Consider the following 66,312-nt stretch of genomic DNA (forward strand, 5'->3'; position numbering starts at 1 on the left):
AGCAAACAAATCCCATTCACAGCACAATCTACACTACAGATAATGTGAACTTGTTGAAATTATGTTGAGACACCAAACAATATTACAAAAGGCACATGTAACAGACAGGTGTTTGCATGCGATATTTGAAACGTTTTATACACTCAGATGATTCAATCAACTATTTGTTTGTTTAGCACTGCAAAAACTAAGATGGACTCATCCATCTACCATGCTCTTATCACAATACACAAAACAACCCACAAAACAGATACACATTTTTAACTGGGATAATTTCATCTTGAAATTCTAAACCAGTGAAAGCTCCTAGCAGCACACTGAGTTGAGGACAACGTTGTGCCATTTCTCTGCACAAATATACAGGCATAAAAGAAAGAATAATACAATCACTTACGTGCAGGGAACCATGTGCACTGAAAAGTAAGCAAAAAACAGCATGCCAGGGTGTCATAGGTTGAGTAGAAGTAAATCAGGAAATGAACACAATTTCTGAGGTTTAACCGTTGGCAGGGGGAAGGACTTCATAAAAAACCATGCTCTCATGTGAATATTTTCGTTAACTCATTCCAGTATTGCTTTCACAGAAAAATTAAAAAAAGAATGCTACAGGGCTCTAGCACAAGAGCTCTGCTGTGAAACAAAACCTGGAAATAAAGCTAGAACCCTGTTTTCTCTACTGGATACATAGACATGAGTTCATCACGCATGCTTTCTGAAAAAAAACTTCCTCTATTTCTCTTAACTTGTTAATATAGGGAAAGTAAGCTGAATGATGTGTAAAGTACACATCTTGACCATGTTGTGACTTTATCTTTGATGAAATATACTGGCCCTGTACTTTAATGGTGACATGTTGTCTGAAAGCTGTCATCTCAGAATGAGTTGCCCAGTGATGAGATGGCCCTTTCAAGACCTCTAAACTACAGTTCCCCCAAAGCTAAATCATTATCTGAAAATCATTATTATCTAGATGTATAGTTTTTGGCTCAAACTTTAAATACTTGAAGTTTCAACTCATTTAATGTAACGAACAGTTCTTTCCGGTCCCTATTCAGACAACACAATCCGGAGTAGTGAGGAAACACTGGGGTGAAAGTCATGCAGGAGATGGGAATGGAGACGGGGGGCATGTCCTTGGTGCACTGGTGTACGGGGAAGGTGTGAACGAGGCATACAATCCTGGAAGAAGTCCAAACGGAGAATCCAAAAATGAGTCCATTACCAGGCGATCCATCCAAAACAGGAGATTAAAAACAGGAACCTGGTCGGAACCGGCGGGAGGGGAGTGGGAACAGAGAATAAAACCTTAACTCTTAACTCTTCCATTCCATATAGTCTGATAAGAGAGAGAGAATGGATAAGGAGTGAATGTTTGTATTGGAGGAATGTCACTAGTGGAGTGCCATCTGTATCTGTATTAGGACTACTGTTACTTGTATCAATATCCTAGATTACTAGTTAGTAAACTAGTTAAGTTAACAAAGGACAGCTAATTAAAAAAAATGATCAAACACTGAAGAAGCTGTAAAGAAATTTCTAAAAGAATAAGACATGCAAGACTGGACAAGATTTTAAGGTAAGTACAGAATGTTACTTGCTGGTAGTAAAAAATAAACTTCTTTTCGAAATTAGATGGGAAATATTGACTTTCAAGAAGCTTCTCATGAAAAGCATTGTTTACGTTTGCATTTGTTTTCATCTTCCAAACAATGTGCACTAATGGCCAAAAAAGGCAAAAAACATTAGGATAACTAGATAAAATTTACAGAACTGAAATGAAGGAATGTCAAAGTTATACCATGCACTGGTGAGAAAAATTTCTTAAGAATAACTTCATTTACAATAATGTGTACAGGTATGGTCACCACATTTTACAAAAAGATACCGCTACTCTGGAAATTGTCCAGAGAAGAGCAAACAGATACATTCATTAGCTTAAACAAATGCCCTGCAGTGACAGGTTCTTCATAGGCTTGAACTGGGAAGAATCTGATTGGAATAAATTCAAGTATTCAACATCCTTGAGGGCATTATCAAAGTCAGCCCACTGGACTGACTCAACAGTGAAACACGAACCAGAGGAAACAACTGGAACGTAAGAGGAAGTGCATTCAAAACAGAGTCCATGAGGCAGAGTGTTTACCCCTGCCATTCATCCACCTGAATCTTGCTGTTTCCAAGCCAGACAGGTTTGAACTGTGAGGTTTTAACTGATCTGCAGCCAGATATTTTCTTCTATTATCCCGGAGCTTTGTTGCACCTAGAGTCACTGGATTCCCAGCCTTCAGCTTCAACCTGAGCTTCACCGGGTTCTAAGGGAAAACCATAATCAGTTCATGACCATAACCTGTAAACAATAACCCCATAACCATAACTTGTTTTCTCTTCATAAAATTTTGTCTGGAATTAAAGTAAGCAATTTCTCCCTCAGTACCACAGTGAAACAAGACTTCTTGCTTCTTTTCCCCAGGTGACCAACCACCAGGTGTGCCCTCAGACAATTAGAAAATTGATGAATGGTATGAATATTATCTTTCTGGCACCCCTCTAGTAAAAAGGCATACTACATGTGTTTAATTCCATGGGCTTTAAGTCATAAAATCATACTATGCCAGGGGTTTCCAATTTTGGTCTCTTTAAAAGAGCTGCCCCTGTAGAGCTGAATGAAGCTGTTACATTGGTCTGTTTAAGCCAATAACCAGCTGGTTGAGCTGGAAAATCTGTAGTATATGATCCTACACAACACCAGTCCTTAAGGACTGGTGAGAATCCCTTAGTTTTTCTAGGTCTATTTAAATCTTCAACAGCTGAAGACAAAAGATGTTAACTAGCTTGAGTAAGTGAATTTGAACAGAGATGGCAAGGTAAATCCACAGCAGTCCTGCAAGTCATGAGATGTAGACCAGTGCTAAAAGTGCTTTGAAGAGATGGAAAATATTTAAATCTGATGCAGAAAAGAAGCCCGAAGAGCACATTAAAAAGCTATTTTTATGGCATTGTATTGGGTTGTTTTTTGAAGAGAAAGTTTCGTGGTCACCTCCCTGTTTTGTTTGGTAGTAGAGGGTCTCTGAGTTGTGAAGGACAGAACGGTGTTGGTTAGGGTAAGTGGTTGAAGGCATGGATTGCGGTTGGCTATCCTGGGGGATACGTCTATCTACTGCCTAGGGAGCACTGTACAAGCAGTGGGTCTACAGGGTCTACAGGTTACAGGAGGAGAGAAGCACAGGTAGCTAGCCAAAAGGTTAGGAACCATGTCCTTGCTCTGTGTTTTGAATAGAGGTGTAGCTCTTGCTTGGATGCTAAGCTGGTGGCAGCTAGGTTGAGGGGAAAGGGATCCCATCAGCAATTGAAGAAGACCAAGAAACTAATAGCAAGCCTGACTGGTGCTGTGACAAACTATTCAACTTTATTTGTCATTATACTTACGTGGGTGCATAGTATAGTGAAAAGTGTTTCTCATTAGTCTCTCAGGTTCAGTATATCAAAAGAACAGCAGACAATGGACAATAATACAATAACAATAACAGTGTGAACAACAGTATGGTGCCAGTGCAAAAGTGTCAAAAACTGTGCAAATACATAAACAGAGAAAAGTATACAAACAGGACAAAAACAGTGCAAAAGTAATAAGGCAAACAGTGCAAAAATATTACAGCGATTATTAAAAAGTACAACTGTTCTTGTGTATGTAGTGGTGTAGGAGTACAGTCATTGTGGGTGTTACAGGAAGAAGTGAGGAGAGATATGTTTGGGTTATGTTTAGTGTCCCTAAAGTTCCAGACAGGCAGGGCTACTAGTGGTTAACATTAAGCAAGAGGTTAAAGGTTAGGTTAAGATCAAGGGACAGAAGAAAAAGGGTAGAGTTTTTTCTTTTCTGGGAGTGGGTTAGATGTGATTACAAGAGAGATATGATCCAGAGAGGATTCTGGTTATTACAGCTTCCAGACTTCATGGCTATTAATTGAAGGGAGACGGCACCTGTCTGCTACATGTGATAGAGGTGCAGTTGTAAGCTCTCAGGTTGCATGGGGTTAGCCTCTTTATCCACTTCAGGGACACAGGGGAGCCAGAGTCTATCCCTGCAAGCAACAAGCACAAGGCAGGGTACACCCCGGATGAGATGCATGTCCATCACAGGGCTCACACAGACACAGACACGCACACACTCACACCAGGGCCAATGTTCCAGAAGCCAATTAACCTACCATGTACTGTAGCCTGTAATGACATGATATTTTGAGATAAATATGGACGTGGACTGAGGGAGGAGCTTTTTTGGTGTGGTTTAAAATAGAGAAGTGAAACTAAGAAAGTTAAAAACAAGGAAATGCACTTCAGGTGCATGAAGACTTTCAAATTTAGATATGCTTCTGGAGGAGCAATAGGGGAGCAAAATGCTCAGATTTTTTTCCCCATATATATTTATTTTGATCTTAGATCAAGAGCTTACATTTTGCAAATGTGAAGACAGACTATCTAGCCTATCCAAATAAATTGGTTGCTATAAACTATAAAAGATCAGAGAATCTCATCCAGCTGTTTCCTGAAAGTAGCAATGCCATTGGCTTTGACAACCCAACCAGGTAGCTTGTTCCAGATTCTCACGACCCATTCATTCGTGTCCTCTGGTTCATGTTTCATTGCTCAACTTTGGCAGTATCTTTGAGGATTTAAAAACATGAAGCACAAGCATGAAGCACAATATTTTACATAGTACGGCATTCCTCTGTGGCAGAGAATATACAGTATCCCTTCACTATACAAGTTTTTTATCTTAGTAATTCTTGCTTTTTTTTTTCATTTAGCAAGCAGATTTTCATTCTTATTACCCATAAAGCATTTTCTAGCATCTTCTCAGATGAGAAATTTGCCTTTTACTTTTTATAATAATAACTTTTTTTTATAATAAAGGCTGATGTGTGTTAAGTGCATATAGGACAGGATAGTAGCTCATGTTTATGCATTTGCTAATAACTGTAAAGATGTAAACTGTACTGTAAATGAGCTGGAGTGTTATTTTTTTCCTACTATTGTAAATACATTGGCTCATGACATTGCATTGCATTGTTAGTCAAATAATTAACCAGGAATGTTATTTTATATATACTTATGTGCCATTCAGTGCTGTATTAAAGAGAAGTTTAAGTGTCTTAGGGAACATTTTTGACTTCTGGGACCAATTGGGGATTGTAACAAGAAAACGAGAAATGTATTTTGACCATACAAATTTGCACATTACAAATTGTCATTCTTTTTTGAGGAATGAATTAAGCTTGCATAGCAAGGGGTTATTGTATCTGTAAGTATTCCAGCAATATCTTTTTTGTAACACGATGACCATATTAGTTATATATTGAACACATGGTGACCATAGACAATCTTCTAAATGAGGTGTTATAGTGTATTGTACAATGTAATGTAACATTCCTTGATTTACATTTACGTTTCAAATATTATCTTGTAACATGCTGTCTGTTTTATTGGTTCCCAACATTGTCTAAAAGATGTAAATTATGTATCAACATAAACACTTTAACCTTTATAATTAGATCTGAAACAGGAGATTATCAGAAAACTACGTATCCTGGTGAAGGTCATGGGAAAGCTGGAGCCCATCCCAGAGGCACAGGGCACAAGTGGACAATGAGAGTAAGTGATTGATCTCTACTAGGATGCCAAGTCATCAAGGGCCATGTATGAAGGGGCAATTTAGAAAAGCCAGTCAAAGCAGCCATGTGTCTGGGAGCGGGGTGGTGGGAGGAAACATGCACATATGTGAAGCCAAGAAGAACATGCAGACTCCATAAAGACAGAAGCCCAAAGCTGGTAATTGACCCCAGGACCAGCGGTGCTACTCACCACTGTGTTAGTCATGAGAAGGACTAATGCAGGCTAGATTAAGAGTGAGTAAAACCGGAGAGGACAAGGAATGTCACAGGAGTCACAGTGAGGGTATGTTACCATCCAATGAAAAATTCCTCTTGAAACGCTGAGGACATTGGCTACACTGTTTGTAGCTCATTGGCTTCAGCCGCAACAAACTTGACAGATGGAAATACCCACAGAAAGCAAGCTCAAACACAAACTCAAACATGACTTGGTTTATTGTGTAAGTGTTCATGGTCTAAAAAAAACATTAAAAACTTTCACCACAGGCACTTCCTTTTCATCTAACTGCATTGATGTAATTTTGTCTGTCCAGATTTGTCCGTTTTTGAGCAATTTACTTGTTAAGAACTGTTAATTTCAATGTTAATGACAACTGTACAGATTTGCAGAACTGAAAATACTATAATCAGCAAACACCGTGTAAATTGCTAAATATATTGTTTATTCTTGTCTTGTTTTGCAGTACCTGTAAATATCACAGTTGGAGTCACGTGTTTCCAAGGGCTTTGGGTTGGTTTTGTGGTAAATTGCCTCCCCCTTACTTATTGTTCAAACTAATGAGGTAATTGTTGCAGAGAGTTCTTTGTTAGTTGCATTTTAAGACACATCTACTGTATTATCAAAAGGCAAACGTTAGTTCCTGGTGCTTTTGATTATGTTGCAATATTCTTAGTTCGGGATTAGTATTTCCAGTTCATCACCTCTGCACAGTGCAGGAAAGATTCCTCAGTAAATCAAAGTTGTCCAACTCTTTAGTATATTTTTAAGAATCTTTTTATTGGTTACATATTAAAAGAGGAAGACATGGTGGTGCAGTGGTTAGCATTGTTACCTTGTATCTCTGAGGCCCCGGGTTCAATTCCCGGGGTGCTATCTGTGTAGAGTTTGTATGTTCTCCTTGTGTTCTCATGGGTTTCCACTGGGTGCTCTGGTTTCCTACAGTCCAAAGACATGGTGGTGGGTTAAATTGACTTCTGGGGAAATTGTCCCTGGTGTGTGTTTGTGTCCATGTGCCTGCCCTGTGATGGACTGGCATCCCCTCCAGGGTATATCCTGCCTTGCTCTCATTGCTTGCTGTTACAGGCTCTGGCTCTCCCATGACCCTGTATTGGATAAAGTGGCTAGAAAACAGATGGATTTTACGTTATGAGGGTAAGATCTTGCAGTCCAAGGAACAAAATGATTCAGATTCCATCTTCGCTTTTCCCAAGGAGAAGTGAATTCTACGGCCTCTTTAAAGATTATTATCTTTACAAAAATCCTGAATTGTCTTCTAATTTTGACACGAGGAGGCAAAAGGGAGGCCCACTATCCTGACTTTCTGTCACAGTCCAAATCAACATCTCTTTTTGGGATACTTTTTTCCTATCAAGGGCGACAGAGATTTAATGCAATATCTAGTATAGCTATGTTTAGATGGGTAAGAAGGGTAACACGTAAGAGGTGGCCATTTAGCCTGTTTAGCTCATTTTGTAGTTAAATGCTTACTGAACTAAAAATCTCATCAAGCAATTTATTGAAGGAAGCCAGGGTATTGGCTTAATCGACGTGATTCTGTAGCTTGTTTGGTACTACTGTAACCCTTTAAGTAAAGAAGGATGTCCTTTTCTCAGTTTTCAATGTGGGCCCTGTAGTTTTCATGTACTCACATGATATTTGAGTAATCTTTCTTTCATCATTTCTGAGTTGCTACAGAAAGAAATCCTAATCGCTAAACCCTCTGTCAGTTTAGTTAGAACTAAGGCTGATACTTTCTTCCTAGGAATATCCACTGGCCACAGAAGCCACTGAATATTACCATATTCAACTGTGTTTCTGTCCACTATTCTTTACCGTAAAAAAAAGGCAAACAGGATGTAAAATGAACTGAGACAGTTTTTTGTCTGTTGTCTATACTGTGGTCTTCAGGGTTATCAAATATCCCTTACATGGGTGAATTGCAAAACAGGAATTGTGGGTCTTGCAACCAGTGATGGATATCTTTCTGCATCACATGGAACTGTACCCTCACTTTAAATGACATTTAATTAGTGTTCCGCTGCTTGCTTGCTGGTCTGTCCGCAACCTCCCAGGAAGATTGTGTAAGGAAAGTTGCTATATAGAAAGTAGGATCCTCGTGATCGTGGTTGGATATTTTAAAAGAAGTTTAGAAGTGAAAGTTCAGAGAGGAGACTGCTCCCAACCCGTGCCACTGACTTAATGTGTTACCATTGTACACGTATAGCTCAGCAGGTCTTTTGTCCCAGCTTCTTTCCTATCTTCCTGCCTTTTCCCCGTTTTCCCCTGTTTCTGCCCTTGCAGTGACATTGTACGAAACCCCTGATCTGTCAGAAAAATTAAATAATACAATCTACCACAACATCTTTCCGTAGTGGAAACTGGGTCAATTAGTGTGCTGTACTTAGAGTAGAGTTTCCTGAAAGGCACTCTTAAATAAAATTATTAGGCCATTTGTAAAATGTGAAGAAAAAAAATTAACAACAAAGAAATAAATTACACCATGTCCTACTAAACTGTTCTGCTTTTTTCCACATTGGGACATTTCTTTACATCTGCTGTTTCCTGTTATTATTTTCACTTCATATCAAACTGTAAGTGTTCTTATTCATGCTGGGTGGTTTCTGTTTTGATTGTTATGTGCAAGCCAGTCTTAAACTGTATTTAATTCCAAGAATTCCCAAGCTGAGGGGAGCAGCTTGTGGTAAACTCTAGAACTCTTTCTGCAAAATTAAAGTTTTAGAATGTATTAGGGGTATTTGAGTAGCACTGTATCTCAAGAAACTCTGGGGATATGTTTTGTGAATTCTGGGACCCAGCATTTCAAGTTGCTTATTAATAGTTCACAAAAGGATTAGATCTCACAGGTCTAATCTTATTCTTGGAATCAATGACATAGTGTATAGACAGATGACAAATACTGATGATTTGAATGTTAGCTGCACTTTATTACAATCTCCCCAGTAAGTGGAACTGCAGCCCAGAAGGATCGTTTCTTTTTTATTTCTTGACTTGGTTATTTGGCTTCTTCTAAATAATATCCACAACCAGTTCATCACAACAACATAAAGAGAAGCTGACGGAGAGGAGCAGGTCTTAGGTAGTAAAAGGAACTGACATTCAGCAGCTATTACCTTACAGGTAATACACTAACTGCAACACTTAAATGAATGGAAATCTGTTTGATGGGTCCTCAAGTGTAAAGGAAAACTCAAACTGTTTCAGCAAGATAATGGGTTTCACATTCAAGGGTTTTTAATCTGCTGTTAAACACTATCAATATATGAAGTCTGCAGCAAAAAGAAAATATTTTGCTAACTGGGAACAAATTCTTAATTACAGACGACCTAGAGATGTGGTTTTTCAGCAAGGCGTTTCCTTGGGTTCTTTTGTGTGAAGACCTTACTCAAGAGTGTGACAGCAGCTCCTCACCTAAAATTAGAACCCACAGGCCGACAGAACAGTGCTCTGGAGTGCTAAATCCTGTTGCCACCCTGCTTTAAACTGATGGTGCACTCAGATATCTGTGATATGACAAATGGTTAGCCCTGTTTGTGCCAGTCCAGATTAGCAATGTGGGGTAAAATCCACTCTATTCCTGTGTGGTGATAAAATGAGACATCAGTTGAGACCTGACTCAGATCATTACAAAGCTATCTGCCACCTCCCCAGTTATGTGAAAATTCTTCCAAAATGACAGTTAAGTGATTCAGTTAAGCCTATGAATTGAAATGATTTGTGATTAGATTTGTTCAACTATGCTATACAGATATATTTTATTTAAAAGTACTACTGATGCTAAATTACTTTATGATACATAAAGGTAGTGTCCTAGGGCTAAAGCCACATGCCACATACCAGGGGTAACAACAAATATGTAAGCCTAATATCCTTTTTAACTCAAAGAGTATTTAAAACATACAGAAACTACTTTAAACTCAGAAGTGTCTCATTACTCCCATGTACTCTCTCAGAATACATCATATTAATTTGATCTAAATTTAGCTAAGAATCTGACATGAGTGATGATGTATCACACTGTAAGCAAGTAAGAGCTTACTGAATTATGGTTCACACCTATCCATCATAAATTAGATAAATTAATTTTTAAAATGTCTGCATTTTTAGAACCACTTTGTATGAGATTTACCAAATATTTACAGATTTAGATTTATTTTTAAGTTATTTTTTATTACACATCATCTAATATTAACATTGAGTAATAATAAGAAAGTTCACATCCCTCCATTTTCTAACTGCTTCTTCCAATTCGGGTTTGTGGGAGAGTCGGAGCCTATCCCAGGAAGCCAAGGGGGCAAAATTGGGATACGCGCTGAATCGGACACCAGTCCTTCTCAAGACAGTCATAAAGACACACACACTAGGACCAGTTTTCTCAGAAGCTAATTTAGCCTGCCCCTATGTTTTTGGATTGTGGGGGGAAATCCATACAAACACGAGGAGAACTTTTAGATAAGGTTTGTGACACCTGGAAGAACATTTCTAGCTTCAAAGGAGAGAGGATGTTTGCAGAAATCTGGGGGGGGTGGGGTGCCTTGAGCAGAAATAATTGTGAAGTTTACCTTAGCATACCTAGGCAAGATGTGGGTTACTGATTGTCAAAGAGCAGTACAGACACACAATGTAAAACCAAATTAAGAGCAAGGAAGAAAAAAAAAACAAGAAGGAGAAAGAAACAAGAAGCAGGGAAGAAGGAGAGGAGAGACAGGAGTCCGCTGGAGTTGGGGCTTGAAGCTTGAGCCATCGTGAGAGCCCCGACTTCATCATCACCCAAACCAAACCTGACTGGAGCTAAGTATTTGAACCTTGTTAGAGAACGTGCTATTCTGTGTTTTTAGGGAATTTGGGTTTCCTGGGTAAAAGATACGTCAGTTAGAAACATCTTTCCTGCTTAGGGTGCAATTTTATGGATAAGGATATAGGCTCCCATTTATATTATGGCATCCGGGGGGCAGAGAGATAGAGATTTAACTGCGGGTTGCATTGCATTTAGTTAGAAAGCAGCTCATCTCTTATTTGGCCTCTGTAGGGATATTAAGAGTTTAGTGCTTAGTAGCAGTCTGGGATTTTCTGGGTGACCAGAATGTTAGGCCTCTGAAATGCCTTGTTTGTAAATAATGTACATAGAGTAACTTGCGTGTTGTATGTTTCGTTGTGTGTAGTGTAGTTTGTGTCTTGTGTAATTGCAATAAATATTTGTTTAATCAAGTGTGCCTGAATTACTATTCCTCTCAACAAACCTGTAACAGAGAGCAAAGAATTCACGTGCATCTCTGGTTGCTAAACAGAGGACAAGCAGAGACTGTTTTGAAAAGAACACATTTTTATTATGCACTCATGACAAACAGAGAAACCTCTACAGTAGCAGAGCGCCTGATGCTTACAATCTCTCAATTCCACTATTCAGTTCGGTTCAGTTTGTTGTCATATGCACAAGTGCAATGAAATACTTATTTGCATGTATGCCCTAATACAGGGGCATTAAGGAAATGCCAAAAACATAAACACAGAACAGCGTCAGCAATATCATCAAGTTAAATAACATACATCTTGTGTGAAAAAACACATCAGTGAGAGGGATAGAGTATTCTGCCTTTGGTTAAAGGTATTTATACCTTTTAGATCTGATGGTGTTTTACCAAAATCAAAGGCTCAAGGCAAGTAGCGCCTTTTTATGCAATCAGGGATGTGATCACTATGTTCCTGGAACATAATGCCCTACAGCTATAGTTATTAGTATTACAATATCTAAGCAATCCATGTGTAGGTTACGAATTTGAAGCTCTGACTCTTCCATTGTTCTTTTAAACACCTTTTTTAAATCATTTATATTTTTGGCCTATCTTCAGCCAGACTTTCAGTTTCTTTTTTTGGCCATGTGTATGATGTTCACAGACTTTCTAGAGGTTTTCTTCATAGCTGTTGTCTACCTGCAACTGCTCTTCATCTTCCACATTGTGGCTGGCATCATGTTCCTTATTAGTCTACTTAGTAGTACTAGAATTTAGGTCAGAACCTATATCATCTAATCCCTCTGCATCAATTGCTAGTGGCTGGTTTATACATCATTTGATCACTTTCTCATAACTCTCAGAAGGTAACAGGAACTCATCATTTCATAACTATGTCTAGCACCCATTTATCTCTCTTCCCTCTCCTGTATCTTACAAGTATCTTCTGCTGGTGTCAAAACATCCTCCATGACTTTGGTGACTCAGTCTAAATTTGTTTTTTTTCTCTCGTCTTGCTCAAGATGTCGTGCCTTGAAAAGAACTATGCAGCACACATCTGTCTGGCTTTATCTGAACAGAAACCCAGCCACCTGGAGGGCTGAAGTGCATGAAGATCCTTTTCCCTTGTTCAAAGCACTTGTTAAAAGTTTTTTTTAATGCAAATCTCTGCAGCACACATCAATTTGTGCTGATACAGAGTTTATTTTGTGTATCTGAGTATAAGCTTAAAAAATTCCCCAGATTCTCCTTAGGTAAACTGATAGCCATGCCATTGTCTGTTGTCTGATACAAGCTTTACTAACCCAAATGAACAAGTTCTGCAGCACTCCAATAGTTTTCTCTACTGTCACATTCCTTCTTGGAACCACTCTCGACCAGCACAATCCCCACTAAGCAAATATCAAAGTCCTCCCTTTTCACAGAAATCAGTGTGAATGCACAGCTACAGATTTTTGCCCAGATATCTTCAGATATGCAGTAATGATTTCTCTGTCAAATTCAAATTTGTTATACAAATCTCACTACTGATCACAGCTTCACTTTTCTTAACCAGACCTGGCTGCAAACAATGACTGGGAGCTATAGCTTTTATTTTCCTAATATCTAAATACTCCTCGTGTTGTTCAGTAAGTAGTATAAACTGTAGCTCTCAATGGATATCTCTCTCAGATACTATAACAAATATTCATTTTCAGACAGATATTTCCATCTGTCTGTAAGGTTGCAGTTTATCATCAACCCAGTGATCAGAAGGCCCATTGCCTTGGTGCCAAATCTTTAGCCTTGTTCAACACTGCAGCAACTGTCTGGATCAGTATTACATTGTGTACTCATATGCTACTAACAGCATGTCTGTACTGTGCCGCCAAAGGAAATATCTCTGATTCAACACCCTACTGAATGTCTCTGATCTTTTACCAGTTTGAACTTTCTGCCATATAGATAACTGTTGATTTGCACCAAATCAAACAGTTCCTATGGCTTCATTTTCAATTTGAGTGTAGTTTCTTACTTTACTAAGCAAGCCAGACACACAAACATTTGGTTGCTTCCTTCCTCTGTCTTTCCAGTGTTACTCACCCTTGTATCATTTCTACTCCATTGCAGCTAAGCAGCTAATAAGCCGTTCAATAACACATTTTCTGGAAAGTTCAATTTCCAAATATAGTATAGAATGGCTTTGGAATTAAAATGCCAATGCTGACCACCCCTCAGATAATCTATACTAAATTAGTACTCTGTTCTCATACAGTAAAGCATCACTAGTCGGTATTAAAGGCAAAGCAGGACTGAAATACAGCAACACCTTAATCAATGAACTGGATATGATCAAAATAATCTTCTTCATAGGACTAAATGGTTAGTAAAAATGGATAGATGGTTTGGATGGATAATAATACATTTTGCATTTGAAAAGTGGTTTCCCCGAAAAATTCGCAAACTGCTTTACATGCTGTAGTAAGGAAGTGACACACTTGATCAAGTTAAAGGGCAAGTTTAGACAATGAAAACCCAAGGCAAAATATAGACAGAACAACACCCCTACTCTTACAAAAGGTGCCTTCGGATCTTTATTGACCAAGAGGTCAGGAGCTTGGCTGATTGTCCCATCCAGAAGACAGTAGCTGCCATAGCAGGGTGTTTCTGGTTACTCACAATGGTACATTGGTCTGCAAATTCTGGTGCCACCTATTTAACATATGTTGGTTGCTCTGTGTCACCCATTTGGGTGCTATTCATGTGGGTCCTCTTGAACACATAAAGCACTTGGGGATCCTTTGGCATGACAAGGAAAGGAGAGTCCAGTCCCACTTAGTCCCAAATTCTTCATGCTAAGACAGGGAGGGACCTGAATAGCACAAACTTGTTACTCTGCCTCTTTCTCATGGAAAGGATTGCAATCTGCTCACTGTTCAGGGGTTTATTTTGCCACAGCTTGTTGGTTTTGTCGAATAAATAACATATAATAAATCTTTGAATGCCCGTTTTTTTTTCACAAAGACGTTTTGTTGGCAGTTTTATGGCTCGTTAATGGGGCACTTGCTTGGTCTGACAAATTGGATGTGGTTTGTTCTTCGGGCCCATTGAACTTGCAGCAGAGTTTTTGTTGTAGCTTCCCTCGGAATTCCCTGGAAGCAAAGTAGTACACAAAGGGATCGAAGCAGCAGTTCAGGCTGTTGATGCCTAGTGTCAGTTTGTAATAGATGTACAAGCTTTGGCCCTTATATTTGTAAATCATGTGAAGGACTTGAAGGAACATGTTGGGCAAGTAACAGGCAATGAAGCAAAGAACCAAAACCACAATAAGGTACAATGTTTTCTCCTTGGATTGCTTGGTGTCAATATCCTGGGAACTTATGAGCGTTTTAATGATGGAGGAGTAGCAAATTATGAAAATAATCAATGGCAGGAAGAAAAAGAAAAGAAATACTGCGCCAAAATACAGATAGCCAAATATTTTTTGAGGGAACAAAGTTTTAGGGAGGATATCAAAACACGTTGTGATGTTTAACTGGTTGACAGGAAATGTCAGATCATGAGATAGTATAGGGATGTGTAATGTTAGGACAAACATCCATATTAAAATACACACAATGGAAGCTTTTCTTGCGGTCCTCCAGTGTTTGGTGCGCAGGGGCTTTACAATCCCACAGTAGCGTTCCAGACTGATTGCACAGGAAGTCAAAATCGAGCAATTCATATTCCCATAGAAAGCAGCAGTGGATACACTACACATGACATTCCCAAATGGCCAGTCATTGCCTTTAAGGTGGTAGATAATTTGGAAGGGAAGAAAGATACTGTACAAAAGATCTGTCAAAGAAAGGTTGATGGCGAATATTATCATTGGGTTGTTACATTTGGTGTGGAAGCAAAGCAGCCAGAGTGAGATGACGTTGCAGGGTGTGCTGATGATGAAGACCAGCAGATAAATGACAGGCAAGACCACTGTGAGGTATGGGCTAGTGATCATCTCCAGGGTGTCGTCAGAGATGGAGGATGTTCTGTTGATGGGCATGGCATTAGTCATGATGCAGGCCAAGCTCATGCATTTAATGATGCCTCAATCGTTTGATGAGATTTCTGAAAGAAAAAAAAAATACAACAAAATGAGGAAGGCAGTGTTGTTTCAGGAAAAAGATAAATAAAGTCTAACTGGATGAAACACACTCTTCTCAGAGTCCTATTATTATTTTTTCAAACCTAATCAGCTATTTACTGTATGCAATCATGACTTTTCAGTTTTCTTTCAGATAATAAGCTATGGACAACTTTACGTTTTGTTTTCTGCTTTGAATGTGTGGTTAATAAATATTAATGGAACAAGTAATAGGTTTATTCCATACTGAAAAGAGAAGAAAGAAAGCACAACGTTTCGGCTGTGGAGCTAGGGTCTTCAGGTGTGAGAAAGACTGGATAGTAAGCAAAGGTAATGTAGCGGGAGAACAAAAGCTGGGAGAGAGGAGGAGCGAGGGGCGGGAGCAGGAGACAGAAAGAGGACAATCAGGAGGTGTGAAGTCAGGATAGTGAAGAGTGGTGTGAAATAAAATCTTCAACGAATAGAGAGAATTTAGAAGAAAAGTAGTCTGTCGTTAAGAGAAGGGGGAAGGTGTGATCCTAGCTGCAGGATAATTTTGGTTTCTGTAGTCTTTCTGATGGATGACTTCAGAAAACCGTCTTCACCTCTGACGGCCATGACCACTCTAATCTCTCCTTCTGTGTTCTCAAAACAGGTTTTCTGAACTCATACATCAGAAAGACTTTTACGATTTTTAAATGTAATGGTGTCACATCATTTTTAGAGCACGCATGTGTTTGTATTTGTATTTGTGCCCTGTGATGGACTGGCGTCCCATCCAGGGTTTGCCCTGCCTTGCTCAAGCTCCCCTGCGATCCTGAATTGGAAGAAAAAATAATAATTCCCCCAGCCTTGGCAGAAGTATACGTGTCGTCTCTATCTTCAGACACTAGATGGAGACATCCCCCATGAGTTAATGAAAGTTATTTAATTTGCCAATGAGAAAAACACAGAAGGTACTTTCCGAATTAAAAACACTTGAATGCCTGGAAAATCCAGAAGAGTCGTGTGTGTAAAGATTTTAATGCCAAATAATGTTGAAAATTATTATCAGACTCTTGAACACAGGTTAATCACATAAAAGGAAGAAAATACATACAGTGGTGTGAAAAAGTGTTTGCCCCCTTCATGATTTCTTTTTTTTTCCCATGTTTGTCACACTGAAATGTTTCAGATCATCAAACAAATTGAAATATTAGACAAAGATAACACAAGTAAACACAAAATGTAGTTTTTAAATGAAGGTTTTTATTATTAAGGGAACAAAAAAAATCCAAACCTACATGGCCCTGTGTGAAAAAGTGATTGCCCCCTAAACCTAATAACTGGTTGGGCCACCCTTAGAAGCAACAACTGCAATCAAGCGTTTGCTATATCTGGCAATGAGTCTTTTACAGCGCTGTGGAGGAATTTTTGCAGAATTGTCATCTTTGCAGAATTGTTGTAATTTAGCCACATTGGAGGGTTTTCGAGCCTTAACCGCTTTTTTAAGGTCATGCCACAACATCTCAATCGGATTCAGGTCAGGACTTTGACTAGGCCACTCCAAAGTCTTCATTTTGTTTTTCTTAAGCCATTCAGAGGTGGACTTGCTGGTGTGTTTTGGATCATTGTCCTGCTGCAGAACCCAAGTGCGCTTCAGCTTGAGGTCACGAACAGATGGCCAGACATTCTCCTTCAGGAGTTTTTGGTAGACAGCAGAATTCATGGTTCCATTTACCACAGCAAGTCTTCCAGGTCCTGAAGCAGTAAAACAGCCCCAGACCATCACACTACCACCACCATATTTTACTATTGGTATGATGTTCCTTTTCTGAAATGCTGTGTTACTTTTACACCAGATGTAATGGGACACACACCTTCCAAAAGTTCAACTTTTGTCTCGTCAGTCCACAGAGTATTTTCCCAAAAGTCTCGGGGATCATCAGGATGTTTTCTGGCAAAACTGAGACGAGTCTTTATGTTCTTTTTGCTCAGCAGTGGTTTTCGTCTTGGAACTCTGCCATGCAGGCCATTTTTGCCCAGTCTCTTTCTTATGGTGGAGTCATGAACACTGACCTTAACTGAGGCAAGTGAAGCCTGCAGTTCTTTGGATGTTGTTGTGGGGTTTTTTGTGACCTCTTGGATGAGTCGTCACTGCGCTCTTGGGGTAATTTTGGTCGGCCGGCCACTCCTGGGAAGGTTCACCACTGTTCCATGTTTTCGCCATTTGTGGATAATGGCTCTCACTGTGGTTCGCTGGAGTCCTAAAGCTTTAGAAATGGCTTTATAACCTTTTCCAGCCTGATAAATCTCAATTACACTGTTTCTCATTTGTTCCTGAATTTCTTTGGATCGCAGCATGATGTCTAGCTTTTGAGGATCTTTTGGTCTACTTCACTTTGTCAGGCAGGTCCTATTTAAGTGATTTCTTGATTGAGAACAGGTGTGGCAGTAATCAGGCCTGGGTGTGGCTAGAGAAATTGAACTCAGCTTTCCAAAGATGTGATAAACCACAGTTGATTTATGTTTTAACAGGGGGGGGCAATCACTTTTTCACACAGGGCTCTAATATTGTCTAATATTTCAATTTGTTTGATGATCTGAAACATTTCAGTGTGACAAACATGCAAAAATATAAGAAATCAGGAAGGGGACAAACACTTTTTCACACCACTGTACATCAAATATATACTGTACAATATGCCAAAATGTTCTTAGACAAGGCAATCCTAATGGCAAAATCCAAAGCTGAGTGAGATTGTGGGTGCCATTGAAGAGAGGAAATCATGTGCCAAATTTTTCTTGAATTGAAGAATGGAGAATATATAATAACATCACACCCAACCACCTACAGCCACAGCTAACAAAACACAGTAATTGAAACCAAAATTACACATTGCACACAGTAAATGAATCAGAGGTCAGAGAAGCAGAGGTCACACTGATCAGAGCAGTTTCATTCTAAAGTTATCTTGGAACATATGAAAGGGTGAACAAATGACCATATGAAAGGGTGCAATGAGAATAGGCTATAATGTTTCTCATTTCACCTCTGACGGCCATGACCATTCTAATCTCTCCATCTGTGTTCTCAAAGACGGTTTTTCTCAAAGAACTCATACATCAGAAAGACTACCGAAACCAAAATTATCCTGCAGCTAGGAACACACCTTCCCCCTTCTCTTAACAACAGACTACTCTTCTTCTAAATTTTCTCCATTCGTTGGAAATTTCATTTCACACCTCTCTACACCTATTCTGACTTCACACCTCTTGATTGGCCTCTCTTTCTGTCCCCTGCTCCCGCCTCTCACTCCTCCTCTCTCCCAGCCTTTGTTCTCCCGCTATATTACCTTTGCCTACTGCCTTGTCTCTCTCACACCTGAAGAAGGCTCCACGGCAGAAACGTTGTGTTTTCTTTCTTTTTTTTTTCAGCATGGAATAAACCTATTACTTGTTCCTAGGCTATAATATGATAATCAACCTTGCTTTGTTTGCCTAATTAATCAACTCATTAATTGATCCTAAGATTCTGTTCAGTGGTTCTTGAATAAAATGTCAGAATGTCTTTCATGACCCATTTGAAAGAAGCTGAGGTCTCCTTTAGCTCAGCCAGCTGGTTCCCTGTTGAATGATGCTGTCAGACCGGGTTAAATCCCGGGTGGTGTTTTATATATAATATAGTTTGTTTGGGTGGCTCTGTGGCTTAGGATCTGCACTGATGGCTAGAAGGTTGCTGGTTCAATTCCCACAGCTGGCAGAGGAATCCTACTCTGTTGGGCCCTGTATCCCCAACTGCTCTATGGGTGCTGTATAAATGGCATTTATCTTGAAATGTTATACCACAATTAGGATCTGCTAAAACTGAAGTGAAAACAGATGTAAAAGGCAGGGCAAGGAATGTCTCAGTTGTGTTAACAGCACTCCACAAATTGGACATCCTTTAGCTTTGCCACATTTCTGTTACTTAAATATCACTTTCACAAAGAGCGTCTACGCAAAGAACAGCACAATAGTTTATATTGAAGTTCAAAATAGAAAGCCATTGCTTGTCTTGCCAAGCATGGGACTCTGTACAGATGTATTGAATTGCAATCGTATTAGCAGTGGAGGAATAATATTATTAGCATTTTCCTTCGAAATTTCACAACACATTTTGAACGAATACAATGAAAAAGCACAGAGACAATGTGACTTTTCTTCACAAGTCTATTAGATGACTTTAAAGTTTTGTTGGCATGTCAAGTTTTAATAGAAATGTGACTCAGTAATGTTAATAATAGTAAACAAAACAATTGTCTTGTTCCCAACATTCAAAAACAAAAAGGCTCCTGATGGAGTGCGTATCTATTATTTGATTTAACAAAGTCAATGGGTGCAAAACTCCAAAACACAAAAGAAAGCGCACTTCCATTTAGAATTAGGTTCCATTATCACACCATGCACGATAAATGAATTCTGAGAACAACCATACAGTAGTTATTCACTAGCCTTACCTCATATTCTGCTTTCTGATTAAACCACAACACATACAAACAACCTTTCAGTCAATTTTGTTTTACCCAGAAGGCTACTCTGTGGTTTGAGTTTCCATTCAGGCCTAGTTCACAAGCTTAAATTAGATTAATGATGTTTATGTTATGGTGTTATCTTGGTTGTGTATGCAAATAATCATAATAAACCAGCCTGGGCTGTTGGTGAAGATACCACTCCCTCTCTGCTTACTGTATGTTATATCCTAAATACCCAGATGTATCATCAGGTACCAGCAGCTATATCACCCTGGAACTCACAACTGGCAGCCCACTGAAGCTCAGCAGGTGTGAGCCTGGTCAGTACCTGGATGAGAGACCTCCTGGGAAGAACTAAGGTTGTTGCTGGAAGAGGTGTTAGTGGGTCCAGCAGGGGGCGCTCACCCTGCGGTCCATGTGGGTCCTAATGCCTCTGTAAACAGGCGCTGTCCTTTGTATGAAACGTAAAACCAAGGTCTCTGTGGTCATTAAAAATCCCAGGGTTCTTCTTGAAAAGAGTAGGGGTGTAACCCCGGTGTCCCATTGGCCCATACCAATCATGGCCTCCTAATAGTCCCCATCTATGAATTGACTACATTACTCTGCTCTCCTCCCTGCTGATAGTTCTGGCGCACTATGGATGCGACGGCATCATCCACTTGGATGCTGCACATTGGTGGTGGTGGAGGGGAGCTTTGAGTGGAGTGTCCAGGAAAGTGCTATGTAAGTGTAATTATTAGTTATTATCAGGTGCCTTGAAAATGCCTGTAGAAAAAATTGTGATTAAATGTCTTATGAGTTTTAATCTTTGTTGGCCTAAACACTGGGGCAGGAATCTCCTGTTGTGATATATAAGAAAATTAAAACACTAATAAGGTAAAGCTGCCTTCTAAACTAAATATACTGATGGAAAAAAGAAACGCAACACCTCCTCCTCCACACTCTAGCCCTCCCGTCTGCGTGGAACAGGCTGAAGAGTGACTCATCTGTGAAGAGGACCTGATGTCACTGCTGACGAGTCTATCTCAGCCTCTCTCTGGCCCAAGACAGTTGGGTGTGATGTCTAGTAGTTGTGAGCAGAGGGCCTCAGACAGGCCGCTTTGCTCTAAGGGCAGCAGCATGGAGCCTCACTGTCCTGTCACTGATGCGGGCATTGTGTCTGCCGGCAGTTTCAGCAGCACTATGGGTGGTCCTGCTCTGATGTGGGTCCTGCTCTGGTGTGGTCACTCGAGGGCAACCAGATCTTGGATGGTCATCTGTCCTGCCAGTCTGCTGAAACCTTCTCTGCAGTCGGGACACAGTGGAGCGGCTTACTCCATGGTGTCTGGCAACGCTGGCACATGACATGCCTGCCTGCAGCATGCCAATGGCCCTCTCCCTTGGGTCTGGTGATATTAGAAGCATTATGGAATGCACAGAAAACTGTGGCCTTTTTCTTGCAGTGACCTAAGCTTTGAATTAAGGCCTTTTTAAAGGTGAGCTGATCAGGCATTGTTCCACCTGGACCTCGTTGGGTAAAAGTGCACCTCATGAGCTTTTGTGTGATTGGCAAGTTGCAATGCCACACTGCACAAGCTGTATTGCTGGTCAGAGGGCTTAAAACAAATTGACAACTTTTTGTGAAAGTACATAAGCTATAACTATCGTATTCTCATTCCAGAAAATGTTGGGTTTCTTTTTTCCATCAGTATAGAATACAAGCTGTGGTTAAATCTCTCTCTGCAAACCAGGATGCATTAGAATAAACGGGAATCTATCTACCTGTTTTAAAATGCACCCACAAACCAGGAGAGGCTGTTTTTAACAGAGGGATTCTTCACTCAGGAAATCAGTTCCCTAACAAACACAGAATAGCAAGCTCTCTTAGCAAGGTTCAGATACTTTTCTCAGACCTGGTCTTTATGGATGATCAAGACATGGACCTCTCGCATGGCACATGCTTTATGTGTCTTGATCTGATCTGATATGGTGTCTTTCCAGACTGTTGATTGATACTGTATCATTTACCCAGCACTTAATTAACTAAGGTAAACCAAAGTAAACTGTATGATTGCCTAGATGACTGAATCTGGACCCCCTACATCTCAGCTTTGAAGCTGGATATGTCAACTAGGCATTACCCATCGTTTCTAGATTCTTTGAGACACATCCATAGTCACCAAATCTGTAACAGTATTTTCAAGTGTATTAAAAGAAAAATACATTCATTTTGTAAGTATCTTTATGATTTTCATTATTTAAAAAGAGCATCAGTGCTCATTTATACAGATGGATTTTTTAGTGGTGCACTCTGCTGAAAATAGCTTGTTAAGGGGTATAACAGCACTGGTTCAACCCAGGGCTGACCACACAATTTTCAGATTATGAATCCAGAATGATCACCACTCCTACGACACCCATATCATATCATATCATGTACACTCCTTTTATTTTTTATACTGTACACACATCTTTTCTTTCTAACAGAAGCAACCCAATGCATTTCTGATTTTTCACTTTCCTTTTAAAATCAAAACTTTTTTTTACACATTGCATTTAGGATGGGAAGGTGTGAAATTGGGACTGATGTATCACTGTCCAATTCAATTGCTTTCTCAACATCTAAAGATTATAGCTTGTTGAAGAACTAATTCAGCATACAGACTTCAAAGCAGCAAGGTTAATTCTGTGCTGAAAGCTGAGATAAAACAATGTTTTGGCTTTGTAGCCTTTTTTATTCCTTTTACTTTTAACCTCCATTTTGCATCTATAGATTTAGCCAGGAGCTGGAGTTTAAATGCTTTCTCATTTCTTGGATGTTGCCATTTAAAAAATTACAAAATCTTCTCACTGTGTGCTACACGCAGCACACTATCTACATTAGTGCTTATGATTTTAGTTAGTGAATATTAAAACTAATGTATGTGAAAACTGCATCATGCAGCACAAATACGTTTAGAACATAATGAAAATGAAGTTTGAAACAAAAAGGGAGGTCAAACCCTAATCTCAGCCACTTCTCCTTGTGTTACATGTTTTTTTTTCACATCCTTCCCTCCTACCCTTGTACCAGCTACTTGGCTCAGCTCTGGACTGATTGTCATTGTATTCAGCCAGGTGAATTACCCACCAGAAAAGCTGTGGGTTTGAAATGTTCGACCACAATCCCTGCCGTTTCATGCAATGAAGGCCACCACTGACACAAATGTTGTTCACAGCAAGACCATATTGTGTCCACAATATGACATTGACTGATCTTGTCTATTAAAATGTGTCCCCCCCATAGTACATGGAAAATGTTATGTGGACCAAACCTGATGTGCTTTTTTTGTCTTTGATCTTCATTCAAGTTTGTCAACAGCATGAAAAGCCATCGACAACACCATTGCACTGCCTGCTCGGCTGGCAGAACATGTGCTGGCATGTTGGCCACAGTGACTGGAAATCTCAGAAGATCCAGGCTGAAAACTCCAAGCACAGCGGCTGAATCAATGAATGAAATAAAACCAGGCACCACGGAAAAAAAACCAACAGAAATAGCCAAAATCTTAAAAAATATGTGAAATAGAAAATTACATTCTATGAAATAGAAAATTAAATCCTAAAAAGAGTGCATGTCACAGTGCTGGGAGTCAGAATAAAGTCCAGGAATAATGGAATTGAACCCACAACATTCAAGCCTGACAAGATTGCTCCTTATGGAACACCTGAGTAGCACAAGTGTAACGTGCTTGTGAAGCACAAAAATGATTTGATCATTTTTGTTTGTCTGGCACCATCCAAAGGCATTCTAGAATAGAGAATTGCATGTTTCTAGGTAACTAGCACTACACATTTCCAACAAAATAATTAAATTAGTTGATCTTAATCCAACATTTTTAAAGGAAAAGATGGCCGACTGTTAATTCACATACTTTATGCAGGGATTCGAAAGTATTTTTCACCCTCTTATTAACAATAAATTAAAAAATGTTCATGTAAAAGGCTACAAAAATATACAAATATTTCTACAAAAGACTGTAAAACTGAATGCAGAACACTAGATCGCACTCTTTTGTTCTTAATAGAGAAGAATATAAGTGAACCTGAAAGTTCTTCGCTGTGGTGGCAAAATCTGCGGAACACAAAACCACTGTGTAGAGTTGTACTGCTATTAACCTCACTGTGGTAAATTTCATCTGAGTGTCTCTTCCTTCTAAAATTCCCAAATTTTTAAAGGGGAAGTTTTCTTTTATTAAATAAAACTTCAACATTTTCTCAAAAATTTCCAACAATGCAATAATGCAACAATGCATCATTAAAAATAATTTACTTTTAAGGGCTCAGACTGTGGTAAGACAGGCTAGTTTTACCCTACGATGACAGTAGCATTTCTGCTCAGTATGAGAGGAACTGCAAGTTCAGACTTTTGTTGTACATGCTTGGCTGAGAAACCAGTCTTGCAGTCTTACCATCTGCGGGATTGTGACTCAGATTCTCCTCTCAAAGTTACAAACAAACTGCAGTGAACAAAGTGCAATGTCTTTCAATCGTTACATCAAAATCAGCTAAAGTAAAACTTGTTTTCCTGTCAAATGTTCCTCAAAAAATGATTTGAATGTAAACGCAACGTCAATAGTGTTTTATAATTAAAATGTAATTTTATATTGAATAGGCCAAGACCTGTGGTTTGCCTAATGTAAGGTACTTGGAAATGTTTTAGGTAACTAAAGGCAGTTAAGTAATAATATGGCATTAATTGGTAAACGTTACTTGTGTCTTAAGAGAAAAAGAAGTGAAACAGATACAGTATGTATATATTTTTCTTCAAGCTACGACACGGGGAAAGTACAGACACTATTCTATTTTCAAGCATTGGTTATGACTTTAGATTCAGAGAAAAACTGAATCATTTTCACACTCCCTAAAACATGTCCCTTAATTTAGCAACACATGTACAACAGAACAAAAACTTGCATGCATGTGGTTTTCCTTTCCGTTGTTGCAAAAGTAATACTGTTCTCAATTTGTATGAACTATTTTTAAAAATAAAACAATAATTCATTTTGTAAATTGTATAATTTTACATATTTTAAGTAGACAGACTTTTTTCAGGAATGCCCTTGGTCAGTTTTTGTTATACATGTTTTTGTATTCGTTACTTTAAGTAGGCCTCGAGAATCAAAAGTTCAGCAATTGCGTTGGCACCCGTTATCATGATAATGATATACTGTATGTAGGAGTCAATCCACTTCCAGTCTTCCTTATAACCGCAAATCACAAATTAAGTTTTAGTTTTAAAACACATTAGTATGAAAACCGAAACACTGAAGGACTCTCTGGCTCCTTGATCTCAGCTGGAATTGTCATAATATGCAAAGTGTTCCAAGCACCATAGTTTCTTTAAACACATTACTCAGAGAAATATATCCAATAAAATATCTGTTCATCATACAATATTTCATAAGTATGTTCACTATAGATATAAAGTGATCTTACCAAAAACAGAAGACTTATAAGCAACGTATTACATATAAACCAGGTACAAATGAGCCAAAACCATAAAAACATCTAGTTATCATTCTGGATTTTGGTTTGTCATTTTATACTTAAGATACCAAAGTAATGTTTAGATGTGTCTACTCTGTTCACTTACTGAAAAGGTAAATACAATTTATCCTTGTCCTTGTTTAGTAATATGCAGTATTACTATGTTAATTACTATATTAATAGTAATATTAACAGATAAAATTGCATGAAATACATCTGTATAGATCAATTTAAACATAGTGTTGAAAAAACTTAAAAGCCAAACTGTTAAAATAAGTTAAAATAAGAAAAAGTCACATTTTAGATCTCCGACTCACCACGTGCCAAGATTGGTGTCTGGTGTTCTATGCAGCTGTCAGAAGCAAGTGTATTTGCATTTTATCTAGAAAAAAAAAGACATTGTGAAACCCACGGTTACCACATGTGCTTCGTCGTCTTGAGTGAGAGACTGCACTTACAGTAAGAATGATATGTGCCGTTAATGTTTAATAACAGAGGTCTCTGATCATTACGTGCTTATCTTCCTGAGCTGTGAATTAAGCTTGTGATTTGGTAGGTCAGTTTTTGGGACAAATCTTGAGTTCAATTGTTTTCTGTACGGTTCAGAGGTTTTTGATATACATTTATACACATTATATAAAATGAGAATCCAAACTCATCAAACCCCTATAAACAACATCCACCCATCAAGAGACCTGAGTAAAATAATTCACATTTCCAGTATCTCTTACAGGCATCCCAGTTGCTCATTTGATCTCCTTTTGTGAATAAAATACATTAAAAATACATGAAAATAAAGAATAAACAGTTTTATCTAAAGCCATGGAACTAAACATTTTTATCATTTTTGTGTAACAGAGCATGTACAATAGCACTGCATTATTATTATTTTACATTCTGTATTTGACTTGTTTTCCTTCTCTGTTTAAGGAATGTTTTGGACTAAGCATCTAGATTCATTTTCCATTTCAAATGTAATTGAATCCAGACAAAAGGTTAAAGCTCAGATCCCACTCACCTGATATATATGTCTACTGACAGATTCATCAATCATCAATTATTTGCTGTAATAGAAGGAAAAGAACAACATAATACATTTAAACAAACAGCAGCACACCAACCCCAGATAAAAGTGAAAGAAAGCTATTGGAGATTTCGATTACTGTAGTAATCAAAACCTACAGGTGAGGCTCTGCTATGCTGAGGAACTTTGGAAACTGCTTTGGTCGTATTAGAGAGCAAGTACTGTAGCTTGCATTTCAAAGCAAGGGAAACCACAAAATATTTTCTTGTCAGCAAAGGATAACGGAGTCCATAACTGAAAAGTTTCCAGCCCAGGTGTCACGAACACAAAATACGAATGATTTTGTTTATACCTCTTTTTTGATCTGAATACAAGTGGAAAAAAAATTAAAGCAGAAAAATAGATACAGTGGATATAAAAGGTCTACACACCCTTATTGAAATTGCAGGTTTTCATGATGTAAAGCCAGAAATCAAGTTAAATCATGTCAGACATATTGCCATCTTTAATGTGACCTTGCAACCAACACAATTCAAGAGAAAATCAAATAGATAATTATTAGGAAAAATAATTGAAATTAACCCCCCAACTAATACTTTGTGTAAACAAACCTTTTACATTTATTACAACAATAAATCTTTGTGAATAAGTCCCTATCAACTTTGGACACCACAACTTTGCAATTTTATCCCACTCTTCCTTGCAAAAAAGTTCATTGCCAGGGGATCTCTTGTGCTCAGCCCTATTTAGGTAATTCCACATGTTTTCTGTGGGACTGAGGTCTGGGCTCTGACTGGGCCATTCCAAGACTTTGATCTTCCTTTTCTGAAGCTATTCCTTGGTTGACTTGGATTTGTGCTTTGGGTCGCTATCATGTTGTAAGGTGAAATTCCTCTTCATCTTCAGCTTTCTGACAGAGGCCAGCAGGTTTTGTGCCAAAATATCTTGATATCTGGAGCTAGTCATTATCCCATTTATCTTGACTAGAGCCCCTGTCCCAGCTGAAGAGAAGCAGCCCCAAATCACAGTAGGTTTGGTGTCCTTTGGATGATGAGCTGTGTTGTCTTTGAGCCAAACATATCTTTCAGAGTTAAGGTCAAAAAGTTCAACCTTTGTCTTACCAGACCATAACACATTTTCCCACATATTTTAGGGTAATTGAATGTATTGTTATGCAAAATTTAGACAGGCTTGTATGTTCTTTTTTGTGAGAAATGGCTTCCATCTTGCCACCCTACCTCAAAGCCCAGACGTGTTCAGAATACGGAAGATTGTTGTCACATGCAAGGAGTGACCAGTACCTGCCAGAAGTTCCTGCAGTTCCTTTCGTGTTGCTGTTGCTCCTTGTCCTGTTATCAACTTTGGAGGGTCATCCTTATTTTGTCAATGTCCCTCTGGTGCCATATTTTTTCCAGTTATTGATGATAGTCTTCACAGTCCTCCGTGGTACATCCAATGCCTTTGATATTCTTTTATACCCCTCTCCTGATCGGTACCTTTCAACAATTAGATCCCGTAGATGTTATGTCAGCTCCTTGCTGACCATGGCTATCCCAGTAGGATGCAACCATGAAAGTTTCAAGGCAATCCTACAGCTGATTTTTACTTGGGGTTAATCAGAATCACTTTCATTGATGGCAGGTGTATGCTACTTACCTTTGGACATGATTTTGAATGTGATTAGTTAACTCTTATGAGAAACATCTCCATAACATGATGCAGCCACCCCCATGTGCCACAGTAAGATTGGTGATCTCTGGGGGACGTGCTGTGTTGGGTTTGTCTGGCCACAAACCTTTTTGCCACTTGCTTGCAGTATCACAGTATCATAATGTTTCGTTGCTGTTTTTCAACAATGATTTCCTTTCTGCCGGCATGTCATATGGGCAAAATAAGTGAAGTGCTTTGAATAGCTATTACATGCATAGTAAATTATAATAATAATAGCTTACACTTATATAGTGCTTTTCTGGACACTCCACTCAAAGCACTTCACAGGTAATGGAGACTAACTAACACACCACCACCAATGTGCAGCCCCACCTGAATGATGTGACGGTAGCCATAGTGCGCTTACCACACATCAGCTATTAGTGGGGAAGAGAACAGAGTAATGAAGCCAATTCATAGATGTGGATTATTAAGAGGCCATGATTGGTAAGGGAAATTTGGTCAGAATGATTGGGTTACACCCCTACTCTTCTCGAGAAACGCCCTGGAATTTTTAATGACCACAGAGAATCAGGACCTCGGTTTTATGTCTCATCCGAAGGAAGGCAACTTTTTACAGTATAGTGTCCCCGTCACTATACTGGGGCATTAGGACCCACATGGACTGCAGGGTGAGCACCCCCTGCTGGCCCCACTAACACCTCTTCCAGCGGCAACCTTAGTTTTTCCCAGGAGGTCTCACATCCAGGTACTGACCAGGCTCACACCTGCTGAACTTTAGTGGGTTGCCAGTTGTGAGCTGCAGGGTGATATGGCTGCTGACCATAAGTTAGAGTTAGACCAGCCTTGGCCATAAAAGCCTGTAGTTCTTTCAGGGTTGCCATTGGCTTCTTGGCAGCATCTTTGATCAGTCTCTTTTTTTGCTCAGTCATCCAGTTTGGAGGGGCAGCCTGATCTAGGAAAAGTTCTGGTGGTGCCTTACGCCATCCACTTCTTAATAATCTCCTTGACTGAGCTCTAAGGGATATCCAGGGCCTCTGTGTATTTTTTATAACCATCCTCTAATCTGTGCCTTTCCACAACTGTGCCAGATTTCTTTTGAAAGCTTTTGAGTGTTGAAGACCGGGAATTTCCTTTGAAATGCACTACCCAGCAGAAGAACAGGAACCTACAGAAGTTGCTGAATTTATCCAGGAAATGTGTGCATTACTACAGTTTGACACAGACTGAGGCTGTTTAATTAGGTGTGTGATTTTGAAGGTGTTTGAAGGTTACAACCGGGCTAATTTAGGATTGCTATTACAAGGGGGTAGACACATATCCAACCAAGCTATTTCAGCTTTTATTTGTAATGAGTTTTCCAAAAAAGGCTATTTTTTTTCACTTTAAAGTTTTGGGGTAGGAAATACTGCAAATGTAAGCAGAACCAGGCGGTGAAAGTCTTTGGCAATGATTACATGTGGGATTTCAGACAAATGCCTTGAGCTATTCTTCAGTCTGTTCTAGATGGGCAATTATCATTAAAAAATGCATGAAAAGGTTTATTTTGTCAAGATTCTATGCTTTACTATATAGTTTACTTCAATATGCCACAAACTCCAGAAAGTTCCCAAACTCAGGTGACAATAAAAGTCCCTTTTCTTTAATCTTGTTAGTCAGTAATGTTAATGCGTGGTCTCTGTCAGACAGCAACTCTAGATTTGTATCTGTGAAATGTTTTGTCAAGATATATGATGTTAACAATGAGACATTACTGAAAGGTGTGACTTAACAGTAACCAAATCCCCCCAAGGTGTTAACTGTTTTCTTTGCACTTCTCTATTTAATATCACTTCAATTGAATGTTTTTGAGAACATTTTGCATTTGTGGATTACAGCTCAGTGACACGTCACACAAATGTGTTTACCAACAAGTTTAGGTTTTGAGGATTTTACAACTGCCTGCAACACCACTGATAATCTGTTTTAAGTAAAAGTTTTCTGTAAATCCACTTACGCATTTTTTAAACATATTTTTTATAAGTAATAAGTATAATAACATACATAAAAACAAATGTGGGTGTGCTCATGATTTACATATAATAAAATGGCAGTTTAGGAACTGAGTCAAGATATGTTGAGTTCTACAGAGTTTGCAACAGAACAGGTGCATAGTGAAACACTGACACCTTCTGGAAGAATAAGTTTTTTACATCCTCATTGTTTGCACTAAATATAATGAAATTTCAAGCCACGCTTTCCTCGTGAGGATAACAAGAACCCAGAACCTATCCCAGCAGCCCAGGGCACAGGGTTGGAATACACAGTGGATGGGATAGAGAGCTGGAACACTCTGAAAAAAAAATCCCCATTTTGGGGCTTTTCCATTCCCAGCTTGGGGCTTTTTGGATTCATCCTTGATAGGGACTTTCTTGCTTTTGTTGCTATCACTCAAATTCTCTTTTGAATCTTCTTTTTTTTGGTTCTGGAGAAAGAATGACAATTTTTTATCCCTTTTGTATCATACACCAAAGCTTATGTCTCAGCAGTGAAGAAGCACATCAGACAGAGGAAGTGTCTGGGACTTCTCTAATACATGATGACCCGTCCAACCTCCTGCAAACCAGACAGGCACCTGCATGGATCTGAAATGTCTCATTGCTGATACACCGGCAGCTACAGAAGGCATTCATACCCATGTTAAACATGTATTTGTTAGTTTCCAAGGATTTTTCAATTGGAATAGGCACCATGCTTCTCAGCAGAGATAAGCCTTGACTGGTAAGATAAGGAAATCCAGCTGAAATTCAAAGCTGATGTTAAAAACATGAAATAGTGAGCCCATACATCTACTTTTTTTGGGACTCCGGGGTTTTATGTGAGATGCCTTGTGAGCTGATGGAAACTACAGTCATGTCAAAAATGAAACGGCTCATTCGCTACCCTTGCGCAGAAAGAGCAGAAAGGTCTGACTATTTAACCAGCAGACAAGAAGTGGAGTTAAGAGCTAAACCAACTGCAAATGCTATTCTTAACATACTGTTTCAGGAGACATAATAAGATTACTAATAATAGATAAAATAGTTTTTTTTTCTTCTGATTACTGTGACATCAAGCTCTCAGGCATTTAGAAACGTTCGACCTAAGCAAAAATACACAACTGCACTGCAGCAACCTGTTCTACCGAAAGAAAAAACATTTATGGACATGAGGTAGTGCTGTGTTCTACCATATTGAGCACTCCTGAACCTAAATTGTGATAATTTCTTTCTTCCAGTTATTTTTGGGTGGAGCTGTATTTTGAATACAAATTTTGCCAAATTTCAAAGTGCAAAAGGCATTAATTGGTTGGATACAGGTATGACTTTGAAGCAATCCCTGCAAAATGTCTGCGATCAATTCAGCCCATCAAGGTCTAAGTGCATTCATCTGAGATGCTTTGCTGTAGTCACTTGGGGTTTTTGTCTATTCTTGGGGTTGGGTGACTTTCATTTTTTCCTGCATAGAAAATAATTTGCTTAGCTATATTTAAATCTGTGGTTTGACTTAGCCATGTTATGATTTTCTACTTCCTTTCTACTTCCTTCTACTCTGCTTTCCCGATTAATTCCTTGGTTTCATTGGCTAAATGTTTTGGGTCACCGCCATGCTGCAAGGTGTAGTACACCCCAATAGGTGTGGGAACATTTTCCTTTACATAATCAGCAAAATGTTGCTGTCAACTTTATAATTCATGATGCTGCTGCTTCCATCATTAGTTACATCAGTAATCAATAATCATTATTCAATAACGATTAGTGGGCCAGGTCCAGGGGCAGTTATGCCAATACTTACATGTGCAGCAGTAATGAGAGTCTGAAAGAGCAAGGTAGTTTAGTGAAGATGTCAGTCCTGCTTATGTAAGAAACTTGGGCTTGTGCTTGAAGAAGCTGCTTCACAGACACCAGGTTCTTTAAGACTAAGTCAGGCAACAGAGGTGGGTGGGCAAAAACGATACTTTGAAAAATTAATCGTTTCGGAATTTATCATGCATATAGCTACAGTAAGAACACCTATCAGGCTTTAAATGGTAACACTGAGATCAATAATTACAAATTAGAATACTCCATTAAAATTCTTATTTGCAACTTATATAGAGTGACTTCCTTTTAAGACACCTACTTATGGTAGTACATCATAAATAAAATTCTTAATGGGCTGCAATAGCACATTGTATTTAAGGCATTACTTATTCCAATGAAAAAGAATGCAGGTTTCACTGATAAGAAAAAAAAGATCCTTTTAAAATTGTGTAACGTACTATTTTTATTAACAGAAAATGATCTACACTAAGTAGAAAACAAGAGTCTTGACTTGCAGTTGCAGTACACTTGTGATATTTTGATTAAACAAAAAAATAAGAGACAAATATTTTGTTCTTACAGTATTAAGTTGAGTGCAATGCTGGTTGTTTGCATTTTTCAATTTGCCAGATACAACTTTATGTACGCACACACATGACCATTAAATACAAATATACTTTGAAAAAAATGTATATTAGAGTATTTTATACAAAATGTGAACAACATTTAAAAGATTGCACAAAGGAAAATAAATTCCTTCAGAAAACAAAGCAAATAGAAACATTTTTTAAAACATTTTAAAATAGACCCTAAGATAATGTTTTAACAATATATTGTAAATACTCTATTCAGTGATGCAATGACATCACATTTATTTTGAAATACAGACTTTCACCATAAATATTTGTGATATTTATAATTTTTACACATATTCTATATTGTCGAACAGAATCAACTACCATACACTGCAAAATACATTTGCAAAAACATCTTACTAGATTATAGGAGTATCAGCTTCACCCCATTATCAGGTAACAGATATTTTAAATGTGCATTTGTTTATACAAAATATTCTTATAACATTGTACATATATAAATAAACATTGATCAGGCAGTGACATCCATCTGGCATTACACTCAAACACAGCTGCACTATTGCATTCACAGCTGCTCAATACATCGCATTCATATACTGCAGACTTCAGAAATGCAATATTCCATATACAGATTTTTTTATGTTAGAATACAAAGGAAATAGACAAAAAAAACTGTGCCATGTTGAACTGAATTTACGCTGCCCATGAAACACTTCAGGTCAGTTTTTTTTAAATGACATACTGTAGTTCTCCCTTCTGAGCCGTGCAGAGCGGAACAGATGTGTCTATAAGCCTGGCTACTCATCCTCACCCTTTTCTGACCTGGTTCCTGTTGCTGCATCGTATTTCCTCTCGCCGGCGCTCTCCGGAGAGTTGCTGGAGCAGTCATACACTTTCCCCCCTGACCCCATTCGTGTTCGGCTGCGTGCCCCTGGCTGGTAGAGCTGCATAGCAGGGCGGTCCTGTTTGAAACAAGTTGTAGATGGAGAGGAAGAAAGAGAAGAGACGCACTCGATCATAAAAAAAAAACACCCACGCTAGACCACATGGTTAGTACCTAATCGGCTGAGCAAGAAAAAAAAATCTTCTTTAACTTTAACTCCTACACATAGCGAAAGGTGATTTCGCTGCTTACGTACATATTTGTACATTTTACTCTCTCGATGTGATCACTCCTGTCAGCATCTATCGCTGTCAGTCTGTGTACTGTTTTTTACATTTTAAATTGCTTACCAGCCATCTTCCCTGCTGTAATTGTATTTTTTTCTTTTTATTTTGAACAGTCCTATAAATACCACATGAAAAGAAACTCAAATTTTAAACTCCCTGTATAATTTCATGGAAGATTTTTGCAAGACAAAACCTCCCCCCCACCCAAGCTTGCCTAATGGGGACTATGGAAATGAAAGCATTCAGTTTGTGGGTAAAGACATACACAAGAGGACATTTCAATAAATACGGTAACAAGATTTTTCATGGTTGGACATGAGTTGCTCCAGTGTGTTTAAATACTGTAACATTACCATCTGCTTCATCCAGAGCCAATGGGACTGCGCCACCAGCTGGTGGTGATGTTACCTTTCTGTTTATACGTGGCTGGCTAAACTGTGCAAATGTGGTCAAATACCGAAGTGGGCTTTTTGATTCAGTTTCGGCCAGTGGAGAGTACAACGCAGGCAGAATTTTCCTGTCAAATTATTACAGACCCTGTGCCTGGCTGGGGGAACAGGAATGCTGATGATAATAGCAACAGATTCTCAAGATAAGCAGGAGTCTGAGTGTCTAAGCACCTCTTCCAAAAAAGTATATATCTTCCACAATTAAGGCCTGATAAGGGTAGACATTGAAACATGCCATCATTGTAAATAACCTCAGTATTTGCCTTGCTAATTATCAACTATCAGAAAATCACAGATCCTCCTGGATGAAACTCTCATTGTCTCTGTCTTTAACATGTTACCATGGAAACATAGTGTACTTCCTGCAGTGCACTACTATAGGAGTTGAAATGTACATGAATCATGTGACACTGCAGTGGAAATCAGTAGTTATGGTATGGATACCTCTGTAGTCCCCTCCTATGAAAACAATTTCATGGGCAAGGAGGCCCTTGAGAATTATATTCTGGGAACTGTGATTTCCTTTGATAGGCTGACATGGTGAAGGCTGAGCAGGTCCATTACCTGCTGAACTAGTTGCAGGAAACGGTCCCTCAAAATTGGGTGTCATATTGATTCACCATAATGCTAGGCCACACAGTGCGGATGGTGAAAACTACCTGCACGTGAATATGGCATTATAAGAGATAGGTGCAGATCTGTCTAACTTATAGCCCAGAATTGCAGCCAATGATTTCCATCTTATCCGTCTCAAGAAGCCAGGAGAGCAAAGTAAGCAGCAAAGTCTTGGTTTCAGCTGCTAGACATGGATTTCTACTTCTCTAACTTCAGTACATTGTTTCGCAGTGGGTCACATGCCTGCACAGGTCTGGAGATATGTTGTGTACTACTGCCTTATTATTGGTTACACCTTATGCTATGCATAATTACATTACCATGATATGGTATGAGCTCTTGTTACCTAATTTATTGAAACCCTCATACATCTGCCAAATGTAGCATCAGTTTTAGAGCCACAGATCATGTATTTTTATGCAAGATGTCACTCAATGTATTTTTTCCTATTTCACAATGTAGTTAGAAATGTCAAATGATGCAAATGCCATGTTTATTGACAGCAAAAGACATAAATACAATTTTATATTTAGACTGAAGGATTTTTTAAAGTGAAATATTGAAAAAGGATTAGCAAAACATGCTTGAAAAATATTACGATTTACTGAAACATTTATATATTTTTATGGGACACAAATGTGAAGGCTAAGCTAAGATAATCAATCCACCAGCGTCTTATGTACCAATTTCCAGAACAGTGAACGCAGCACTGAATGAACACTGGTTTTGATCCACTGTCCAGGCTATGAATTCTCTCTTCTTCCACTGATCCCAAGAAAATTATTTGTAGCTGTGTCGTCTTGTCTAAAATACATTTTCCTTGCATAAGGATAATTATAATTTCCCTCTAAAAACATGAATTGACCACCTTTTTAGGGAATATCCAGTTCTTTTCTAGAGTTTTTCAAAGATTAAATAAAAAAGGACTAATGCTCGCTTTGCATTATTGCTTTTCTTTTGCTGTCAAAATTGGGCATTTTCCTGGATGGAGCCTCCCCTTGACGCTGTACAACATTCCCTCCCCTGGGTAGAAAGGCTCAAAAGCTAGCTGTACCTTCGCTGGCAGAGCCCCTCCTATCACGTCACGCCCCTCTGAATGGGAGGTCCTTTTCTCTTGGTGCACTAACACAGACTGAGAAACATGTTCCTTCAATCACTTTTCAGCCCAAGGAAGCCATAGCTTGATTCCAGCTAATCGCCGTATTTACGATTGGTTGAATGTGGATGTACAACTTCAAAAACACGAGGCAGGATGGAAGAAGATGTAAGGCCATGAGCCTCAGGAGAACTGAACTCTTCCATAAGTCACTTTATAAGCTTGATTTTACTACAGAAATTCATGAAATGGTGAACTGTCCTGATAAAACAACAACTACTTTTATCTATTGATTGTCAGGCACAGTCATAAAGCTTATAACTCGGAAGCTGTGAAATCTACATCAAAGATCAAATAGAAATGGCTGAACAATAAAAAGAACATAATATTTAATGCCAAAAATCAGCATTCATTTTTTGGGCGATAACATTTTTTCATATGTGTTGTAGTTAATCTATTTTGGTTTAACTTAAATCGAACTGGTGTAAGAAATCAAGTGTTTTGCTGTGCAAATAATAAGGCATAATTAATTTGATCATATTGTACAATCAGCATCATGGACTTCATCAGTGCTGATCTTCCTGCATTATATACAGCTATTGCAATAACACTGCAGTTCTTGTCCTCAATATTTCTGTAAAGAAGAAGCAATGTCTATCAAAAAAACAAATAATGACATACCATTGTGATGAGCAAAGGTATATTTTGTTGGATACATAAAAAACTAGCAGTTCCTCTAATTTAGGGAAATGAGAAAGTTTTGAGAAAGCAAACTGATTCTTGCATAGTCCCCATGCATACTACAGTACCTAGTCACTGGTACAAGGACAAAGTCAAACATTTAAAACGGATAAAAAGTACACTGTGGTGAAAAAGTACATCCCATTACAATTTAATAATAATAATAAACTTTATTTTACATAGGACCTTTAAAGGTGGCTTCTCAAAGTGCTTTACAGAATGAACACAACAATAAATAAAAATAATACACAACATAAAACGCAATTACAATATACAGAGGAGACTGTGGATGGTGGTATTAAGTATAGTAGGAGCAGAGGGGTAAAGAATGGAACCAGTTAAATTTAAGGCTTTTCTAAAGAAGAAGGTTTTGAGACTGGATTTGAAGCAGTTTAGAGAAGGTGATTCTCTGAAATCTTTGGGGAGAGAGTTCCAGAGCTTGGGGGCATAACAGGAGAAGGCCCTGTCACCCATAGAATGTAGACGGGCTTGGGGGACAGTAAGGAGAGCAGAATTAGAAGAGTGAAGGTTGCGAGGTGGGGAGTAGGGCATTAATAGTTCAGACAGGTACTGAGGTACCAAGCCATGCAGAGCCTTATAGGTGAGCATGAGGATTTTAAAGTCCACACGGAATTTGACAGTAAGTCAGTGCAAGGATTCCAGGATAGGAGTAATGTGAACACTTGCACTAAACCTGGTCAGGATTCTGGCTGCCAAATTTTGGACATACTGCAGTTTGTTCAATGTAGATTTAGATACCCCAGCGAGTAGAGCATTACAGTAGTAAATCCAGGAAAACTCTAATGTGTTGATCAGCTTTTTAGCCACGGTTAGTGATAACATAGGGCGTAGTCTAGCGATATTTCTAAGTTGAAAAAAATATGTTTTGACAATATGCTGCACATGTGGGTCGAATATTAAGCCAGAATTGAATATCACCCCAAGGTTTTTCAATTTAGACTGAAGCTCAAGTACAGAACTATCTACAGATAGGGTTACAGGATTGGCTTTACAAAGTTGATGGGGGGTGCCTATAAACATGACTTTAGTCTTGTCACAGTTAAGATGAAGGAAATTTTGAGTCATCCAAGTTTTTATGTCAAAGATGCATTTAGATAGAATAGAGACAGCCACATCAATGTCAGGTTTGGTATGGATGTATATTTGAGTATCATCAGCATAGAAATGATAGCTGAGGCCATGTGATCTTAAAAGCTGACCAAGTGGAAACATGTAAATGTTGAGGAGCAAGGGGCCCAGTATTGAGCCTTGAGGAACACCAGACTTAACAAGGCCAATTTCAGACCTACCCATTAAGAGAGACAAAGTGTCAGCGATCAGTGAGGTAAAATTTTAACCATTTGAGAGCAGTGTCAGAAACTCCAAACACAATCTCAAGACGAGAAAGTAAGATGTCATGGTCAACAGTGTCAAAAGCAGCACAGAGATCAAGAAGGATGAGTATTGAAAGAGAACCAGAATCAGAAGCCATTAGAAGATTGTTAGTGACTTTGACCAGGGCAGTTTCTGTGCTGTGAAGTTGATGGAAGCCAGATTGGAGAGTTTCAAAAAGGTTTTTTGCCATGAATGGCTATGTAACAGTGTGTGACAGTATGTGACAGTGTGTTCTAGAATTTTTGTAAGAAAGGATAAGTTGGAGATGGGAACGAAAATTGTTTAGATTGTCGAGAGCCATGTTAGGCTTTCTGGGCATGGGGGTAATGGCAGCAGTTTTGAGGACTGTTGGTACAATACCAGTGCTCAAGGATTAATTTATAATATTGAGGACAATGGGACAGAGAGAAGAGAAACAGGACTGATATAAAGTGGTGGGAATGGGATCTAAAACAGATGTTGTGGGTTTCATGTATGTAACTAGTTTATTTAGGGATGCTGAGTCAATAAGAGAGAAGTTGGAGAGAAGGGAACCAGAAATTGGACAAGGAGGGAAGAGTATGGAAATGATATACATAGTGGAGAGAATGTGATGTCGGATGTTGTCAATCTTGGAGGTAAAGAAATCTAAGAATGTGTTGCAAAGCTGCGATGAGGCAGGTAATGTGGTGGGGCAGGTTATGGTATAACATATTTAGACCTATTTGACCTTCACCTAGTCCACATCAAGTCGTAATATTAAATAAAACTAACTTAATTTGACAAATACCACTAAAATTTCTCCTCTGTTATTATTTACAGTATCTAAAAATAAAATCTGCCAGAATTCACTCTCTTTGTGTGAAAAAGTAAGCTCAACCACCTCAATTAATAGGGTGTGTAGAGTCAGCTGCACATGTACAAATGATTAGTTGATCATCAGATGGAAGTTATTCTATCTGCATAAAAAATCAGAAACTTTGTCAGGTTCGTTTTACACACTCAGGTTTGTAGTACAGTAACACATCATGCCCAGATTAAAAATCAGTGAACTTTAGGAAAATAAAATATTGCTGATATTATTATCAGTTTGGGAAGTGTTATAAGGCCATTTCCAAAGAATATGTAGTCCATCATTCCATGGTAAGACAGATAATCTACAAACAGTGAAAAGGCAAGACTGTAGCTTATCTACCCAGGAGTGACTGTCCTACCAAATTATCTCTGTATGTATGTAGATCTGACAGTATGACACTCCTAGAGGTCTAAAGAACACCAAGGGTACATCCAAGGATCTACAGACCTCTCTCACTGTGGTAAATGTCAGAGTTCAAGAATCCACTATCAGGAAAAGTTCAAACAAGAATTGCTTTCATAGAAGGACAGCCAGGAGGAAACCTGTGTTCTCCAAGAACACCGCTGCATGGCTTACTTTTTTAAACCAGTACTTGAATGGCAACCAAGACTTCTGTAACCTAGGTGAGTCAAAAGTGGAGTTGTTTGGCCATAAAGCAAAACAACTGTCTTTGACCAGAGGAACCTCATACCTGTTGGGGTCATGGTTTGGGTCTGCTTTACTGCCTAAGGAACTTAGGCTATCATTCAATTTATCATGAATTCCACTTTATACCAGAGTATTCTAGAGGACAATGTACTGTAAGTTAAAACAGTTCTGATAGGTAAAACTGAAATGAAAGTGAATTATGCAACAGGACAATGGTCCAAAACACAAGAAAAAGCAAATCTACAATACAATGGCTCAAAAAGAAAGAAATCCAGACCTAAATCCCATAAAGATGCTGTGGTGGTACCTAAAGAGAGCTGTGCATACAGGAAAGCCCTCACAGAGATGAAGCAGTTTTGTAAGGAGGAGTGGAACAGAATACCACCCAGGTGATGTGAGAGACTGATCAACTCTCACAGGAAAAATATTATAATAAATAAATTATATAAATTATAATGTAAATTATTTATTTAGTTATTGCTTCTTAAGTGTTTGCCACAAGTTACTGGATCAAGGGGTGCACTTACTTTTTCACACCAAAAGAGTGAATGCGAGCTGTTTTTTAAATAAATAATGACAAAGCAGAATTTTTGTGTGTTATTTGTGAAATGACGTTAGTTTTATCTACTAACTTGGAGAGGACTGAGTGCAAGTCAAATATGACTAAATATTTAAAATCTTAAAAATCATAAAATCTTTGAGGGAGTGTACTTACTTTTTCACCACAGTGTATTTTAAAAGTATCACTTAACTCTATCAGGACATATCTTAAGACTTAGCTGAACTATTTCAACACCAGCATATGCTTACTATTGCTACTAACATGATTCAATGTTCATTTGAAGAGCAGCATTAACAATCCAAAATTTGGCATGTTTAAATAATGGCTCTTATCGCAATTAAATGTTAATTATTTAATGAATCAAGATCTGTATTCATACTCTTTAGTGAAAACAATGATTGATGCTTTTCAGCTCAGCCCGATTTCCTCACCTTGTTGCGAATGCGTTCTTTCCGGGACCCAATGTCATCAGTCCGGTCATCTTTCCCCAGTTTTTCTCCCAGGTCGCTGCAGTATGAGTAGCTGCTGTGGCCCTCTTTCTTTGCTCGATCCTGGCAGTATCCTTTGCCCCACTTGATCTCTTCCTTGCGCCTCATGAACTTGTCGAACTCGTAGTGGTGCCTCTGCCTTTTGCGCTCCTCATCCCGGCCTCTCTGTCTCTCGGGGTCCTTGTCTCTGAGCCTCCTCCCATACTCACGCTGCTCTTTGTCACTCTCCGTCTGAGCTCTGAGTGGACGTGACAGAAATGGTGATGAGGAAGATAATAGCTCTTTGCATTTTATTTTGCTCTTTTCTTGCAAAATGACCTCAAACTGCCTTACATACAGTATAGGAGGTGACCCACTTTCCTTAAAGGGGAACTGCGGTCCCAGTTTCTCAGGCCAATTATTAAATCTTGGTAACAAACTAAATTAATTGAAGGTATTGTAAAATTTTACCAATTCCGCATTAAGCAGAAAATTGTGAAAGTACTGTATGGTCACCGTGTTGTTGCAACCCACTAGTTTCGCCATGTGCAAGAGTGAGAGTTCGCATGAATTGTGATGTGATATGGCCCTTTCTGCTCACTAGTCACTGCAATGACTAACTTAGTGCGATGTACGAGTTAATACAGTAAGTACAGGTTGTGCAGCAGACATTTCACCACAGAAATGTTCAAACATGATTTACATGAAGAGTTAATAAGTAAGTAGTATTTGTCGGCAAAACCACCTCAACATTAAAAACAATATTTCTATTGGATTAAAAGACAATCCTGCGTGTTTACAATGAAATAGGGCCTTGTTTTGTTGCCTCATTCTGAATTACAGACAATGATGGAAATATGGTGCTGTACATACCTATAAATGTAGTTGATTTTGTGATGTAAATTACAGGTTTTGCACATTATTGTGTACATTTGAATTTCATTGCGTTTTGAAATGCACTTATCAATGCTAATTCGTTTCAACCAAAATATAAAAAATAGCTTTGCAGGTCCCTTCTAACTTAAATATGTTACCTCTGTGCCACCTACTCCCCATCCTTTGACCATGGGACTCAAATTAAAACAAATTAAAACTTTTTTTCCTGAAATGTTATAATTTTTTTTTCATTTTAAATTCACATAGTGAAAATATCTGAATGAAAAATATATTTAATGCATGACACTTCAGAAAATAAAGACAGAATTCTAAGAGTTTTGCTTCTGTTTAAAATGTGTTAATACTTGTCTAACTTCAAAATGATTAATTATGTTTAGAATTAAAATTGTAATATAAGAAAGGGTACAGACAACAGGAGTCTGTTCAGCCCATCCTAGCTCATTTGGTTGTAAATAAATACTAAAAGATTCAGGTCTTCATTAAACACTGATGTTTACTGGAATTTAAAAACCCACCTTCTTAGCATTGCACATAAAAGACACTATACCTTATTATGTAAGTTACATAATAACACTGAATGTGTGTCTTACTTGTCTCTTGACTCTTTGTCCAAATGTTTAACTTTCATGTGTCCAGATGAAGACACTTTATCCCATTTGCTATTCTCCGTATCACCACTGTCTCCTTTTTCTTTCAGTCTGTTGGAATCTAGGTCATCATCTTTCTCAGGCTTCTTAAGAAGCTGAAATGAAAACACATTAAAAGTCATAACCAATCACTACCCACTGTTTAAAATGTTCCCCATAAATGTTGTATTTGAGGCTTAATTTCATGTTAATAGTAATATTCTGTATGCAATAATATGAATTTGTTATTGAAAATAAATGAGGGTTTGTTCCAACTGGGGAATAAATGAACATTCACAGCTCTTAAAATAATGGACACAATTTGAAACATTAAGAAGAAATGTGTTCGTGAATGTGCACATGCAAAGGTGGTTTACAGAACACAGATTTACCAGTTTAGCACTGCCTGTTAACCACAAGCAACCAAGCAGGACAGGCCACCATGAGATCACTAACTCAACTGGGCATCACAGAAAAACCAGAAATGCAGTCCAGAGGCACCTAACATTGTGACTGTCCAGCACTAGGCTGCACGATTTTCAATAAATACAGATTACAGCTGCCTCCATATTAGACAAGAGTAAAGATTTTGATAAATCTCATTGCGTAACAATAGGGCATGTACATACAGAAAAAATGGAGAGGATTGCTGAGGTCCGGGTAAGGCAAAATCATTATTTTACAGGTAGAGAACTAATATAATGGCACATTATGCCAATCCAAGTGTCAAGAGTTTTGCTCCTGATGGTAATCAGTGATCTGTGCTCCCTTGATCTTTAAACCCCACACGCTTATCCCGATACATAAAGGGTCTCCCAGGACCTTCTGCTTCAGTGGTATGGATTCTTTTTTCAACTCTCCCAGCCCAGTTTAATATTAATAAATCAAACTACATCAGTGTGAGACGAAGAGGAGAACTCCACAACACCAGGAATGAGCAAACAGTCCACCGTCATTTGTGTAACTTCTGCTTTGCCTATTCACCACAGGCAAAACCAACATGGTGGAGTTGTACAGCAGCCAAGAAAAGGCGAGACCTTGATCTTAATTTCCTTCTCGGCCAGCTTCTTCTGCTTGTCCGCTTCCTTCCGCCGGCGCCTCTCTTCCTCCCGGCGCTTCCTCTTCTCCTCCTCCCTCAGGCGCTTCTTCTCCAGCTCCCTGCGCCGCCGCTCCTCTCTCTTCTCCTCCCGGATCCGCTGCAAACAAGGACTTTGGCTGTTGAAAATTACACCGACGCAAGGTTCGCTGCCCATAGCTACAATACCTCCGCTTGTGGATTTATTCCAGATTGGGGTTTACACACCATGTTATAATGTTAGTGGGGTGAGATCACTCTTAGGAAGGGCACGACTAAGACTACAGTGTCTAAACTACCTATCTGACTTCAATGTAACTACAGTCCCACAGGCACTCAAACTGGCATTTTGAGCAGGACTAGCAAGTTCACACAAGCATCCTCACCTGTGGACAGGCCAGTCACACAGTTCTGGATAATAATGATCTATTTGACCACTTCAGACTATACTAATTACATATTATATTTAATCTAAACATATTTATGAGTTTGTATTTAATTATGCAAAAATACCATTGAAATTTGATTATACAATACCTTTTTTTAATTTGAATGATTTCACTTTAAAAACAGCAACATTGCTTTCAGATATGTGATACTCAATTCAATTGTCAGGTTGTAATTGTCAGTTACAATCCAGTTTTCCAGTTTCTAATCCAGTTTTCAGACTGTTTTTACGGATAAGGAAAGCAGAATGTTCCTACCTGTTTCTCTAGTTTCTTGTTTTTTATGTATTCCAGAAGTGGTGTTGTTCTTTTGGCTGAAAATAAATGTTTTAAAAAATGAAATAAAATGTGCTTTTGTTGACAGGAAGGAATCAATCGGTCCAGTGCAAGGTAAACCCTTTATTTTATAATACTGTGACAACCAGTCAGAAATAATGACAGGAATGTATGCTAATTATAATAAGAAAAAAATACTACAATAGTACAATGTGTGACAAATATATAGAAATCAACTGAACACTAGTTCACTAGAACACATCAACTGAAATTATTGCTGGAAACATTGCACAACCTGTTATATTCCAAGCGTGACACATACTCTCCCTTAATCTGACATGAGACACTCCTAATTAAAAGTATCGTCAATCATCCTGAATTATATCTTTGTTGTCTTTTCAGAAGCATACAACATTTCATCATATTTACCAGTACCCATCCAAACATCCATACATTATCAGAAAACTGCTTTTTTTTTTGAGGATCATGGTTACCCTGAGCCTATCCACGAATATTCTAAATAATAATAATAATAATAATAATAATAATAATAATAATAATAATAATAATAATAATATTTGCTTACACTTATAGTGTTTTTCTGGACACTCCACTCAAAGAGCTTTACCGGTAATGGGGACTCCCCTCCACCACCACCAATTTGCAGCATCCACCTAAATATCTGCTCAGATATCAGATATCTGTGCACATTCAAAAAGGGATTTTCAGCTTTGAAGGGCAGGTCAGTCAAGGTCCTGTGTTGTCTGCCTTAATTACACATTCTCTTGTGTAATTAGGAGGCTCTTGTGTTGTTAATAATCCATGACACCAACAACTCTACCACGTTTTCTGATGTTTCTTCTTGGAGCATTCTGTAAGTCAAAGTAATCAATTTACCTATAAGCTCCCTTGTCTTTGCTTCTATTTCTCCAAGCAGTGTCTCAGGATTGGCAGTAGCCTTCTCTTCGTCACCACAACAGTTCTCCAGAAACTTTCTGTACTCAGGGTCTTGAAAAAAAGACAGCAGGGTTATTTTTGTAAGTAATAACAAATATCAGTAGTAAAGTTCAATGAATACTGCTTTTCAGTGAGCAACAATATTGTGAGCAACGTTTTTTTAGGAACCAGAAAACTGGTCTTTGCCAAGAATTCATCAAAAGATCTGCTTTAAGACACCAGTGCAGGGAGTTAAAAACTGTTTTTGAGTGAGAACTGGCTATATACTGTATGATAGCGGAAAAAATAGGTATTGGTACCTTCTTCAATACTGCCAGCTTTTGCATCTTTCTTTTTGAGCTTCTTCTTTGCAATTTTTTGAAATGGTGCAAATTCTACAACCGCAGGATATTCCTGACCTAAATAAAAAATTATATTAGTTTGAAAAAGAAAACGCACTGATTCTACGATTTCTGTGTGAGTGAAACAAATTAACGATTTTTCTCTTTTCCCAGGTAGCAAAAAACCGCTCTTGATTTTCATACCATTTCCCTACAGAATGTGTCAAGATGTTATCATTCCATCTCATTGTATTTTTGAGATGGAATGAAATTAAATTATAACATTCGCATAAAGAGCTGCCAATATTTCTGGAAGATTCTTTTGTCTAGTATAAAAAATGAATATTCTCTATTGACAGTTCAGCTATTGACATTTTTATGGCCAAATCAGTTTACATGAATCAAAGAAATGCTACCATGCAATGGACATGTAAAAGACAGACACAATGGATTAACAACCTTATAACAAGGTAAAGGATTACCTTTGTTGTCTATGAAAACATATCCATCAAAACGGTCTCTGAACAGAACAATGTCCTCAGGGTTTTTAAAATTAATGTATGCTCTAGAAAAAAGGTGTGGGTAAAGGCTACAAGAAAAAAGGTAAACACATTATTCATTCACATTCTCTGAAACATTATTTCGGCAAAACCATCTGAGCACTTCTTTCAGTTCTCACTGCTTTTCTGGATTTCTGAAACAGTGTGATTATGTTTGCACCTGAAAATAATATTAATAAATAATGTTTTAATTAATTAATAAATAATATCATGATTTTACAATTGACCTGTTTTATTAAATGTAATGTATATTTTAAGGTGAGTTACACTATTCTTCTAAACCAGACTCAGAGCATTTGTGTTTTACTAAGTTTAAATAATGAGAGGCATTAATATACTATACTGTGAATGAAATTAGCTTCAGATCTTACAAAATTAGAAAAAACAGATTTATGTCATAGGCATAAAACAATGGATGCAAAGGAACAAGTAATAGGTTTATTCCATACTGAAGAGAGAAGAAAGAAAACACAACATTTCAGCCATGAAGCCTTCTTCAGGTGTGAGCAACCCTCTTTTCAGCATGGAATAAACCTATTACTTCTTCCTTTGCAGCCTACGCATGCTGACGAGCTACCCACCTAAACTAAAACAATGAATTGCACAAAATCGAACCCATTATCAACTGAAAGGAGGTTAAACACCATGGCTGTCCATTTTTTCAATGTACAAGTTCAATATCTCATACTTCTCCATGGCTGTACACCATCTGCTTGTTTTTGAGCCAAAACTGTTTGAATCCTGACTAGTCACTGAATACATCTTTGAGCCAGTTTGAGTCTTGTTGGGAATGTTTTTGTGTTGCCTTGTACTGGTTATTTAGCACCAAGCCAGCATTTGTTTAGTGGGTGACAGCTCCTATCTTAGTGTATGGGAGATTATGTGACCAGAGCAAAGTCCAGGTCTCTCTGGGTGCAGGATAAAGTCTATCTCATTACTTGGCTGATGCTTTTATCCACAGTGACATACATACTGTATGCATACATTGGTATAGTTAGGTATTTAACAGGAACAACTCAAGCGTAGGATTGATAAGCAGCTTGCTCATATGTAGAACAGCAGTAGTAACTCACCGGGCATTTTAACCCACAACCTTCCAGTGATCAGTCCATAAACCTGACCATTGTTCCACACCTATGGCCGAATCAGACATAGCGATTCTGCCCATATGTGGCGCCTGCCCCTCACCACAGTTACTCAAGAGTGGAACCCATCTGAATGCATTACTACTGCAAATTGTCCTGCCCTCTGCATCCTTTTGGCAAGCCACGATTTATGCTAATTTTCTCTGGCTTTTCGTATCCACAGTCACAGGTACAAAAACACATAAACCAACCAAACCTGCCAAATACAATTCATGTTTTGTTAATTGGCTGCAAATTAAGTAAATTATTTTAACTGAGAATTTATGAATATATAGTATATATGGGGAAAAACTGAAAACAGAATCAACTCTTGCATTTTTAAGGCCTCTTAGTATTTTTTAACAGACTACTCATATGACTTTCATCAGTTATGAATAATAATTAGGCTAATTATTAAGTATGATTATAATTTAAGGTTTTAGATATACCATTTTATAGTATACAATTTTGTTAAAACATTAAACCAAAGAAGCGAATCATATACCAAGTGCATTATGACTGACTCATTGTAAAATACCATATGTCAGGATTTAATAGGAAAAAAAATGTTAGAATGATGTTTTAGGTCTAATTTTATATAGGTAAGCTATAATTACAACTTACTTCGTATACAATTGCATGGAACTTTATTGCAAGTTAGCACAAATAAATCCTAAAAAGAAGCCAGAAAGACTGTCAATAACTAAATCCAGTCTTTAGTTATTTTATCTTACCTTTGATCAGCTGAGAAGAATTCAAAATAGTCATATGCAGGTAAAGGATTCAGTTGTTCTTCAAGCTGTTCCTTTGACAGATTTGGGGGTAATCGCCGAATAACTACCTGCAAAATATTGTAAGAGTAGTTTTTAAATTCAATAAACTTACAGGTAAACCTTAAACAGATGTTTAATCAAACTTGCTATTAAATGACATCTTGATGAGACTTTTGAGCCTCTCATACAATGGATGACATGATTATGGACCTGATTTTCAAAACCAAATAGGTTATTAAAGTCAAAAACAACACATACAGTTATTGAACCAGAGCTGGAAGAAGTAGCTTGTACAGAATGAGTGATTGCGTAACAATGGAAGTACCCAGCACAAACATCATTGTTGTTTTCATTATTGTTATTATTAAACACCGACTAGATCTCTGTTGTAATGCAAATAAACCATATTTATATTATTGTATGATTGCCTATATTTTTGTTTGGGTGCTGTTCTTTTGTTTTGCTCAAAATATGTAAATACTACATTTATGTGTAATGATAATTAAACAGAACATGAAGTGACTACAAAGTTGTTATTTTATTGATTTGTAAATAAATACTTTATGTACAGTGTGCTCTTTAGGTACTATCTCTAGATTGACACAGCTTAAAAAATATTAATTAAAAAGCATGGAAAATACAACTAAAAGTAATAAATATTTATACTGGAAAATAGTTATTTAAGGTTATTTTATTTACTAGAAGTTGGTGCTTTAATAGAACCCATATTTGTACAACTTTCTATGTCTCTTTCTGTTTCAGTGGTACCTGGAACATACAGTCCAAATATACGACTAATAATTACTTTCTGTGTGTAAAAAAGAAGCACAGACTCAGTAACTCTAAATATGATATATCTCTTCAATGCATTAATGTTTTCTTTTTTATCAAACATTCTGGCCTGCATTCGTTTTTTTTTTATAAAACCCAATATAGATATGTAGATTTGTATATAAGAGTCTGACTACAAGAAATTCAGTCACAACTTAAAGTGAATTGTGTATGTCTTGATCACATACTGTGTGCATTTCTATACTTATTGTGACACTTCGAGGTGGCAGAGATGCCATAAAAGAGCTGAGAGAGACAAGGGAGAACTACGGGTCCCATGATTCCCCTCCCCCAGCTGACAATGAGGGGCAAAGTTCATCTGGGGCATTGACAAATAGGAATGCCTCAGCAGTCCTTTTCAATGCTGGGCTACAGAAATTCCAGGACAGTCAGACAGAAGAGAATTTCAAGGAAAGTCCATATTTGCTGTTGGGACCTAACAATGAAACAGGGATAAAGGATTCGTATTACTTTAATTTTATTTAAAACCCAAATATTTTTTCCAGTATTTTGTGTATGTTCAAAGCGGACTAGCTGCCTGATTGATAGTATGTGACTGAAGAGTTTAGTTAGAGCTTTAATTACAGAGTTAGGCATTTGTTTCTTGTTTGGTCTATGTGTCTATTCTGTGTATTTAAATATATCCTGCCAAGGTATCAAAATCTCCACTGCAGCGTCTTTTAACAGTAGAGGATGGAGTAAAAAGTGGTTGTTGAGATTCTACACAAAGCATGGATGGAACATCAGTCTGTGCCTGGACATCAAATGTGGTATTATGTGTTCAATAACTAATTTTGTTTTCAGAAATATACGTTGTAAGAAAATAGGACAATAATCATTATGATGAAACAGAAAATGAATGGTCATGACTGTTTTTAACCATAAAAATGATAAATTCCTTATATTTAGCAGCACAGTATATTCCTTAAGATCACAAAGCATTTAACATATACAGGAGGTATATAGTAGTTCAAGAAGGTAGCTGTGTCAGCATGAGTAGGCTACAAAGAAACAGGTAAAGTTTGCGTCTCTTTTTTTTTTCTTTTCAGCATGGAATAAACCTTTACTTGTTCCTTTATAGGAGGTATATATACCCCGTTCATCCACCCCTGAAGTGCAGCCACTTGGGTGACATGTGGCAGCCATTATGCGCCAACAGCCCATAATTCCCAGAATTAAGGACATAGTCAAATTGTGTAAAAACAAAGTGGAATTTATCCAGGACAATGGCTTTAGCCATTTTGGATAAAATGTTGGGAAGCTGAATGTAGGTGGATAGCATTGCTACCTCACAGAGCTGGGACCATTGGATTAAATTCCCAATCTAGGATGCTATCTGTGTGGAGTTTGTATGTTCTCACTGTGTTTGTGTGGGTTTCCTCTGGGTGCTCCAGTTTCCTCCCACAGGCCAAAGACATGTTAGTTAGTTGAGTGGCTTCTGGGAAAATTGGCCCTGGGAAAAGTGAGTGTGAGCATGTCTGTGTCTGTGGGTGCCCTGCAATCGACTGGCATCCTGTCCAGGGTGTATCCTGCCTCGCACCTGTAGCATGCCTGGATAGGCTCTGGCTCCCCCTCGTCCCTGTATTGGATGAAGCAGTTAGAAAATGGATAGATTATTTTTATATCCTTCATGCTGATCTCTGTTGTTGGCTACGTGTTTTCCTGGTTGGGTGAATTGAATCTCCGCAAGAGGCTTACAGGAACACAGGCAACAGTATGTTCAAGCAAAACATCCTAAAGTTAAGGGCGAAAGCAGGATTCTCTGAACCCAGGTTGTGGCTGCTGACTGCCAATGCTTCTTGTAGTATCAAAAATACAATGAAATAACACAAAAAATGTTTGAACATCTTGATCCAAGAAATGCACCCTAATCTAAGATAATTATATTATACGCATGTTAACAGTAATGGATAGCCAATAACTGCGCTGTACATTGGACATCTGAATTCGATATAAATGTAATATTAATAATGAAATAATAAATAAATTGATAATAATAAATTAAATTCTAATAATAATAATATTATATTCCATACACGTAGTGTTCTTAGTTCCTATTTGTAGTATTTCTAAGCTTGGGTCCATAGGAGACATCAGTAACACCGTTTCCAAATCTTATCAAGGTCAGACTCAAGTTCCTCCATAAACACGAATTTCTTTAATATTTTTCGGCTGCTTTCTAGATATCGTCGAAACGTCACGTAACAGAAGGCACTGTATATAAAATATTATTTTTTTAAAAGCTTTTATTTTCATTGATTGGTATTAGGCATCAACCTTTTTAGCTTGTGATCAATGAGTTAAAAAAATAGCTATTTGAATTATACCGCACACCCCGTTTCCTCTCATTTGTAAAGTTAATTTACACGAACTGCTTAAATATTGCAACAAATTTACTTCTAAAATAGTGAAAAGACCCACATTGAAGACCACTACGTTTACAGAAATCAGACACGGTTACGCCACGTAAACAGCTCGTTGGAAAAGCGTAAATATGTTTGAATGTAAATGACTCAGAAACGTCAGGTGTAACATGTTTATTATAGCATGTACAATGTACAATGCGCATTTCAGACTGCTTTCTGAGTAACCAACTTCAGTTAACTTCAACATTTCTGCAGCACTGCGTGGCTCTTTCACATGTATCGCTGTCTATGGTGCTGATCTCCGGCTTCACCTCCATGTCGGAAATCCAACTGTGCAGCGCTTGAAACACATTCGCAGCCTTACCTTTGTAAAGACTTCTTTTTTCTCTTCCTTGTGTTTTAAATTTGCCGGAACGGTATCCTGATCTCTCGGGAGGTCTCTAAACTGAATTTCGACAATCCTTCTTGCCCTGCCCCCGGTCGCCGGCTCTTTCTCCGACCTCATTTCTCCCTCTCCAGCCAGGGAGACGGGCCCGCTCGCGAGACTGCGGCCAAGCACCGCGAGTGCTGCGGTGGTTCCGGAGACAGCCTGTGCATCAGGAATAAGCTCTTTGCAGAATCGGTTACACGCAGGACCGAGCAGTGCTAGTGAAGTACGGGACTCGACATTGAATAGTAATGCTTCATGCATCTTAAAATGGGGGTTACAGCATGTTTAGGGCGATTCTTTTAGAAGACGGTTCAAACGCAGCTAAAGCGAAGACCAAAATATTTTAATTCCCATGTAGGGATTCAATGTTAAGATTTTCAAAATTGAAGTCAGTAGTGCTACGTTATATGTACGTTCCCATTGTTGGTTTAATTGCGCAAATCAAAGCACTTTATAAGATCAAATTCACAAAGTCACAAATATGTCTAACAATTTTTGGTGGTGATATTCTCTCTAGAAAAACGGACTGATAAGGTTTGGTTGGAAATGATACTTGGTGTATTATCCAACACGTATCATAAATGTATGTACTGTAATAATGGTTAAAGTGTAAAATACATTGTCATATTATTGTCAATGTCGGTGTTAATACTGTCAATAAGTGCAAGTTTTACGTTGTTGTTGTTGTTGTTGTTGTTGTTGTTGTTGTTTATAAGCTACAGTGCTACATAATTCTCATCTTCATAGTCATTTAATAAGTTCTTCTCAATTATCCATACTGAACAATAGTGTATAATATCTATTAACTTTAAGCAATAGCAACAATTTACGGGTTGGTAAAAAAGTTTCATGTCTACGACAGATTGTCCCCTGATTGTACTTAGTCACGTTGTTGACTCACTATTGCAACTCACAACTGGCAGCCCACTGAAGCTCAGCAGGTGTGAGCCTGGTTAGTACCTGGATAGGAGTCCTCCTGGGAAAAACTAAGGTTGCTGCTGGAATTGGTGTTAGTGGGGCCATCAGGGGGCGCTCACCCTGCAGTCTATGTGGGTCCTAAAACCCCAGTATAGTTACGGGAACACTATACTGTAAAAAGGCACTGTCCTTTGGATGAGATGAGATGTAAAACCAAGGTCCTGACTATCTGTGGTTGTTAAAAATCCCAGGGTGTTTCTTGAAAAGATTAGAGGTGTTACCCCATGCCCTGACCAAATTTCCCATTGGCCTTTACCAATCATGGCATCCTAATAACCCCATTTATGAAGTGGCTTCATGAATGGGGTTCTCCTCCCCATTGTTAGCTGATGTGTGAGGAGCACGCTATCTCATACTTGCATCACATTGATGGTGGTGGAAATGCTGTAAAAGCACTATGAGTGAAGAGTGCAGAAAAGCACTATATAAGTGTAAAGAATTATTATTATTGTTGCAAAAACTAAACATTAAAATTGGGCAGCAATACATACTGTATACGACGAATAAGATAACTTTATTTTCAGAAGAAGAGTGCTTTGTATTTATACATTTCACAGCTTTCTTTGTCTTTAGTTCACCAGCAGATAGCGCACTTTCTTCTCCAGCAGAATTTCCCATTTCAATGGGTTCCTTACTATATAAAATACATTTTACAATCCTGAAATGAAATGAAAACAGCTTCAATTTTTCAGCTTCAGAAATATTTTTTTTAAGTTGACCACACAAGAATGGAGACAGAAACTGACAGTTAACTGAGAAAATGAAGATGAGGTGGCTTTCCTTAATATACAGTACCAGTCAAAATGTTTGTTGTCAAACTGTACCAAGAAACTGGTCTACCAGGAAGAATTGCTGCAAAGAAACCATTGTTAAGAAACCAGAATAAGAGGAAGAGACTTGCTTGGGCCAAAAAACACAAAAACTGGACCTTTGAGGCCAGCTTCATGCAACCTCCTCTGAACAGTTGATGTTCAAACATCTGTACTTCTAGTTGCATTGAGCTCAGCTTGTATTTCAGGGGCAGTTAGTCTCCGGTTTCGCAGACTTGTGACTCTAATGAACGTATTCTGAAATTCTGAGGTCACCTTTGGCCTGCCTGGCCTTTTTCGGTCCTCATGAGTGCCAGTTTCTTCATATCGTTTGATAGTCTTGGCCACAGCAGTTACTGACACTTGAAAAGTTCTTGTGATTTGTCTTAAAGATTGACCTTCATTTCTGAAAGTAATTATAGACTGTCTTTTTTCCTTGCTTTCTGAGCATATTTTGCCATGTTCATTCAGGAATTACAAATGTTTGCCCATGCGCCCTATATTTATAGTAATTGTGGACCCTCACCTGTTTACCAATAATTGGTGACAAAAGGTAAATGAGGTAACGTGCTAGTTAACCATGAGAACATCTAACAAAGACAATTTTTAACTTCTTTTAGTGTTCTAACACCATGTTGTACACATTTCTCAATTTTAACTCACCTGGGTTTCAGACTGAAATCTGCTTTCTTTGGGTGTTCATTTTATTGACAATGAAAAGTTAACATTTGCAATGCAGTTCACTAAAGATTATAAGTACACATATAATATAATTAAAAATTAAGTGTTTACAGACATGTTTATTCAGTTTAAAGCACAGATAATCATGAAAAACCTGGTTTCAAGTAGGTGTACTCAAACTTTTTATTAGTACCGTATATTGTAAATTACTTTATATCAACCAAATGGCTTCTTCTAAATCTTAAGGCATGTCTATGTGTGTCTGTATGGACATGTACTACAAGAATGTAGGGATAAAATCTGAGTTTGCCCACGAAGACAATAACAAAGAAAGATTCAATGGGAACTCATCACAAATTCTGTAACACAAATATGCTTTCTTAACTGTGTATGAATATTATTCAAAAAGAAGTATTTTTCACAGAAATCAGCTCTTTATATGCACATACAGTAAAGTAAGCTATTTTCCAGTCTTCTTAAACTGTTGACAAACTGTGCACATGTAAATTAATTAAACTGTCCCTTTCTCCCAGTTTGTGCTATTATGTGTGAAGAAGTACTTAATTTGCAACTCAAAACAAAAAAAAACAGGCAAGAAAAAAATTACCTTGGTGTGTAAAATAAAAAGAGAATACACACAGTGATACCTGAAGTATTGTAACATAACCAGTTAAAATGTGTTACATGCAGTGGGTGGAAGAAAATGAATACAATAACACAGAACAGTGGAATATATTAAACACATCTAATCACATTCATTCATTTTTTTTCTCCAGACACCCAGCTAGCTGTGATGAAACACTTGTGTGAATTGAAATAAATCAAATGTATTCTACAAAATTCTGTGACTTAATAGAGTCATTTGACAAATTAACCTAAAGGCTGCTAAACAAGTACTTAAAATGTTTTCATTTTTTAAAAAAATTGTGTTTTGTGAATGGCAAGCATCAATGGTGTTTATTGGTAAAAGAAGCTGATAAATACAAGTTATTGCACATTACCATATGACTGCCAAAACACTTGTTCTTAGGGAAGCACAGCATGAAAGAGTCTATTTCACAGAGACATTCACAGACAAATAAAGTCAAAGTTACTCATATACAGTACTACTTAATAAGAACTCACAGTATCAAGTTATAGTTTAGACTAGAGTAATTAAATGTATCAAAACTACACAATCTTTAAAATATGAAATTAAATGTGTAAAATGATTTGTATATTCAGGGTACAGTAATTCCCCAGCACTGAGCAGGGAGTTTACAAACAAGGGTCTTTCAAAACATTATTCCGAATATCAAAGAACAGCAAAGTGGACTTAAACAGAGTTGATGACAACCAGCACCAACAGCAACATTAGAGTTGAGACACTCATTTTCAGGCCTGAGGCTGCTCCACTGGTGTCTAGAAAAAAAAAACACACACACAAATCTTGAAAGCTTGCAAGTAAATCACAATATTTTCAATATAATAAGAGATTTCTCTTTAGATCTTACTCATTTGAATAAAAGATGAATTGAGAGTACATAAGGGGCAATAAATGCAGTGCGTTCTTATATTAAATTAAATTCACGTTGTTCTTTCCAAATAATATTTTCATACATTTTCCTGTTTAACATCACTCTAAAAAGGAGGCGTATCTTCCAATTTTTATTTAAAAATGTTAGTCTTCAACACACTCATTTGATGAATCTGGAATCTCTGCCTATTCATGAAGTACATTTTATAATGTAATTCCTTGTTATCCTTACCATAGCTGCTAAAGTAGTAATAATATATTATTCTCTTTCATGTTTTAGAAGGTGATATGGTGGTACAATGGTTTGTATTGCTGCCTTACAGCACTGGGGCCCTGGGTTCAATTCCTGGGGTGCTATCTCTGTCTGTATAGTTTATATAGTGTGGGTTTCTTCTGGGTACTCTGGTTTCCTTTCACAGTGAAAAGACAGACAGGTAGTTTAAATGGCTTCTGGGAAAATTGGCCCTGGTGTGAGTGTGTGTTTGTCTGTGTGTGCTCTGCAATCAACTGGCATCCTGCCAGGGGTGTACCTTGCCTTGTGCCTAATGCCAGGATAGGTTACAGCTCCCATGTGAGCCTGAATTGGATGAAGTAGTTAGAAAATGGATGGATTTACTGTCTTTAGATTTACATTTCCATTAAGTAAATATTGTAGGCCTATCCAAACTAGTTTAGGGTGCACACAATATAAAGTTAAATTCTCAAGGGTTTCATTTGATTTGAAAAATATGTATAGGTGTTGTATAGGTCAGTAATATATTTTATTAAAATACGCTATCAGGAATAGCACCTACTGCATGTTTAAATTTAGAATTCTAGCTTTATTAGTCCGTATTTCAATGGAATAGTGCACACCTTAGGTTATACTGAGTTAGCAAATGGGTGGAAAAGTAATAGAAAAAAGACTGACCTAACTGCAGCTCCGAAGATCTGATGTTTGTCCAGAATATTGTCTTGTTCTTCACAACGGTAGCCCTGAGGGTCCATAAACAATTATTAGATCTTTTCTGCTCACACATCTGCTGGTTTCTGTTTTGTCTGAGCTCCCTGTTACACAACCGAACCCTTACTAGCCTTAATAACAGGATTCATTTGAAGATTTGAAGACAGATTGCGAAGCTTTATTTGAACTATTCCATGTCATAAAGAAACATAAAATCCCCATTTCTATTAGAAGATGAAACTTGAAAAAATTCTATTCAAGCAACGAGTTAGTTCAATTAAGGATTCGGTAAGGTAATTCATTTCAGTAAGAGTGAAAACCAGAATGCGGGTAGGGGCCAGATCACGGATTGGGGACCCCTCAGTTACACAGTGTCAAGTACAGCCCCCCTAGATTATGTAATTGATTCAGATACAACTGTCCATGGCTACATGACCTACCCTCAAGCAAAGACAAAACCAACACTTACATTATTACATTACATTGGTATTACAGCATACCACAATATTTATAGAGCAGTATCAATTACAAGTACAGTATATCTATCAGTCATTTCCTAATACAGTTGAACTCCAGCATGTGAGAAATTAGCATAAAACCATGTTATATTAATACTAAAATGATATTGGAGAGGACAGGGATAATGTGTACAAGTACATGTTCTAGATCTTGGTATCCTTTTAAGGAAAATAATAAAAATGTGTCTTTTGGCTAGGAGAAAAAAGAGTTGATGGAAAAAGCAGATTTACTCCCCCAAACAATTTGTGTGCTTTTATCATAAATTAAGTTTAATAATTAACTTTATGACGTATATCATCACAATGACCCAAGGATCTAAATATCAAAATATTGCTTTTGTTCATCATTTCATGCTTTTCTGCTTACAAGTACAGTTTATTCTCAAGCACAAGTGATGTTCAATGCATAATTGTAGACAACATTGTGATTAATCTGATGATAAACGTTTAACAGAATGCAGACTGATTGCACATACACATACACATTTGTGTACACATTCATGTACGTACATATTTGTGTACATATTGTGTATATTTACAACTTTCATCAGCTCCTACAGATTTCCAACCTGGCTGAACAACAAAACACAACTTTACCATTCCTACAAATTTCCATATATAGTAATTAACATGAACTAACACTACAGGATTAGTCATTATTTATCCATGTGGGTAACAGTTTTATCCAAAATAATTTACATTTGTTCTTTCAGTATTTATGAAGCAGGGAATCTTACTGGAACCAATGAATTGAGGGATCTCGTTCAAGGCTACAACAGCAGCACTCCCAGCAGGATTTGAACCCACAACATTCAAGTTATAAAACCAGAGCCCTAAGCAATATTTCCAACATAACTTGCATTTGTACAGTAAGTGCATGTATTGATCGCATACAAGCTTTAAAAATGCAATTTTTAAAGTCAGTTGAAGAGTAAACTCAAAAAAGATTACACAGTATAGGAAGGCTGCCTGAATTATTGTAAGAGACTTTAGCAAAACGATTACAAGTGCTATTTTAATTTGCTGTTATCCTTTCTCTTCTGCAAAAATACCACAGTATTGTATTCACTCAACAGCACTGACCACCATTAGTCATTTTGCCTTTACGTAGTGGTGAACAGTTGGTTTACTTACTGGAATACAATTTTTTCAGGACCATTAGAGGACGGAGCTATCCAGGTATAAACTAATCCAAGAGGTTTTTCAGTTCTGGAGGTATGCGTCACTGCATTACTGGTTCCAGATCCACACTTTAAGAAAAAAAAACAACAATAATTTAATTAATTTAATTTAACCACCACCTTGTCCAATGATTCTGGCATTCTGGCATTGTTTTCTTTTACAAATTTCTATAAAGTTTACAAAACATGTAAACATGGACGAATTGTTAACGTTTATCAGTCATTCCAACGTTTATCATTCCAGCCTTCCAGTACTATCCAAAGAACTCTGCCTTTTCTAAGCACAAAAGAGTGCAATTCACTTTTAGTAGGCATGGTTTAATTAAGCATCAATAGCATGCTTAATTATCAATAGCATCTTCTAACTTTTGACTTTAAACCATTTATATTTATACTATTGTACCTACATTAAATTTAGGTCACTACAAAGTGTTGAGCATTTAGAGAATATTCATTGTTCAAGAATATGCAGTAAATCAATATGGAATATTCGCAGGAAATAATATGATAGCATATCAGAGCAGAATAAATGTTTTAACTTAGCACAGAAGAGATTAATCTCCTTCAAACATTTAAAATATGAATCATAGTGAATTCCGGGGCTTACATTTATCGTTTGGATATTTGCAGGTAAGTCTTTCCAGCTCCCAGCGATGGTGGAAGAATTGTAATGCCTCGCTTGCAAAAAAATTCCCCTGTATGGTTCCGATGACATAATTTTCACTAGAAAAAAAAAAGTACTGTAATACAATCAACAGCTAACAAATTTAGTTGCATCTCGCTGAATAGTTCACTTGTGACTAAACGTGTATTTTAGGAAACAATTATTTTTTTTATTTTCATATATAGTTTTGTATCATCGTAGGTGTCAATGTACAGTATTAAAAACGTCTCTAATATATTATTTACAGATTAACACATAATGAATGCTGTAAAGCCTTGCAAATGAATGTAACAAAATATTATCAAAATTGTCTGAACGGCTTATGGAAACGGGTTGTAGCTGTACGAAATGACGATTAAAGTTTGAATCATGTAAACGACAAAAGAAATAATTTGAGAGACGAATAATAACTATATGTAACGAAATAAACGCATCTAACACACCTTTTATCATCTGTCCATGTTTGTAGGCAGCCTCAGTGATATTAACGGTATAGGGAGAATCCGTGTCTGAAGCGCTCGTGTTGTGGTTTGGTGTCATCGAAACACAAGCGTTCACAGGGGCTCCGGTCGGATAGGAGAGCGCTGGAGTGACCCAGTACAGCATCAGAAAGCAGGGCGAGGTTTTGGTAACAAGCTCCATCTTCTACTGTAGCTCACTTCTGAAATACCTTGAACTTGCGAGGGCATCCAGCTCTTTATCAAAGCAACATGATCCCTCCTGGACTGTTGTCCCGGTTTACACATCGCCCAACAGGTGGCCGGAATATAGTACATGCGCTCCGGGGTATGTGGAGACAAGCATGCAAAATTAAGGAGACAAACCACGTGTATGAATTCCTCTCTCGGAGAGGGTCCTTTGCATACCACACTTTTCAGTTGAATGAATTATAATGTCTTTCAGAAGATAAGCCTTTTCCCCGACATTTTTTCCATATGCTTACTCTTTGCTCCCTGACGTTAATTTATTACATTCTTCGACACGGTTTCTAACAGTAAAAACACATGATGGGTTGTGTTGGTTTTTTAATCTTCATAATTTGCAACCAGAATAATCACATTTATACCTGTATATTTTATAGTACATTTCTGAGGAACTCTGTTTACTTATGGTATCGAAAATGTTAGAAGTAGAATGTTTGAAACAGGAATTACCTTTACAAAGTGATTAATTATTAAAAGTCCCTATTCGTTTCTTACCGGTACTTTTAACAGATTAAATTACTACAGTACGTATTTGTCCGACTCGGACAACCTTGGTCTCATAAAACATTGTATTAAAAAGCGAAATAAAATGAATTTGAATAAGAATCAATCAGGAAAGTAATATGACTCACAATTACAGTAAACTATATTTTTATTGGTAAATGTTGTCTACGACGGAAGTCTGTATTGAAAAAAAAAGCGTTCACAGTAGTTTTTAGTGTATTCATTGTACAGATATACAGTACACCCTTGTGCTTTTACTCCATCGAAGAAACAGATATTTTCCTACTGATTAGACATAAATATAAGAAATCTTTACTGGTCAAAGTAAAAATGAAATTAGGCGTATAATTACAATAAGTGTGGGTTAATACACTTTGGGAAATTGAAAAGTGTATATGTCATAGGAATATATCCATTAAATGTGATAATCCAATCTGATTACAATCACATCTCCCAAAAGAAGACTGAAGTCAGTGTTGAAGCATTAATGAGATAATGTAGGTTACTGGGCTCATTCTATCACTCATGTTCCTTGAGTCTTTCGAATGGTTTTCTGGCAGTGGGCCTGTTACAAAGATCCATTCATTTTGTAACTGCATCATCCGGGATAGGCTCCCGGATTGTACAAGGTTGCTGGGGGGCCAGAGCCTTATCCCAGAAAGTGATGGTGTAAGGCAGAGTACACCCTAAATGGGACACCAGTCCCTAACAGCTGTTAAAACCAAGCCATACTAATACCCAAGAAGCCAATGATGGTTACCATTAAGGGCCATCAATGACACAAGCACTGAAACTGGAGAAAAGTATAGAAAATTGTGCAAATGTTTTCATCAAATAAGTTAAATACATAATAAAACAAGCTATGATAATTTATAACAAAGCCTGGATGAACTCAAAAGCAGCCAAAGTGAATAATCTGCTACTTATCACAATACAGTGGGTATATAAAGTGCAACATCCAAAAAAAGAAAGCAAAACTTCTGAAAAAAAGTGGAATAACTGGGTTGGATAAGAGAACACCCCCCTAAGTTAATACTTGGTGGTTTGCTTGAATTACAGCCTTGAGTCTGTTTGGATACATCTCTACCAACTTGGTACACCTAGAGGGAGGAATATTTGCCCATTCCTCCTTACAGACTGTTCAAGCTCAGCCAAACTGCGTGGTGACTGTTGATGGACTGTATATTTGCCCTATTTAAACATAGAAAGACTGCAAACCACACTTCCCCAATAGCAGATTCCATAAAAGCAATTGGAAAAAAACAGTGAGTTAAAAATATAAAGTTACCAAGAACAAGGAAAATTAACTCCATGCTGAAAATTAGAAGGAGCATTTCTAATGTCTTGCCTTCTTCAGGTGTTACCTTAAACTTTACTTGCTCCTTTGCAGCCAACACACTGACGCAGCTCCTCACTTAAACCGCTGTAAAGTTATGAAGTTACATTTGCAATTACCCAGGAGCAACTGCAGACTCCAATGCAGGGAACAGCTGTGGCAGCAATATTTCATCCATGGTGGACCTACAAATTCTCAGAGCGGGCTACCAGGACCAACATGAAATGAAAGAGGGAGTTCAGCACTCAACGCTACTGCTCTTATTTTATAAAAAATTGTCATTTTGAAATAAAACAATTAAACAATTAGTTTTCTTTCATAATATTTTAACCATGAGGTCAGATTAAGATAAAATAGGTTTCTGAAAAAGTTAATACCTTGGTATGGTATAACCAATTTTCAATTATACTGCGGAATGATGACCTCTCTGAGACATAACTGAAACATCCTTTTTATGGACAGTGAAAATATCTAGACCTGCCAGCAGGAATTTTCAGCACTTTTTCCAACGCTTTATGCTCCATTGGCATACAAAACTGTAAGGAAGCAATGTGACAGTAATGCAGTATGGTTGCTATTGAGCGGATATGAATACAACATTTTTGAGTCCATACAAGCATGAAAAAAAAATGTCCAATGAAATACATTGTTATGAAATACAAGGCTTTTATAAAAAGCATGATATATTGCAATGAACAATGTAGAAAAATGATTTGTGCCATCAGTAGCAATTACTTGATTCAGTGGTATTTCTGATTTTTTTAAGTGTCTGCTTAATGCCAAATAAACCAATTTATCCATTACAAAAAGACAAAACAAACTTTTATTGTCTGAAACCATTTCATGTGTTTAATGCAATTTATCAATAACAACTGGAGGCAGCACAAGCTTGTCTAAATAATTGTGATTATAATAATCAATATCATACTAACTTATTAATATGGGTGTTCTAATCAGGGAAATTGGAAATGCACAGTACAAATGCAATGTTTCCATTATATTGTTGCCACATTTATACCTACAATGTTTGGAATTGTGTTTCAAAAGTAACATTTTGAATTTAATACAATATTGTGCTTAATTAAAGCATAGTCACTTTTTTAAGGAACATACTGTACTGTATGTTTTGACTGACATGCTAAAATTTCAAGTATCTGTCTTCATTTACACATGGATAGTTGTATTATATTGCAATTGTATACACCTCAGAACAGTAAATACTACATAATACACAATTTAGAATTGAAGACATCTTTCTGTATTGCAAACATCCCAAGAAATGTAAAAAATTAGTGGTTACTGTAACACATACCATGCATAAACTGGCTGTACCGTATAAATGGTCTCTAGTAAAAGTAAAGACAAGTGCTGTTTTATACTGTCAAAACTGAAGATAATCCAGCCGTTTCTTGCTGTACTAAAACAGAGTAAACATTTCATCCCATGTGACAGAACACTATTTCATGACCATATTTTCGTTATGTAAAAGCCAAAAACAAGAGGCCACCGACACAGTGCTGGATTTTAAAATGTGTGATTTGTGGGTGAGGGAGGGAAGTTGAAGAACTGATTTAATCCAAAATTTAGTCAAATGTGGAAAATTGTCAACTGAAATAACAGCACGAGTTTATTTAATATGATGACAGCTTTGAGCACATTCATAAGTTTTTCAAACAACTCACGCCTGGTTATACATCAGTGTATAATTCACAAATACACTGTGAATGCAATGCTTTAAACACATTTTAGTTAAAAGGTTAACACTGAAGCACAAGACAGATAAAAACAAAACTGTTTATAGCTTAGATTCGTATTTATTCATTCACTTCACAGGTAATATCTTAATTCTACCCTTAATAGAAAATATAACCATATGCAATGGAACTCAGAAAATATATTCCTTTGTTTAGCAATACGTGGATTAGTTTAACAGTGACATTGCTATGTAGATTACAATCCTGGTACACTCTATTTACAATTTTCCAATCTTTAATCTATTTCTTTAATAATTCAGTTGCTATCCCAACACACAATAATTATTTACTGGAACCTTTAAGATAAACCAGAAAATATAAAAAAGCAGTTTCACATTGAGCTTTTATCCCAAGCATTAAAAAATCAAAGACAAGCATCACTATGCACAACTGTCAACACAACTGTAGCCGAATTTTATTTTTATTACAGATTTGAGGAGGTGGAGAGTAATGGAGACTGATGAGACCGTGATGACCGAAACTCTAAGAGTGAAGGAAAAGCATCTCACTGGCTGCAACGGAAACGAGGTGTTTTTCCAAGACGGCCTGCCAGTCAATCAGTTCTGTGTTCGTTGGTTCCGAGCGCCATGTGAAAAGCCGTCATCCCCTGCGCCTGGGCTGTCTCTGTCATCTCCCGTGCTGGCCGGGGGTCTCGCTGTCGGAGGAGTCGCTGTCGCTGCTGCTGGGCTTGACGCTGGGCTGCGGTTTGCACAGGGGGCTCGTGGCACTTGGGGTGCTGAAGGTGCTCCACGTGTCGGGGCTGCTGGGCTGACTTAACGCTCTGCTGTGATAGCCCGGAGAAGGAACTATGCCAGAAAAAGCAGATTGGAAGGCCATTTCATTTTTAATACGACTTGGACACCACAAGTTGTTTAGCGGTAATGTCTGTGTCTAGTGTCTTGCACGCGTATTCTCCCCCTGCCAATGAATACGTGCATTGAATTCCCGTTTTGTTGAACTAAAAAATAATAAAGATATTTTTTTAACCGAGTATTTTTACTTAAAACGTCAGCGCTGAAATTGAACACTTTTATTGGGTGAAAGAGTTGGCAAGCACTGCAAAAAAAAATTGAAATCAATATTAAAATATGCACATATCATTAGTATTCTCTCCCCTGAGTCAACTAAATCAATAATCTGGGGAAGCACCTCTGGTGTCAATTAGAGCTTCAAGTTCTTTTGTGGGTGTTTTGTAACTTTACACAATGGAATGCTGTAATTTTCCCTCCTTCCCCTTGGCTAATTGGCTTAACCTCTATCACGTTGGGAATTGTTGAGGGTCAGACATTTTCACGTTTTGCCCCATATTTTCTATCGGATTAAATCAGGATTTTGACTGGAGTGTAGCTCTGGCCTTGTGTTTTGGGACAATGTTCTCCCTGAAGGTGAATTTTCATCCCATTTTTAGGTCTTGAGCAGACTGAAGTGTGTTTTTCAGATTCAGTCATTGAATTTTTTATATCCTTCTCCTGATTTGTGTCTTTCTCTTCCCTATTTACTGAAGTGTTTTGAAAGCTTTTCAGTCTTCATAGTTGAATATTTGTTTGAAAAGTTCTACCTGACTGAGAACATTACAGTTCACCTAAATTAATTTCTGCATACAGTATCATAACATAGGGGTGCACACTTGTACAATCAACATAATTTAGTATTGGATTTTTCCCTGGAGTTCACCTATAAGTGTTCGGATAGAACTTTAAAGTTCTGATTGCAATATTCACTTTAAAAAAAATGGGGCATCTTCAGAAGAGGTGAACACTTTTGCAAGGCACCATACGTTTAAATAAATGTTTAAGTGTTTTCTTATAAGGAATTCATTCAGGCTTTTAGAATACTAACACTCAACTGGTGTGGTTTTAATGCACATCCTAAAATATGATTCTTCTCACAAACTGCAGACAGCAGACAAGCATATTAGAGAAAGTTTGAGACTTATTACAAGACATTATTTTACACATTTTTACATTTAAACATTCTAAACTACGGAATATGTCCATCTAGGAATAGTTTTCACATCTCAGTCTAAATGTTTATGATACATTCCACATTAGTCTTAATTTTGATTTATTAGAGGTTAAACATTTTAGAACTACCAACGCAGAAGGAAACTACAGTTTATTTCTCTTAAAACGCTTTTTAATTTTCCATAGTGCAAGTGAGAATAAGCAAAATGAAATTCAATGCAAGTGTAACTATTAGATCGCAGTATTTTGCACTGAATTCTGGAAACACTCTGACAGAAAAATACTTTATCAGGCAAAGAGGGCTTCCAGTACATAGCACCAAAAACACAGTAACCAGATAAAGAGATTCTTACCTCCACGACCTTGACCAGCACTTACTAGGCTTTCACGTTACGAGACCTGCTTAAAACACTTACCGCTCAAAAAATTCTGTTTAACGTTGCTGCTTTCCAATCGCGGCCGAGGTGATGGCCTTTCAGGGGTAGAGACAGAGCTCTTGAGGCTGGAAACGAACGTGGAGCAGGTGTCAAGATCTCTCCAGACCTTGTCGTGGGTGTAGGTGGCTTTAGATTTCGAAGGAGTGCAGCCCATTGCCGTTTCTCCATCAGGGATGAAAAGCTTCAGATCGTTTAATCACCATCCACCAGCGGCTGAAACATCTGTAAGAGGACTACAGAACGTACTCCCATGGTTACTTCTGCTGCCGATTGTCCATCCTCCACCATCCCCTCCCCCCCTCCATCTCGGCAGCCAGTCTTTGAAGTGTGGTGGAGCTTTGATGCAAGTGCTCTCCAAAGAGACATTTCAGCATCGATGTCAGACCCTGTGAAGGGCTGCCGCATGTGGCGCACACTTTAATTATACAATCTACCGCATTTTCAAGGATTTATCACAAACATTTTCAGCTACTGTACATGTGCTCCTGAGAGTGGACTCTTTTGTAAAGGGAAAGGTCCTAACTTGTATAATAACAATTCATCAACAGGACATACTGTATGACGGCAGTTTAAAGACATGGAAATGGGGTCTATAGTGCAGACATCGTAGGACTGTATGGTTTAAGCACTGCTTGAAGCCACTGCAAAAAAGAATTATAGCAAAGCAATCGCACGTCATCAAGTATGAAGCTAACAGAACAATGATAGTACCCACTTGAATAAGAAATGACCCATTATGACATACATATTCATTATTTAGGAAACTAAAGAATTATATCAATGTCTACATGGATGATCCAGTGAAGGAAAGGACTTGGTTAAGAGAGGGATTAAGACATTTTTTTCTGTATCCGATTACAACCTCGAGCAAGAAGCTTCTTCATAAAGAAGAGAAAACCTTACTGACCAACACAAAATGCATCTAGGTATTCCAATACCAATTACACTTGTAAATATCAAAGTTCCTAAAAAAACATCTGGCTATTGTACCCTATATAAGAAATAGTCTCATTTCCCCCCTCTGTCAAACTTCATTCTTTATAACAACTTAGATTTGACAGTCCCATTGGCATTAAACATCCCAGTCCATCACCCCTTAATATTCCTTTTAGTTATGGATCTTCCTTAAATGCTTTTATCGGTCAAAAATATGTATTTTTGACAAACTTCCACCTAACTAGAATCTGCTGAAAGGAAGTGAAATGCCGGTGCTGGCTGCTTCCTCTTGATACACACTTCTAGTAAAATGTTGTGGTGTGCTCAGTTGTCAAAATACACATCTTTTATCAAAACAAGGGTATAAAAACACATTATCTACAAGGTTAAAAACAA

The 66,312-nt window shown here is 37.7% G+C and overlaps 4 protein-coding genes across 6 annotated transcripts in view; all 4 read right to left on the reverse strand.

Moving 5' to 3' along the window:
• Positions 1-653, reverse strand: part of p2ry8 (P2Y receptor family member 8) — a 13,495-nt gene extending 12,842 nt beyond the window's left edge. Inside the window, exon 1 of the mRNA XM_015363350.2 lies at positions 395-653. The gene's annotated coding sequence lies outside the window, so the exon portion shown is untranslated. The remainder of the gene's footprint in view (positions 1-394) is intronic.
• Positions 654-11,212: 10,559 nt separating this feature from the next.
• Positions 11,213-26,338, reverse strand: p2ry8b (P2Y purinoceptor 8). 2 transcript variants are annotated; one of them, XM_015363339.2, is made up of 3 exons: positions 26,239-26,338; positions 25,538-25,602; positions 11,213-15,224 (listed from the first exon to the last, which is right to left on the reverse strand). In XM_015363339.2, exon 3 carries the CDS (start codon positions 15,187-15,189, stop codon positions 14,134-14,136), a length of 1,056 nt encoding a protein of 351 aa, XP_015218825.1. In that variant the 5' UTR covers positions 15,190-15,224; positions 25,538-25,602; positions 26,239-26,338; the 3' UTR covers positions 11,213-14,133. The 2 variants fall into 2 exon arrangements, with proteins under 2 accessions (XP_015218825.1, XP_015218826.1); XM_015363340.2 differs by lacking the exon at positions 26,239-26,338 and having other exon boundaries at positions 25,538-25,615.
• Positions 26,339-32,181: 5,843 nt separating this feature from the next.
• Positions 32,182-51,285, reverse strand: upf3a (UPF3A regulator of nonsense mediated mRNA decay). Of its 2 annotated transcripts, XM_015363349.2 has the most exons (11): positions 50,926-51,278; positions 47,326-47,432; positions 45,390-45,496; positions 44,887-44,985; positions 44,528-44,638; positions 43,613-43,668; positions 42,871-43,029; positions 41,798-41,949; positions 40,275-40,569; positions 35,621-35,698; positions 32,182-33,294 (listed from the first exon to the last, which is right to left on the reverse strand). In XM_015363349.2, the coding sequence occupies exons 1-11, from the start codon at positions 51,250-51,252 to the stop codon at positions 33,130-33,132; spliced, it is 1,656 nt and encodes a 551-aa protein (XP_015218835.1). In that variant the 5' UTR covers positions 51,253-51,278; the 3' UTR covers positions 32,182-33,129. The 2 variants fall into 2 exon arrangements, with proteins under 2 accessions (XP_015218835.1, XP_006639007.2); XM_006638944.3 differs by lacking the exon at positions 35,621-35,698 and having other exon boundaries at positions 50,926-51,285.
• Positions 51,286-53,529: 2,244 nt separating this feature from the next.
• On the reverse strand, positions 53,530-59,038 carry LOC107079410 (putative defense protein 3). The gene is made up of 5 exons (XM_015363374.2): positions 58,725-59,038; positions 58,225-58,340; positions 57,571-57,686; positions 55,886-55,950; positions 53,530-54,860 (listed from the first exon to the last, which is right to left on the reverse strand). Exons 1-5 carry the CDS (start codon positions 58,921-58,923, stop codon positions 54,775-54,777), a joined length of 582 nt encoding a protein of 193 aa, XP_015218860.1. The 5' UTR covers positions 58,924-59,038; the 3' UTR covers positions 53,530-54,774.
• Between the last annotated feature and the right edge of the window lie 7,274 nt (positions 59,039-66,312).

This window comes from Lepisosteus oculatus, chromosome 15, assembly GCF_040954835.1.
Source record: "Lepisosteus oculatus isolate fLepOcu1 chromosome 15, fLepOcu1.hap2, whole genome shotgun sequence".
NCBI classification, from domain to species: Eukaryota; Metazoa; Chordata; class Actinopteri; order Semionotiformes; family Lepisosteidae; genus Lepisosteus; species Lepisosteus oculatus.

Excerpts from the sequence above, each read along its gene's own strand:
- p2ry8b (XM_015363339.2), bottom strand. The coding sequence starts at position 15,189 with ATGAGCTTGGCCTGCATCATGACTAATGCCATGCCCATCAACAGAACA.
- upf3a (XM_015363349.2), bottom strand. The coding sequence starts at position 51,252 with ATGCATGAAGCATTACTATTCAATGTCGAGTCCCGTACTTCACTAGCA. Across the intron at positions 44,639-44,886 it reads AGCTGGCAGTATTGAAGAAG|ACCCTGAGTACAGAAAGTTT; the intron begins GTACCAATACCT and ends CTTTTTTTCAAG. Across the intron at positions 43,669-44,527 it reads AAAGACAAGGGAGCTTATAG|CCAAAAGAACAACACCACTT; the intron begins GTAAATTGATTA and ends ATTTATTTTCAG.
- LOC107079410 (XM_015363374.2), bottom strand. The coding sequence starts at position 58,923 with ATGGAGCTTGTTACCAAAACCTCGCCCTGCTTTCTGATGCTGTACTGG. Across the intron at positions 55,951-57,570 it reads CCTGAAAAAATTGTATTCCA|GGCTACCGTTGTGAAGAACA; the intron begins GTAAGTAAACCA and ends ATGGACCCTCAG. Across the intron at positions 54,861-55,885 it reads ATCTTCGGAGCTGCAGTTAG|ACACCAGTGGAGCAGCCTCA; the intron begins GTCAGTCTTTTT and ends TTTTTTTTCTAG.